This window comes from Solea senegalensis, linkage group LG10, assembly GCF_019176455.1.
Source record: "Solea senegalensis isolate Sse05_10M linkage group LG10, IFAPA_SoseM_1, whole genome shotgun sequence".
NCBI classification, from domain to species: domain Eukaryota; kingdom Metazoa; phylum Chordata; class Actinopteri; order Pleuronectiformes; family Soleidae; genus Solea; species Solea senegalensis.
The window spans coordinates 15,428,438-15,492,507 of NC_058030.1; the positions used below are offsets into that span (position 1 = coordinate 15,428,438).

The 64,070-nt window shown below is 40.9% G+C and overlaps 2 protein-coding genes across 2 annotated transcripts; both read left to right on the forward strand.

The window, feature by feature from the left end:
- Positions 1-24,939: 24,939 nt before the first annotated feature.
- On the forward strand, positions 24,940-33,376 carry LOC122775451 (regulator of G-protein signaling 8-like). Its single transcript, XM_044035322.1, has 4 exons — positions 24,940-25,104; positions 26,089-26,150; positions 30,913-31,079; positions 31,415-33,376. The coding sequence occupies exons 1-4, from the start codon at positions 25,004-25,006 to the stop codon at positions 31,607-31,609; spliced, it is 525 nt and encodes a 174-aa protein (XP_043891257.1). The 5' UTR covers positions 24,940-25,003; the 3' UTR covers positions 31,610-33,376.
- A 14,855-nt stretch (positions 33,377-48,231) lies between these two features.
- On the forward strand, positions 48,232-49,743 carry rgs16 (regulator of G protein signaling 16). Its single transcript, XM_044035373.1, has 5 exons — positions 48,232-48,391; positions 48,661-48,747; positions 48,872-48,933; positions 49,056-49,222; positions 49,316-49,743. The coding sequence occupies exons 1-5, from the start codon at positions 48,348-48,350 to the stop codon at positions 49,529-49,531; spliced, it is 576 nt and encodes a 191-aa protein (XP_043891308.1). The 5' UTR covers positions 48,232-48,347; the 3' UTR covers positions 49,532-49,743.
- The last annotated feature ends 14,327 nt before the right edge of the window (positions 49,744-64,070 follow it).

The following is a 64,070-nucleotide window of genomic DNA, read 5'->3' on the forward strand; positions in this document are numbered from 1 at the left end:
ATGTTCAGAATGTATCGGGAAGCCATGGCTGAAAATGATAACAAAACAGAGGAGTTGGTCCCTAAGAAGAACTCCAAACACCTCCACTCTATGGAATAGAGCTTGGCTCTTTGGCACAAGTGTTATTTGTAGAACGCTGACGTTTTGGGGCTGACGCTCTTACTCCTAAAGTCACCGCAGCACTTTCACAGCACGTCTAAAGGTGTTGTTTACCTTTTAAATTCAAATTAAAAGTGTACCTACATACTTACATACTTGTTAAATGTACATTGTACTCGCACTGTTCAACAACTTTCCCCATGTGATATTTTACCATATCACTCATCCCTGTCTTGGCTGCTCAGCTCACTACTACACCACTGCTCCACCACTTCAATAAACAGCCATTTAGCCTCCTTTTGATAACAAATTAGCTGCCCGCATCTATCAGCTCACTGAGTGGGTTAATTTCACAATGCTGGGGTCAGCCTCCCAATCATGGACATAATAAAAGAAAGTCATTATCATCTGATCTGATAGCAGTGAGCCGGGGCCTCTGCTGGATCATTTTTCTTCTTGGGTTAATACATAATGACAGGCCGGTCCTCTGTATTTCAGCTCGGGATATTGAACTAAAGGAAGAGGTGTGGACTTGTGGTGTGGATCGCTTTTCACAGTGTGTGAGGAAATTTGAGTCAAAGACTCCTGTGCTGCAGACATCAGCACTGTCATGGAACTTCTCTCCTCATAGAGGAAAACAGTCTACCGTGTTGCCAGCTTACAGACATTTAAAAAAAAATAAAACAACTTTACCGACCTGTGTTGTAAAGTTTGAGTATAAGCTGATGAGGCAGGGAGTAGACGTTAGCGAGTCGTCGGCGATTCTCTCTGCGAGGTGTTGGGAACAGCTCCATTTTCTTTTGGTGACTCCTCCCCTCCCCATAGCCCTCTGTTCTTTGTCCTTTCACTGACACCAACACAAATATTATTCCCGACCAGTGGAGGAAATTCTTTCTTAACTTGCTTGATAAAGATATTCTTGAAATCTATGGTAATGACTTCCTGTGAAATAGGATCCAAACACAATTAGTGTTGCTGTTGTAAATGTTTCCTGTTACTCTATTTTTGCTGCACCGTCCATAATTGAATTGTGTTTTGGATGGAGGAGGAGGTTGTTGATAGCCTGTAGGGCAGTGATTTACCACTGGGCCACTACGCGCTCTCATCCCAAACAGCTTGTTTGTATTCTAAACACATAGCCTCATGGGATATGATGAGTTCCTTCATAATTTCTTTCTTTTGACTGGACCAGCCTCTGCTTTTGAAGTAGTCTCACTGAAAGCCTCCGTCTGCATTTTGAAAGGAAGGTGATATCATCGTGGGGTTGTGTATCTTGAGATTGGACAATTCACTTCACGCTTCAGTCCTCGTGCAGTGCTAGTGTATTAGCTGTGCTGTGCATGTGTGAGGAGGCAAAGGGGTAGAGGAATTGGGGTTGAAATGAAAGTAGGTCATTCAAGGTTTTGTTCAGTAGCCAGGCAAAACAGAAGACTTACTCCTACCCCCCAAATGGTGGAAAAGGCTCGCATTTGACTGATGCGGTGTAGTAACTTTTTGTGTACTTGTGCTACAACTTTTACAAGTGTTGCCCCTGCAATGTTGCCCTCTGAGTGTGTACCACATTACAGTGAGTTTTCCTCTGTAGTGGCAGTGTACATAGAAGCTCCTCTACAACATTTTTGCACTCCAACAAACTGAAGTTCTTCTGAATTCTGCAGCCTGGTTTATAATGTTAAACGTCCCGCATCGTAGAAAATGCAATTTTAATCAAAAAAGATATGTAAATACTCACCACGCTTCAAAATACTGAATACACTGAAGAATGCACAGAGCCTGTCTGTCCCTATGTGCAATTCTTGTAGCATTTAGTGTAACTATTCCTTTTAAACGTATATCTCGCTCCAACCTTATTATCCCAACTAAACTCTTTTTAATGGTGTTCCCAGAAATTAACTGGGTGAGAGCAATTTTACTATTAGTAACAGCAATGGCAGTCGAAATAAAAGTAACATCCAGTTGCTCTTGAATCTCGCCGTTACATCGCCGTTACATCGCCGTTACATATGTGTCTCACTCTTTCATGACCGTCATTTATGGCAACAAAAGCCACTCGTATCCTGATTCTTGCACCATGTCTCTGATCACCAAAGACCAGCCAAAGCAAACAAGAGGTCCGGGACTAAGTGCAGCCGTACCCGTCTTACAGCGCTTCCCTTCCCCTGGCACAACCACGATCTGGCTCCCCGTGGATTACCATGGAAATTATGGAAGGACGTCTGTGTGAGCATGTGTGTGAATGTAAGCATGTGTGTGTGTGTGTGTGTGTGGTGTGTGTGTTGCCAGCAGCTTGATGGCTGCCAGCTGCTGCAGGCTGAGAGGTTGAATCCGCTCAGAGAAACACAGAGGCCCTGAAAACCACAGACACAACCCAACGCAGCTGGAATCACTAGACAGGCGCAGGCCTCCATTCCTGACACATAGCGCACATATTAACACCTCGGAATCCTAATAACTGCCTTTTTTTGAATAGAATGGGAGAATCTTTGTGGCGTAATGGAATCTTTCTGTGTTGCCTGCGTAGATTACATGTTTTACTTTCTTCGACTGTCTTTTTCAGACAAAGACAATTATGTCGCTCAGGTTTTTCTGTGATACCGTAAAAGACTGTTTGAGTGATCGAGGCGAACAGAATGTTCCTGGCACAGATCTGTGTGCACACACACACACACACACACACAGTACAGGGATGACTGTGCTTGTACATGAGTGTATTTGCGTGTGTGTTGTGTGGCAATGTTCACATTTCCCATGATGCCGAGGTGCACACGTGTGGCATTTCAACATTGGTTTGATGTATCGTGTTCTGCAAAACATGGGATGTTGCAAAAAATAGAAAACAGCAGGCTGAGGCAAACACACTGTGCTAAAACACACACATGTGCGTACACAATAATACAACATTTCAGAAACATTTTCATGACACGTTACTTACTATAAGGTTAACCGCATCACCTTGTCAGCAGTGAGCAGCACTGGGGGATTAGTGGTAGTGTAGTGTAGCCTGTCATAGACCGGATTTTGTAATTTACTGGAGTTTCACTAAATAAAATATGGTCTACAACTGATTAAAAGGGATTTAAATCCGGAAATTACAGATCTGTTTGGGGCATTCAATGACGTTTTTACAGTAAATAATGTCTTAATACTCACTTCAATTATACAGCTGGGAATCAAACCTTCATCCTTGCTTTGAACTCCAGCCAAGGGTGAAGCTACATGACAGGAGTGATGACGTGAGTGACGCTGAAGCACAGTTTTTGCTTTTTAAAACGACAGTTAGGTGAAAGTGTGTCAGTGCATTATCTGGTGTGGTGAGATTCTGTTACAGATGCTGCAATAGTATCACTTAAATTTGAAATATCTGATCAAAGAAAAATGATTTGAAGATTGAAAACAAGCCATTGTGCGTCCATCGCTGAAGCAATTATTACTTTAGAGGATGGGCAGGTTAATAGGCGTCAGTACATATCCGGTACGGCCGAACATCACTTTGGGGAACTGAGCGCGGCACATTTGGCTTTCATCTCTATTTATCTTATTAAAGGGCCTTTTCAATCACACAGGTAGCCCACATTTTGGACAGTGATCCTTTACATGAGGCGACATTCCTGTGCTTTCCCCGCTGCTGAATGAACTGGAATGTGCAGGTTGAGCAGACCTTGAAGGACAGGCCTGTGGGCCCGTTCACCCAGTCCTCCCCTCTCTGGCCCTCCTCTCCCCACACACACCCTGACCTGAGCCAACACCACCATCCTGGGCTGTCACCAGGTGTGCAGCTGGCCTCTGCTGAATGAATAGACACTCTCACATCACCCCGGGAAGTGTATGCAAGGGTGTGCATATGTGTGTGTGCTTGTGCAGTCCCAGACATAAATAGCTGTCGTCAGTAGGATGTGTTCAAAACAAATGGAAGGAACAAGTGTTCATTTCCCCTCTTAGAGGGTGAATGTGTGCGTCACGGACAGAGGTGTCCCCAGAATTGATCTCATGGCCTTGGATTGGTGTTCAGGTTCACAGATGAGGTGCAGCAAATCCCCCAGGTCCATTCTGGCTATTGGTGTTCTATTAGAAACAGAGCAGATCACAGTCACTGCTGCTGCTGTTATGATTCATTTCACAAGCAGGAACGTTTTGAACTCCTCTGACTGAGGCTGTCCAATAAATCCAAATATAGTCTGCTATTAATTGATTATATATTTCAGGAACATGACAAGCGAGGCTGTTTGTTAAACCTGGATAGGCTGTTGTATGTATGTTTACTTTCCCCCTTAACACTTAGGAATTTCATAATTTCATCACAGGACTGTCACAGGACCCAAAATACCAGTGGCAGAGGAAGTATTAAAATGAATATGATTATTAAGTAAAATGATAATGGAAATATTAAAAGTGAAACTACAGAATTTGGTTCAACAAACTGTACTTGTGGTTGCTATGCTGTGGATTGACCCCAGAGTTGTGTAGCATATTATATTACAGGAGTGATGGGAGTGTAATTGCTCATTCATAAACATATAAGTTTGAGCTTTAATGTAAAGTAATTGGTATCCTAGAAGATAGTGAAATAAATACCCATTTATTGTTGTATCTAGTTGTATTAAGCAGTTATTATCATTATATGCCTTATATTGTTACACTTTGTCATTTAAACTTTGCATTCTGGTGTACAGCACATGTGCTATCACATGTAGAAACTTTGGATTGAATGTTATGAGGTTCAGTCACCACGCTGCATGTCTGTCTCGCTCGACGGCATGGGTGCAAGGAAATGTGTTATTGTAACCTCTACCTGGTGAGTCCCGACTCCCTGTCCGTCCAGCCTGCTGCCTCACTGGCTCGCCATGAGTCTGTCTCTCCCAGCAACCAACAAGGCTTCTGCTGTTCCCGGCTCAATGCTATGTTTTACTCTCTAAATATGTTAGAGAAGAAAAAAAACCTGTCTGTACATCTGTCTGTCAGGCAGGTTATTTCAACCCAAGCAGGGGCGAGATTCATAGGGTTTGGTTTAAGGACTGTTTTTGCACAGTCACCTTTAATTAGTTCGATATTAAAAATGCAAAGTATGGCTGAAGTGGAATGTGTAGCTGGATTTGCATGACGACACACAGTGACTAGCTGATTTACATTTTCATGGACACACATCACGTGAACAAATGCTGGACGGCTGCTAATGATGCTCAGTTCAACAGCGTGGATCCATTTATGCACCACTGTGGTCAGACTCTGCAAACAGAACCCACTAATGGTCATTTCAAGGAGTCGAGTTGTTTTCATCAATTAAAAACGGGGGAGAGAAGTCGACAACTGCAAAGCACTCGGCTGATTCTGTGCTGTGATTTTAGTGTTTGCCATTGTTCATCTTATTCCTCGTAGAAAGACCAGAGCTCTGTGCATGTGGCAGACGATGATCGCATATTAATATAAGACACTATGTTTGGAGGTGTTTTTCCCCACTGAACCACGTACAGTAAATACTGTATTTATAAATGCCGCAGATTTCCATGTCTAGGTGTATTATAAATACAGAACATATCAAAGCAGTCACTCCATAACACAACATATATATATATATATATATGTATATATGTATATATGTATCTTGTATTTTGAAACTGTGGCTTATCAATAAATTGTGAACCACCAACATTTTATTTCTCTGATTGTTTACCTGAAATCTGCAGTGTAATGACTCTCATTAGTCCTAAGTCATGCCAAGTTTCCTAATTTATCTTCTCTGCTGTTTTATGAATTACATTTGGACTAAAAAAACAACTCTTCTTATGACTGTGTGAGTGGACTGCAAACTTAACGACCCACAGTTAAGAGATGATATCTACTGCCTGGAGTTGGATCTACAAAAAAAAAAAGAGATAAGCTGCTTTACCACTTTGTATCTGCAGCTGCTGCCCAGGCAAATATGTTTCTTTAATGCAGTCTTCTACCTTTCCTCTCCCAGCTCCCCAATCACAGACCTCCTTGATGGTCCCTATAGACTTCTGTGGCCACGCAAGTGCACCGGTGTTTGTCAGAGGGACCCAGGTGCAAACCACCAAATCTCGTCGAGGCAGTTTAGTCCAAATATGACTCGAGCGACACAGTGACTCGCAAAATAATTGAAATTGCAATAACCAATAGACAAATATCCAACAGTGCAACATCCAAATCAAGACACTACAATTGTTTGATATAAAGTGTAGCGATAAAATTCTGCAGTGCTGCAGCGAAAGCACCAAAATCTTCTTCACATGAGAGACTGTGTTTCGTTTGTTTGTCGACAGATGCCACAAACGTAACATTAAGATGCAAAAAGGAGGCGTCATACAAATTATGAATCATAGTATGATAGTGATGAATGTCATTATTTGAATTTTACCAGGCTAAAGTCATCGGCTAAAATCTATGACCTGTGATTGACTGACCAAATTAAAACGCCCTGCTCTTATTCTTGGGTGCCAGAGAGCGGGTCCATGTTGGAGCAAAATATGCATTTAACAAACTATTAAATGCATTTTGGCAATTTTTGGTGCTTAAAAAATGCATATTTGTTTTTGTAGATATTTCACAATCGAATAAAACAGTATTGTTTAGATTCCGGTTGATGTGGTAATCCCTTATGGTTTGGGTTATGGGCTTGGGAATGTGTCATGTCAATGCACACACACACACACACATGCACACACGGTTCAGCAGACTGGCTAAGCAAGGTCTCATTGATTTGTTGCAGCTACGCTGTACATTGCCTGGAGACACTGAACCATGTTAAGGCTGATGTGTCCGTGTGTAGGTGACATCCGTTTATACTCGGCCATAATCAATGGCTATGAGCAGCAGGCTCCTCTGAGCATATGTGTGTGTGTGTGTGTGTGTCAGACAAGTCCTGTGTAGTAGAGATAGTGTGGTGTTGGTTCCCAGCACCCCTTCATGCCCAAGATAGCCCAGGCTTACTGGTTATTTGCTTTATGGTGCACAACACAGACGCCATACATGTTGGATCAGGCCTTCTGCTGGAAAACAAGATGTGAGGACAGGCATGCCATGACAACATGTGAGCCAGGTTGATAAGACGTTTGTTTTGTTTCAGGAAACTTCAAATGAATCCCAGCGCAAATAACACAGCCACTTGCTTTGTGTATTAAGTCTCGGTGTTGTAAAGAGAGGTGAAAATTGTGGGGCTCTACATAATGGACATGTAAGTGCACTGAGCTTTATTGTAATGGTTTTGTGCCTGGGGCCACCTGTAGTTTCTGTCTCACACACACACACACACATCCTCACCAAGTTTTCTTTTAGCTGCTCCATTCATACGCTCACTGATCACCTTGTTGTATTCCTCAGGGTCAGGAGTGGACAGCTTAAACCAAATCCCCATGTCTACTACAGCTGACATCTCCTCTCCTCTCCTCTCCTCTGAGACCACATTGTAACTCAGTTCCTTTTTCATTCTTTTTACCTCCGTCTTATTGCTCTCCTGTTTGAGCAAATACAAAAATACATGTTCACGTTTTATTTTTTTTCTGTGCATAGTTCACCCTTCACCTTGTGCCTTGCCGTCATGGTCAGACCCACTTCAGTGTTAAGATTTAAGCGGAGTGAAAAGTTTGGCAGGTGATTCATCAAGGTTTTGGAGAGAGGGTTTCCATTGTAAGGACACGGAATGGCATGTGGTGGTTTTGGCAAAGCTCCACGAACTGGAGAGGCAGAAGGACTTTTGACGTCATCGGGAAACGTGACCCATTTCTCAAGAGGGAAGGAGCCTTGGGCTGGTCGAGCAGATGTTGCACAGATGAGCCTGTGCGCCTGCGCACACACACACACACACACACAACCCTGTAAGCACAAGTTCTGCTCAGATTTTATTTTGTAATAAATAACCAAAAGAATCAATGACACAGGAACCTTAACTGGATCACACTTGGGCTTGTGGTTTTGCAAAGGCATTAACTGATGTGGCCGTCACCTTGTGCACTGACAGGAGACATAAAGCATGATGAAGGGGAACATGTTTGCGGGTCGCTTAGGCCCCCCCACCGAGCACTTAGAGGAACACCTGTGCAACTGCATATTTTTGCAATTATCCGATCGGCCAGTCATGTGGTAGCATAAAATACAGATACAGCTCTGGAGCTTCGGTTTATGTTCACTTCAAACATTAGAAGAGGGGGAAAATGTGATGCATCATTGTTTCAGTTAGACGGGATGATTTGAGAGTTTGTGAAACTGCTGAGCTCCTGGGATTTAATGCACAACAGACTGGAGTGAAGAGAGAGGCTAAAGTAACTGGGTATAATAATCACGCTCTACAGCTGTGGTGAGCAGAAAAAGCACCTCAGAGAGCTCAGCATGTCGAACCTTGAGGCGATTGGGCTGCAGCAGCAGAGGACCATGTCAGGTTCCATTTCTGTCAGCCAGGAACAGAAATCTGAGCCTGTAGTGGGCAGAGACTCACCAAACCGGGCAGGTGAAGACTGGAAAAACGTAGCCTGGTCTGGTGAATCTAGATTTCTGCTGAGACAGACACATGAAAGGGTCAGAATTTCTTGTCGACAGCTTGAATTTGTGGATTAACTTTGCCTTTAGTCTACAGGCCAGGTAGTTAACCAATTTCACCCCAAGTATTAATACTGTATTCTGACTCTGATTAAATGAAGGGGGGATTGTATTAACCTTTGGCCCAGTGCTTGAATAAGTTTCTTTTAAACCAGTCTCACGGGGTAGAGAGCAACGTCTACTGCATGTAATTCAGCTAAGAATCCATTAAAATGGAGCACAAATGTCTAACAGATTTTTTTTTTTTTTTAATTTGTATTTTGTGTGTTTTCCATTCACTGCTTTAAAGCAAATATTGGGAGTTAGTTCACCAAGATTAGCAGTAGGTGGCGCAACAGTCCGGGTCACTATAGAACAGTGGTTCTCAAACTTTTCATACCAAGTACCACCTGGGGAAATATTGAGCTGTCGAGGTAACACCGTTATCACCAATGTTAAAATACAGTGGTGTAAACAGGCCGAGCAAAGTCAGATTTATCCCCAACAAGATCATTTGCTCTCTCATCATCCTCCTCTTCCTCCTCACATAATACTTCAGACACCACAATAGTGAAATTAGATCAGGATGGAGCAAGAGAAAAGATGACTGATTATTGTTTAATTCATTTTCATTATTGTTTGTTTCCTCAGCTGCACTCTGATCACGTACCCTGGTATATACAGAAGGACAGTATTTCTGATTTTGTGCATGTGTACCGCCGAAGGCACACGTTCCCCAGTTTGAGAACCACGGTCACAGAAGAAGAGTAAGAAGTTGCAAAGTGATGATTAGTGCAATGATGTTTGCATTTTGCACTAAGATCACATCGTCACACATCCATCCTCTCGTCTGTCATTACTGTTATTTTTCAAGTGTATTTGTAAAAGTGGTGGAAATTATGACCTACACTCTCAGAACTTATTTTTAAATAAATGCCCCAAATGTCTGCACCACCTTGGGGGGAAAAAAGGCCACACCACAGACCCCAGTCGGTGGTGTGGCTAAATCTTCTGAACACATAACACTTGAAATGTATTCAAGGAATAAATTCTACAAATAATACACAAATGAAAAATAATAATGGATCCTTTGATAAAAAAAGTTATTTCAACACAACTTGTTTGAATTCCCTTAGAGTAGATATGACAAACACCAAAGTTCAGGAAATCATTTTCATTTTCAAATCTGATTCAAACTGTGCAACACACAGTATACAATAAAGGTATTATTAGCAGCCTCAGCCTTTCAATCCGTCACAAAACCGAAAACAGAAATAAAAATTGTACCACCCAAACCAAAAATCTTTATGAGGCTTTAGGCCTGTATTCAGTGGGAGGTAAATTCTGTTTTTTTCCTCCTTTAGCTCACCATCCAACTGGGCTGTTTAAAAGAAGCACGAGCCACCTAATGCCAGACATGAGGAATTGTACTTTCCCATAACTTCACAAACAATTCCTCATCGATGTTCCCCTGCAAGACCGCCTGCTTGATAGATTGAAATCCACAGTAATCCCGTGGATTCAGTGGTACAAGAGTGAAGTTGGTGTGGAAGAAGTGATGAGTAGCAACAGGCTTGATAGCATAGCTACTTAGCACACCTGATCCCTAAAGCAGCAGTAGTGTCGCAGCCAAATTGTGAGACGACACTCACCCAGAGCTGGGATTGATTAAAGGTCCAGAATAACACAAGGGTTTCCAGAAAGCTTTGTTTGGATTGAGACGATTCCTGGAGTCCTTTGCGGTGTTCAGTGCAGTGTCAGGTTGTTACCTCCAGAAGCACATTATGAATGAGGGTTGACTCTCTGCACCACTGTGTTCAGAGCAGCAGTTGATTTGGTCAACGTATGGATCAGCTGATTGGTTGGCAATAGGTGACATCCAAAACCTTTACTGGGGTCACATATCTGAGATACCAATATCTCTTGCATTTCTTTCCCAATCTGCACACACTGGTGGCCTTAGTAGGTCACCTGCCAAGTCTGAAGCCTGTTAACTAACCCTAATTAACTTTGACTAACTTGCAGTCACATGGATAACTGAATCGGTTCTGTTTTATGGCTGAATGCTATAAATGTTATGGTTTATATTTTGATATTTTATAATAATAATTATAATACGATACTGTAATCTGGGGTTTTTCTAGGATTACGTGCTTCTGCTAAGAGGACTGTGGGTGTGGAAAAAACACACGGGGGAGAGAAAAAGTCTACCCTGAACAGCTGGATCTCACCTCGTCACTCCGCTCATTTCAATCACAACACTGCAAATCCAGGTGTTCCACCCAAAAAAAGAGTCCCTGATCAACCCCTCAAGCATAAAAACCTTTGTGCCTATTGTTAAACAGATACAGGGGAGACGAGGTAACGTCAAACAGAACCGTTTGTTCAAGTCTTTGTCCATTAGCTAAAGGCAATCACCTCCCACTGTCTGGTACGTCGAGACATTGCATTAAAACCTCTTTTTCTGCATTTCTGCATTAGAAAAATGTCATTAGACCAGGGGTGTCAAACTCATTTTTGTTCAGGGGCCACATACAGCACAATTTGATCTCAAGTGAGCCGGACCTGTAAAAATAGTAAAATAATAGCATAATAACCTATGAACAACAAGAACTCCTTGCTTTTTTGCTCCTTTGTTTTACATTTAATGAAGGATATTTTTACAAAACATGACATTTCTTGAAAAATATAAGTGCAATTTCAACAATATCGTGCCTAAATGTGCTATTTACACATCACACTGGATCTAAAAAGGCACAAACATTTAGTCACAGATATCTGGAAGAGATTTAGATTGTAATCGTGGTGTGAAATTTTAACAAATTCATCCTGTGGGCCGGATTGGACCCTCTGGCGGGCCGGTTCTGGCCCCCAGGCCATATGTTTGACACCCCTGCATTAGAGTTCATTAGATATGTTGTATGATATGTTTATCACTTTGCTATTTAAAAACTAAAGGTGACTGTCACGTCATAGTGCTTGTTCTGTAAGATTGGGTAGTCACTCAATGTAGCACATTTATCTCATCTTTTCTTCATCACTTTCAGCTTAAAGCTGCTCTAAATAATCACAATTGAACTACAGGTCATAGGAGTGCATGTATGTAAACAGTGTTACTCGGGTATAGTATGAAAACACAGGGAAATATAACTTTTAGGTTATAATTATAGGTTATTACAACTTGCCCAACACCAATCAGCAGACAAAGGTAACGGCTAGACAGAAGGTGGACACAAACAAATAATCTTTATTGCCTGCAATGACAACATTTGCTAATACTGTTGTATTAACGTCATATTTTGTTTTGCTTCCAAGTCGCACAGAACGTGCTGATAAGCTGCTATTTTAAGGCTTCAGTTCTCTGTTTTAAAAAAACTCAGCTTTTTTTGCATGTGCCACCATGTAAGTCCTCACTCACCCCCTTGTGGGAGATGATCATGTTTCATCTAATCAGATTTCAGCCTCTAAATATGATACACACGTCGTGATTTGTGGCGTAACTGATCCCGTACATAATTTGTGGTAATGAGAGAAAAAAAAAAAAACCCAAGCATCTCACAAATTTCATCTTGAGTAAATCAAATGATGGACACGGTATTGAAAGCTTGTGGTCGTTCTCTCATTGTTGGAGAAGCTCCCGTGTAAAACCGTCCGATATTCATTTGAGATTATTGTTCATTTTTGTATGAACATCACAGGTTTGACTTGACACTTCATTCCAGGATATTATCCCATCATTCTCGAATATTGTGACTGTTTTCAAAAGATATCTTTGGGTTCATTTATGCTGCTTATAAGAGCCTCTGTTCGGGAATGGGGTCAAACCATTTCTACATTTCAAAACATTACATTGCTGTAATACCTGTCAAACCACAGCTGGGAGTCAGTTTGCAAATTCTTTCATAAATGTGCCACATGTCCAAGATCTATGGAAAAGGAAAATATCACTTCCTATTGATCTCAGTCATAAGCCCGACCATGTGCTATTGATATATTAGTATTGCTCAGGTTCAATCTAGTTCACCTTTTTGGCAGCTCCTGCATTTATTATTTTTCCCCAGAGAAAAGTCAGAGACTTTCTTCTTTCAGGCAGATTTGGGTCAGTATTTTTCTCTTTGTTGTGAAGTCCAGAAAAGAAACGGTGGCTCCTCTTGTGATAAAGCTTTTGAAATGTTGTTGGTAATGAAGATTCATTAGCTTCACTTCTTACTTCTCAGTGTTTCTTGAGATCCTTTTCATATAGTGTCGCTTGACAGCAGGAATGCACTTGAAGGATGTTTGAAGGAAACACAAACAGACGACACTAAGGTGCGCTCACGGCACACACGGGTGCACACCTTTTAGGGAGGTCGGTGCCTGTGATGTTGTCACAGATGTGGCGCTCATTCATTTCACTCCGGTGGAATGTTAGGACTGATTCATGAAAAGGTCGGTGGGCTTGTTTTGAGTTAGCGTATGATTTCCATCATCGCGCCTCGCGTTCTCTACCAGGCCCAGTTCAAACTACACAAACAGTGTCTCTGAAGGTCTTGACAGCCTCAGTCCTGCTATAAAGTCAATAATCTGCCCTCTCCCATCACAACTGACCCGCTGTTAGTGTATGTACTTCCCTTTTTACTTACCCTCAACAGTGCTTGTCCAAACAGCAGCATAACTTTCCCCCTCGTGTGTTTCCTTTTCTCCCACCATGCCATTTTCCAGAATTCTTCCACTTTTGCTCAGCTCCCCCTGCACCTTTCATTGTTTCCAGACAGTGGCGAAACATTTTAAGGGAAACGTGTGGAACGTTTGTCTGTTTGCATCGAGAAAGACAGACACACTCACACACACACAGGAGGAATTGTTCCAGGAAAGTGGCATCTGTGCAGGTCATTAGACAGGGATTCATAGGACCTGTGCGGGCCTTTTACATATGGTGGTCAGCTGCTGGAAAGGAAACGGAGTCAGGGGTCACATTTGAGAGAAAACACTGAGGGAGATGATACAGACACACACACACGCACTCGCACACTTTAACGTCCTGTAGTGTCTTCACCGCTGCACAGGTAGCATTGTGCCCGCCAGGTTGTTATCCACCAGGCTAAGTTGCAGGTCAAAGCAAACAACTACCCTGCAGGCAGCAACAAGTCCTCACTCTGTGTCACAGGTCTGGAAGCTCAATCATTCTAAAACTCATCTCTTTGTCGTTAATTGTTTTGAACCACAAGTCCTAAAACATTTGTAATTTGTTGCTAAGTGAACTGAAGGAGGTCTCTTGAGATTGGAGAGTTTATTATTGCAAGGGAAATGCAGTGAATGCAGAGACAGGTGTGGGTCTGCCCTCTTGATTTCAGCGAAAGGTGGGGAGTGAGTGAAAAAGAAAAAAGCAAAGGAGTTGGAGAGTGAAAGAGCGAGTTTGCAAAGAGGCCTTCCCTTCAGACCATGCAGCTGTGATTCATTAGTATATTTGTGTTGTCAGGTCTGACTTGACTGGACCAAGTATGAACCCTGTCCAGGCCAGGCCAAGAAACTTCCCAGTGGGCCAACAACATTTCTTTGAACTTCTTTCACTGCGAGTTTTTGTCTTTTTTTACTTGTGTGGAGGGATTCCCATTATTTGTTTTGTAAAACATGTTAGTATTATAAAGAATTCATAGAAGAGCTGTTCTATTTTGTTGTTTTAATTCTTCTATTATTTTTTTATTAATTTCTGCTAACAGGACAGCACATTACCTTAACACTGGATTCGGCGCAGCCATATTTGCTTTGTGTATCTTTGATGTGAATAGGTGAATTAGAAGGTAAATCTCATTTGGGGGGGGGTGAAGGTGGCCATCAATCACTTGGGACTGCATGAGCAGCAGATGTTCATTATATATTGAACATGGCTACATATCATTTATGTAGATTATACTATTCATTTTGAATTGTGCAAAAATGCAAGAGTGTTTTGCATTACTGTGTACAAATGTAAAGTTTATATACACATAACATTTGACATAACTATCACAAAGCATCATTTGACTTCCATGAAAAAGGTTTGTATTGACAATGTACTCAATTTACTTCAAATGTAGTGGAAACTAATGGGATTACATATTAAGGTCATTATATTTCTCAGAGGTTGTCGCTCATTCATTGTATTCGGAATATAATTCAATCAACCACTCTCAGATTATGTCTGAAGAGACCCGACCCCCCCACTCCCACCCCAGGTAGTTCCTTCTGGGTGGTATTGTGTTGCTCACAGTGATATTATGAGAGGATCCTCCTTGTGTTGTCTGGACATGTGTTGTGTCAGAGCACCTGGTCAGAGCCTCAGGCTGCGGATGTGGCTGCACATGCTGCATGAATATGAGACTCATTAAGTTCACTGGCCTGCCAGGTGGACTTTGGCTTTCTTCATCACACACAAACACACAAACACACACACACACACACACACACACACTATAATGCCTGAATGTATGCATGTGCAATAATAGGTTCACAGAAAAGACACCTTAACACTCGTCGCGGGGACAGACAAGGGAAGGGGGAGAGCTTGTGAGCCTAATTAGATCAATTCAGATCAGATCATTGTAACCAAATTAGTGATGATGCAGAGTACAGTATATCAGGTTTTGGCCAGAGCTCAGTCACATTTGTGGCAGAGAGGTGACATGGAACACTTGTCCCAAATGCAATAACAACACTTGCGTCATGCACATTAAGGACAGTAACAAATACAGATAATGCAGATGAAGATGGACTGATGGACGCAGTTTACAAAAAAAAAGAAATCATGTGCTTTAAAACTGGTGATCCAACTTTATGTTGTTTGAAGGCTATCGCCGAAAAGTCTATAAAACTGAACACACACACACACACACACAAGCTTAATTTTGATGATTAATGGTTGGTAAAGAAATGTGCTGTGTTAGAAGCGGGACTGATCATCCCTCACCATGACTGGTTATTTATCAAGGGAATCATTTTCAAAATAATCACTAATGCAACCACGTGAAAACACAGAAAACATCCTTCCCTCACATCATTACTTTTCAACTCACTGCTATGGTCCATTAGTAGACTTTGCTCCCTCTTTTCCCTTAAAAACCCTGTTATGTCTTAAACGTAAGGCATTCCCATGTTGGAATAGCAAAAAAGCCATTTGTTAGAAAATAGAGCTGGGGTATTTTAGGCTTATTGATCAATAATTCAATAATGATATTTCAGTGTATTTCAAGTAGAGGTCTAAGAGACAGAACCAAATCAAATCAATGTATTTGTATAGCAAATGTATGTATAGTGTATGTTTTACATTTTACATTGATATACAGAAGAGAGAGACAGTTCATCACTCCCATGTCTCTTTTTTGTTTTGTTGGACAGAGAGCAATCACTCTCATCAATGGACACTGATGTATGCTGGTTTATACTGCATTGGCCATTGCCGCACTCACTGGACCAACAAGGGCTATGGATGTTCATTGACCAGCAGATAGCTGACTGTTGCAACACTGTGTCCTGGGCTTAAATGACCTGGGGGCCACTGAGTGTCTAGTTTGGTCAGTAGTGGGCTGGTCATGTGACAAATAGTCAATGATGATATTTCCCAGAATAAAGATATTTGTTTTGATGTGGTACGATACAGTATATCGTTCACAGTATGATAGGGGACGGCAAGTTTGAGACCTCTGCTGTAAAACACATCTAGAGTTTCTCCTCTTCACACATTATATACAGTATATGTTAGAAAGTAGTGGCTGAGATCATGTGAAAAAAGTTGGAATAAAGAATTTTGGAGTTTATCTTCTGTTGAGGACTTTTTAGGCATGTGTAAAATCTCTTAATCCGCGAATATCGAAAAAATAGCTCTTTTGATATTCTTAGATTGTGTGCGGTTGTGTAGGTGACCTTTCACGCAACATACACAAAGTAACCACTCAAATGTTTATGTTTATGCAACTCTCACACACTGCTTTTCAGTGATACATAATAGGCATTTATTAGGTGAAAACACAGTTAAAACGCCTGAATATCAGGGCTCTGTCAACTTTGTCTGGACACATCTAATGGTCTTTGTGGTGGGAACACATGCAGCCTTTAGTAATGGAGTCTGGATCCCATGTTTGTCTCAGAATACTCTTCTCTTATAGGCCCGTTGTTCTTAATTACCAGAATGACTGTTTAGCCACACTGTTTGCCTGGATCCTTATCAGCCCTAACAGTGTTTTAACTCCCAGTGGAGAATGTGTGGGAGATGGTGAAAGGAAGTGTGCATGTGTGTGTGTTGTGACGCACAATAGTGGACATGTCAGTGTGCATGCTTGATGTACTTTTGAAAACATGGGTCAGAATGTGTGGAATGCAGGACATGCAGATTCTTCGTGCGATAAAGTGGCCGGGCTTTTGCTGATGGACTCGAGTCTGCACTCCTCATGGTCACGACGGAGAGCCGGGCTGGTGGTCTGTGAGGTGACACGAGGCGACACCCATGCTGAAGTTTCAGTGCTGAGTGACGCATGTTCAAGTTATTGCCTCGTTCTCAGCGCCAAGGTTACAGTACAGTGGCACGCTGAGCTTGCACATTTCACATCTCAAATCAGGAGCCCTTGTAAAGCGCTGCCGTCTGGATTGTTAAAATGTCACGGTGCATCATCACTCTGCTTTTCAGTTAAGATGAAATTACTAGAATGAGTCAACAAAGTGTGCATCCGTTTGCTTTGTTTTGTGCAGCTGTAGTGTACAGTATGTGTGCTGTTGAGTGTGTGTGTGTGTGCATATGCAAGCATGTGTGTAACCTGAGCTCTGGCCATCTCCCTCTGTGTGAGTAATGGTCCCTGTTTTATTGGCCCGCTCCTCAACAGACTCTATGAGTAATCACATAATGCCTGTTTTGACGTCAGAGCTGTTTCCATGGTAACACAGTGCTCCCCACTCTGGGGAGGTGCGTCCATTTCTTCTTTCCCCCACATCTTGTCCTGTGTGCACTCAAAGCTCTAGGTCTGGATGGAGACATTAGTTCTCTACCTAAAATCTCCTCCCCCTAATCTATAGTTTCACAATTTGCTCTTATGATTAGAGTGCTGGACTTTGCTCTATTTTACCACTCTCAGTTCCCTGTCTCCATTTAAGTCATTCTCTGACTCTTTTTGCATCCCAGCTCCATCCCTTTCATGATTAGCCCCCATTTTATTCTCTCTGTCCTGGTCACGCTCCATTCTCGTTGTGTCCAAACTTTGAAATGTGCGACAAACCTTCCCTCTCACATTTCCATGACAGATGTATTCCTTTTCGACTTGCCTTTCATGCACTGTTGAATTCCACTGAATGGTCGACCCCTCTCTTTTACACAGGTTCTCCCTTTGTACAGTTTTGTCCTTTCCGTTCTCTTTCCTCGCTCTGGTGAGAGTACAAGCTTGGATGAAAAGGAAACATACTCTGTATCTATGCCAAATACGATTATTACAGCTCCAGCTATCCCCAGGATGCGAGAGGACAATAAAGCCAGTGCAGGTTTAGTTTATAACTGAAATTAGGAGGTTGAAGGTTGCTGAAGTGCACATATACCATGTTAATTAATTTATACAGACCTTGAAATTAAGTCAGATACATATTGAGCAGCTATAGCTCTCCAGTAGAGGCAGCCATGTGTGTGTGTAACACAATGTACCACAAACGTTTTGTAAGCACGATAGCCAAAATATATCAAAGTTCCACAAAGTCTGACTCTTTCCAAGCCTGAAAACCATCAAAATGTCAATAATCAGGCCAGTGTAGTGGCTGGTCTGCCTGGCTAGCCAAACGCCCATATAGTGAAGTTAGTTAATGGCTCAGTGTCATGCCTGTTGTCATTGTTCAGACAGATGTATTCATGCTGAAAGCATTAAACTGCCTTTTTCCAATCCATTTCCCTATTGAAGTGCTTGTGCTGCTAAGGAAAAGGCTATTGCTGTTTCACAAACCCAGGATTGGGTCTGGATACATGCTTGTTTTACTCATCCAGTCAAGTGTGTGATTGTTAACCAACAATGTTGATTGACTTTGGATAGGGACCAGGGCTGGGTATTGATTTAAAAATGTTCAATACTGTATTGATATTGATGGACTTTGGTACTGATTCCAAAATGATACCTTTTCGATATGACTTTTATTAAATCCTACAAAATTACATTACACATTATGGTAACATTCTTTAGTTTTAGCTGGCTGGGTTGTCTTCTTGCACTCAGGTGCCTGCCTCTCACAATACAACACAGACAAACTCACACATGTGTGGAGCCTCATCTTCCTCTTCTCCTTTTGGAGAATGATCTCTGTCTCTGGTTGTTACTTCCTGCACGGCCCAAAACAACTACCTGCTCTATGCTTCTTGGCTCACTGACATTGATGAGATTAAGTTTTTAGGTAGTGAAATTCAATATCGAATGACAACACATTAGGTGATTCAGAGAAAGTTTGATAACCAGCTCGAAGTTTGGTCTGTACCACAAAAGCAGTGAAGTTCAGTACCAAGCCCGAAGCAGGACCATTTCTAATAGACCTTGTTAGGGTTAGGAAGCTGAATGATTGAGTTGTCCATTGCCAACAGCTGACACACATTACCGTCATGATGCCACACTCTCTGTCTGCCATGCACACAAATTTAATTGTCCCTGTTATGGTTAAATAATATGTATACCAGTGGTGGTTGCTGGTCTTTGAAGCAGGGGGACGAAACTACAACTACAACAAGGAAATGCGATTATTATGTATAACACAAATGCTATAACAGTGTTTGTATTAACAGTGTAGATGTACAAAAGGAAATGGGCTATATCACCAAACCAGTAACACACAACGAGCAGCCGTTTGTCTCCAGACTTCCTTCGCAAAATCCACATAGGACTGAGGCAGAAAAGGCTCCACTGCCGTGTATGTTTCTGTCAATCAAAATCGGGTTCTTTCAGACAGTTCCTCCAATCATCATGCAGAAGCCCAGCGTCTACACACGCCCACTACTCCATTGACTCCCGGAGAAGCTGAGCTTCTGTGGAAGTGACGTTTTTGCTGTTGAGCTCACTGCAGTGAAAAAAAACTACTGTGTACCGTGCCATAGAGAACAGTTGAAATAAACAGTGAAATATAAACACAACATAGTCATATTTGATGATATTTTATAGTCTTAGAGCAACCACCACTGATATATACACATATTACTGTCTATTAATGCCACATTAACAAACTGCAGTGCACAATTCTTTGACACAGCAAATTTCTCACCATCTCTTTGTACAGCTTTTTTGTTTCACACTACTATCACACTACTATCCTCTTTCAGATCTGAAAGGATACCCTGTGCGTCAGTAAGGTGATGCTGAGGCACGTGACACAGCGGCGGTGTATGCCGCTCTTGGAATGAGAACAGGCTGGCCAATCAACTCTCTTGGCACTGCTTTCCCTGAGCCAGATTTGTACCACAGCACACGTGTAGGGGGCGTGACGATGAATCAATTATGATGTTTAAGTGTGTAAACGTCACAATGCCAATCAAATGTACCTCGCTCAACCCAAGACTCAGTGTCTCAATAGAGACTAAATCAATAGGGCTCCACTAGCACAGGTGTCCATCTCAATTTTCAAGTCAATTAGACCCCAGTGGAAAACTTGCAGTGTGACACGGGTGCATGTGTGTGTGTGTGTGTGTGTGCGTGCAAGCGCGCATGTACATTTTATCTGTAGATGTGTGGCAGTGTGTGATAAAGGGGGGGAAAAAAAAGCAGAAAGCGGAAGCATGAGGAACAGTTCATGAGTGTGTGTAATTCTGTGCGGTTTGCCAGAGAGGCAGCCAAACCAGATGACAGCAATAAAAAAGTGCTGCCTTACAGCTCAGCCTTGAGTCATGGCTGGGATTCAGACTGACTTGGCCTCTTCTTTCCGAGGCCCAGGGTCAGTGCAGAGCTGTAGCTATTAGTCCTTTGTTACGTGTGACTGGAGTATTGACGTGAGCCACCGTGAGCCCGATCAAACCTAGAGAGACGCAGATGATGGTGTACTTTGGTAACACAAGACTCACTCTGCCCACACCGGTTACTTTTGAGTTTACTTTTTAGTGTGGCACTGCCAGAGAATCAGACCTAGTCAAGGGCAAAGGCAAGGTGAGTGTTACAGCCAAGCAGGGTGGATTTACACACTGCAGAGAGAATGTAATAAAGTTCACCACACCCAGGGTAGCTCTCCTAGCTTATTGTTATTTAGGTAAAGGGGGATCAAACATCAACCAAAAACTGTTTGGTTGTTAAAGGAACAATTCTCTGATGCAGTTTGAAGGAGAAACAGTCTGGCTGTTGAACACATTTTCTTAAACCAATGATTCAGATTTCCATATGAAATGCATTATAGTCCCCCTTCGGAGAATTCCTCTTAGGCTCAGTGGTGCTGCAAATTACAATAGAATAAATTACATTTGCAATTTGCAAGTACAACACACGACCTGACATCAAATGTCATAATGAACCTGACGGTGTAATTGTTTATCTGTTTTTTTTCCATTCGCCTCCCTTTTCATAGACAATGAGAATAAAACATCAGGTTGTTTTTTATGACGATCGCACCAGCACAAACCATTGTCATGTGTGAAAGCATTGCTTGTTTGCGTGTACTCGGCAGCATCCGAAACATGATGTTTTTAAACGCACAATACGTCCTATTTTGATATAGTACCGACATCACTGATGTTGTTGTGTAAAATCATCAGCTTAATGCTTCTGACTTGACCTTCTCTGGTTTAACGACAGGAAATTCATTTTCTATACACAGCCCCAGACAGAAATATCTCTTATTACGTTTGCAATCTTCCCTGAAAATAACAATTCATTATTTACCAAAGTACAACTCGGATTGTGTGAATCTATGATTCACATAAAAATTGCATCCGCTTGAGCCACATCTGCTACATAACATGGCGGTTTGTGGGGCAGAGTGTGTGTCACGTGTGCATCCGATGCAATCTGCAAATACTTCAGGCTTCAGTACTCAGTCATCTGGGGTTTACTCTTGACAGGGTAGAAAATAATCTGAAAGAACAAAGACCATTCCCGCTCTATCGAAACCCTAACTAATGTTCAGTTTACATAACATTAGTTAGGTTTATTAGTCTAAAACAAATACAAACACAAGAGATCCATCTCCCTGTCAGAGTTAGATTAACACTGCAAAGTGGAATTGCAATAAGCCTTGGAGTTTATGTTGTGGATTGGGCACATCAACTCCAGCAGTTAGCTGCATTTCAGCTGCCCAATCAATCCTATGCATTTCAAGCAATGTTCCTAAAGGCTGAAAAAAAAGAAAAAAAACAAACAATCAATTGCTCTAATTCTTGTGCTGCACGGGAGCAGACATCTCGGTTGGTTTAAAGTGCATAAGACCATTAAACTTCTTGTATAAAATAACCACTAGACAACATTATAGAGAGCAGAGAAACACAACAATTCTCAAAATGAGCAAGCACTAGGCATCAGGAAGAAATCTATGACAGAACCAGAATCAAAGAATCAAAGATGTGCAGCCATCTGCCTAGACAGGTTGGGGTGAAAGACAATAGGAGGATAGAAAGGGGGGAGAGTAAGGCCAGGAGGGAGGTGAGGTAGCAATAGAAGAGACCAGGAGCAGATATACAACAATTGTATCAAGTTATAAGTTTATAAGATAGTTCTGAATCATGCATGACATGTTTATAGAACTACAAAATCATTCATACAAGCAGCAGCAGAGAGTGTTGATAAAGAATTATAATGTTATCAACTTCCCACACTACGCTCTTCACTTAGTTATAGTATAATAATATGAATGATAAAAATAATAATAATAGCCTCGAAAACTGGATCTGGATCCTGCAGCATGCAAGATGAGGATGCAGAGAGAGAGAGAGAGAGGACAGGAAGGAAAGACACAAACCAGTGAGAGAAAGAACAAGCTTGTTTTAACAGGATTTATCAAAAAGGAAGGTTTTAAGTCTAACTTAATAAAAACCTAATACTATACAGAAAGAGTTTCCGCCTCCCGAACTGTCACTGGGAGCTGGTTCCACAGGAGAGTTGAATGAGAAGATTCATACTCAAACTGCTACTACCGCTATCACAAGAAAAAAGAAACACATTTGAACATTCAGGTTTTCACACAACAAAAAATTGATGTAAAAACGTTTTTTAACATATAATATACCAAAGTGCAATATTCCATTCCCTCAAAGCTCCACCCACACAACAAGCCACCGACATGAGGACATTGGCTGCACTTTCTCTGCCATTTCTCCACGACTCATGACTCGCTCAAAAACCTCTGGCTGTTGTGAACGAGGTCTCAAACCATTTATTGAAGGCTAGTTGGACTTGAGGTGGACTTCAACGGATATGACAGAAAGAGTGTCAGGAACAAATCAAGGACCCTGTTGTAAACAAGAAGCCTATGTCACACAATGTTGGTTGTCGCTTTGGAGTCCTATCAAAATGTACCAACTAACGTACGATAATTAAAAGGGTATGAATTTGTTTTGTTTTTAAAGAGATAAAAATTAACAATTACTGACCATTTACTTGCAGGACTAAAAAGCTCATTCATGTCGTGAAATTGCAAACATACACATAACATGTAGTGTATAGGAATATGTGCATATTAACCCTTATATACATTTTGGTATGAGTATAAATGTGCTCTTTCCTTTTGATATAATCCACTTTGTTCCCTTTCTGACAGTCAAAAAGTACATCTCCAACTAAATATTTTACTACTGAGGAAAATTTGTCGAAATGTGTAGCTATACAGGTATTTTTATGAGCAATTTGATTAATAATGCATTTATTTATGCTTTATCCCTATGTGCAAGCATGAGTTTTCACAGAGGGAATGACTAAAAATAATCCCATGTCTCTTTTGGGTTTGGCATTTATCAACTCCTGCATTTGTGATCCTTCGTTTAATCTGTCCTGACCCATATAAATGTGAATGTATTAGAATGTTATTTTTGGCCAATCGAGTGGTTTACAGTAAAATGTGTGTCTCGTGAACCAGACCTATTTCACCGAATGTCTGGGCTTTGATGGATCATCTTAACAACTATGCCCCATCTGGAGTGTCTCATCCCAGAGGCAGAACACTGACAAACAGAACACGATGGCAGCAGTGGACAAATTAGACGGGACAGGCTGTGATGAAAGATGGGGATACAGAGAGTTTATTCTCTACTTGAGACAGGAAGGTGTTATGTTTGTTCCTTCCCCCTCACCTTTCATCACATTCACATTTTAGCACCATGAAATGAAAAAAATATCCATTTACGTTAAAAACAGTCAGCCCACTTTGTATATATACATACAAATATATATCACATGCTTCAGTATGTTCTTCATCTGTGTGATTTCTTTCTTGTTATCTCAATGGGTCCTGAGTCTGGTGACAAACAAACATATAAACTTCGGAAAAATAATCTTAAAGAGCCCCAAAAATATTCTATTGCGCATTGAATTGCTTTGTTTAACTATTATCCATGTAGTTTTTCCCCAGATAATGTAATTACCTTCTAATTTACTTCCCAGTAATTTACAAAATGACTTTCTTCTTAATCTGGGAGTAAAATCAGAGCTGCCATCCCAGCGTAGACGGTTTTGTCATGATGTTTGATTGTATTAGAGTTTTATCTGTGGTAATGCAGTTATTCAGATAGACTCCCTCCATTTACTGTTTGCTTCTTTACTTTTATGGTATGCATTCGATAAATACTGTAATAAAACAGTTTGAAATAGATGCAATTTGAATAATAGTCGGTGTAATTCAGCCTTCCCAGAACTCAGTTGAAGTCATGTGAAATTTGCATACAGGAGCTTCTCTACACTCAAACAAAGAAATCTTACCAGGATGTAGACAGAGGTATTGAGGATGTTAGAAGCTTCCTTCTGAATGAGGCACGACAGAAGGTGAATCAGCATCTGCATATGGAGTTGCACCTGTTGTCTACAGCCAGTCCATTCCTGACCAGTCTGTTGGCCTTATCTCCCTGTAGATTTGTTTTCTTTTTTCACAATCAGTTTATTCATGTGGCCGTCCAACAACATTTAAGAAGTTATCCATAGTCTGAACACGTCGAGGGGCGCAGCCTGGCAATCTGAAGCCAAAACATACGATTAGCCACCGTAGCAACAGCTAAACCATGACGTAATGTTCTTGGCGGTGCTGAGCTTCTACAGTTATAAAGCATTTTCACGTTGTGCAAGATTTGTGAACAATTGCACTGACTAAAAAAAAACCTAAAAAAAACCCTGCACGACTTGACTTGAGTCATCAGCATATACATGCACCTGTACATGTCTCCTTGTGAGCAGGGTATTGTAGTTCAAGTAAATTAAAAAGAGATGTGCGCTTTTCCAACAGGTTCTGCACCATGAAGACCAGACTAGGCTGCCTGTCCAACAAGTCCGACTCCTACAATGACTTCTCTGAGTTCCTTCCACCTGCCCATGAAACCACAGCCAGGTGTTTGAAGTGAGTCCAACCCAAACACAAATTTACAGATAATAGCGTGATAATGTGCAGGATACATTTCCACTAAATTGTGCATGGCTGATTTTCTGTTTAATATAGATCTTCATTTGAAAGCTCCAATATTGATGAATACAGTCTCCTTAATAGAAGCCATTTCTTGTTTCCTCTTCACAGATTTCACAAAACATGTCTCACATGGCTGCTAACCTAACAGCTGAGACCGCAGATTTGTTCCTTTCTTTGCCATCTGTGCTGTCGAACCAGAAATACTTCCACTCGCTGTGTTTCAGATGTAGTTCACATGACTGTTCAGTTGAGCTTGGGACAACTTGGTAATCACTTCAAACAGCCCAGGCTGTATATTCTGAACTCAACTTAATGCAAGTAATTTAGGGTTGTTTTTCAAAAATGCACCAGGTTAGAGAGATCCAAACTGCAGCATTTGTTCAAAAATGAGTGTGAGAACTGGAATATCTCAAATATCAGATCTTATCAAACAAAATTTAATCAGGACTTTGTGAATCACGGTAAAATCAGTTCAGGAAATATAAACAGAACAATAGTAGTGATCATAAAACATGTTTGTTTGGGGTTTTTTTTCTATTGTATAAAACTGTGTCAAATGACTTTGGGCTTTTATCATCACATCAGTGGGATTGAAGAAAAATATGTATAATCCAACACAGGCACACAATGATGTTAATGTGTACTCTTAATATTCAACATGGTGTGTTATCCCTCCATCTTTTCACCTTCGCATATGAAAAGCTATTGCTCCTCTCCTTCCTCTTGTCTTCACCATGTAAACGTAACCACATTTTACAATTGAAAGCCTGGAGCAAAAACGCAGCTGGAAGCGGAAAATAAATCATACATTAAACTCACTTCCCCTTCAGTATCATCGTGTGTTAAAAATGTATGAAGCCACAGCGGTTGATCTGTGTCCAACTCAGCAACTTCCCTTTGCCTTTTTCTCTCCGTTAGACTGTCGACGGACGAGGTCGTTCGATGGTCAGAATCCTTCGATCACCTTCTTTCCCACAAATGTAAGTTGAAAATGTCTATTTTTCCTTGGGAACGGTCACTACTGCGCAGGGCAGACACAGCAGCCGCCGGGAAGAAATGTATTTTAATGTAAACTAGGCACTTTGTCTCCTCCAAATCCGTCTCCGACCTTCCTCTAAGACCAGGGGTGTCAAACTCATTTTTGTTCAGGGGCCACATACAGCACAATTTGATCTACAGTGGGCCGGATCAGTAAAATAATAGCATAATAACCTATGACCAACAAGAACTTCATTTTTACAAAACATGGCATTTCTTTAGAAACATAAGTGCAATTTCAACAATATCATGCCTAAATTTACTATTTACACATCACACTGGATCTATACAGGCACAAACATTTAGTCACAGGTATCTGGAAGTGAAAAATATTGCATTTGACATTACGTTTAGATTGTAATCGTAGTGTGAAATTTTAACAAATTCATCCTGTGGGCCGGATTGGACCCTCTGGCGGGCCGGTTCTGGCCCCCGGGCTGTATGTTTGACACCCCTGTCTTAGACCAAACATGCGCGGGAACACACTCGCCAACACACATCCATCTGCACATACTGGTCATGCATTCATACTCAGAGTGCTCAGCACATGTGTTCTGTGACGTAGCATCAGTCACATCAAAACTCACTGAACTGGAAGATGTAAGAAAACACAATTTTAAAGTGACTTTTAAATGTATTAAAGCCACTCTGTGCCTTGCAATTTGCATTTTACTGAGTCACACAGGCTCACAGTTAAAGATGTTTTTTGTCATTTTACCAAACTATTAGGACTCGACTGACTGCCAAATGCAGGATATGTGTTTATTGAAATTACAGTAGATCAATAAATGGGGCGGGGGGTGGTCGAGTTCCAGGAAGTGAGCGAGCACTAAGTGGAAGTGAGAGGGGAAGCCATGGAGCAGCGGGAGACTTGATGAAAAGCACTGAGGTAGTGACAGCTTCAGTATTGACACTAGACTAAGTACAAGGGCAGGACATAATGCACACCAGAAAACTACAGGTGCAGAGAGGATCTGAGTGCAGGTAAAACAGAGGTAAACACGCTGCAGGGGCTGATGAGCTAATGGTATGCAGGTGTGTAGACATGGAGAGGCGATGAATTGATTCACGGCAGGTGTGTTAACAGGGGTACACTTACTCCGACTCATAGAGATAAAGAGAAAGGAAAGAATAAATAATGAAAGGGGAGATGGAGTACAGAGGTCAGCAACAGAATTCACAATCATTAAAACTGTTTTTTTAAGCAGAGCTGGAATTAGTGGTTAATTTTTTTAAATCACAGAAACTGTAGGAGAGTGGGAGCATAAAAAAAGAATGTTCACATTCTCTCTGGTATGTTAAGGCCGCTGTGTTTCCTTGACATGCCGAGCAGATCAGGGTCCTTAGTTTGTTGCAATCTGCAGTCTCACCATTAGATGTCACTAATTCTTACACACGGGACCAATCAATTCATTCAAGCTTTAAGTCAACAACAATGTAAAACTGACCAATGACAAAGACAGAATAAGGATACCGGAGAGAGTGATGGATATTTCTTATTCCCTGTAAAAGATTATACACGGAAACATTTGTGATTAGAGTTGTACCTATCCAATACCACGTAATTTATTCGAGCTCCGTTAGCTCTGACACAGTTCTTCTTCGCCACTCTTGAAACTGTTGCGCTGTGCTGTTTTAGAGGTGTGAAGAAGAACTGATCACCTGACACCTGTAGACAAGGCGCTAACGTTAGCTCATCATGTCAGCGGTTTGGCGGTATTTACCAGTTAGCTCCGTTAGCGCGCCCACAGACAAATTGTTTATTAAACGAAAAGAGCAGCGCTACAACTAACCAGCGTACCTGTGTCCTGCGTATGTATGCCTCTGTTTTTAAAGTTTAGCTTTAAGTTAAGTTACTTCAGAGACTCATTTTAACAATCTGGAGTCACGTAAAAAATGATGTCACGCACGTCCTTTGCCGGTGTGTAGTATGATATATATATTTTTTATAACACACTGGTATCGGTACTCTGTATCGGCTGATACCCACAGCACAAGTATCGGAATCGGTATCGGGAGGGAAAAAAGGTATTGGAACATCTCTATTTGTGATCCCTGCGTTGGTGCTGACTTACTCATTAAATCCAACTCTGTGCAAGCGTAAGGTTTTACAACACCTTCATAACCAGTTTGTGACTTTTATGAAGAGTTTATCTTCTGCTCAGTTGAAATGTTATGATGTAACAGACTCATTTAACACAATGAGGAAGACAGTTGATGTCACCAATGAGACAGCGTCAAGAATAGGGCCATTCCCAGGCAGAGGCAGCCTGATACACCCATGTATCCTGTTTCAATTGACCAAGCATTAGAGAGGTGACTTACAACATACAATATGAGCACGCACACACACACACACACACACACATTACATAAGTAATGTCAAAGCAACAGAGCACAGCACTGAATGTTCCCTCGATAGAGGATGTAACAGGTATTACTTTCACCTCTTTAATTTGATTTCAAACAGGAGGGAGCTTGTAAAAACACTTTGACCCGACTGTATTCTGGTGTCATTCCTCAGTGTCTTAACCTGATTGTGCGGTTGCTGGGGGCTGGACCTGTACTCGCTGTCAACTGCGATATGTGCCGTAGCCGTGGTACAAGAACATTGCGTGAGCTTGCACTGTGCCCATGTGTTTTACAAGCATATTGTACCGAGAGAAGCAATTTGTATTGTATTTAAAGCTGCAGTAGGCAGGATTATCATTTGGGGCAAAAAAGGCCGGTTGCCGCCCCGTGATCTGTCTGCTTAATACGTCCTGTAACACCACAGATTTAGTTGTTAAGTGCTAAACAGGCCAAGATTCTGTAAACCACAAATACATGTTTGAATCTAGAATGCTTATTTATGTGAACAGATAGACATACATGTGTTTGAGGGAGGTGATCACCATTATCTGGTCATGAATGTGACAAGGAGCACAGTGAGTAACCCAAAAACACACTGTCCTTTTCACAATGTAACGTCAATCTATGAATTGCAGGAACATCTGTCTGTCTGTGTGTGTGTCTGTCTGTCTGTTATGTGCTTATTACATTACATTACATGTCATTTAGCAGACGCTTTTATCCAAAGCGACTTACAATAAGTGCATTTCAACATTTGGGTACAAAGCTAGTCATAAGTGCGAAGTAAGTGCTTTTTTTTTTTCGTTGTCGTTGTCTTAGTCGAGGTACGGCCGAAAGAGTCAGCAGCGGAAGATGTGGAGTCATATCTCTCGAATCGATGGTCTGATTGATTTCAAACTTGACTGGTGCCTTGCTATGGGGCACGAGTAAGTGCAGTGCCACTTTGACATTGTTTGGATAAGTAATGCAAAAGATGTCGTTAAATATGTCGATAAAAGAAGCACACATTGGCTTTTTGCCGCTCTACTGTAGCCACTCCCCCTCTCACTCACACAGCACTGTGGGCTATCTGAATGCGGTGTGCTTATATTAAAAGGGATCAGCGGATTTTGCAACGAGTGGCTATTCAAAACTATGTAAAGCATGATGTGCAGTAAACGGACACTTCAAATAGCCCAGCCTACTTTGGACAGTCTTTAGACTTTGAATAAGCAAACGACACTTCCGACTGCAAGGTCCCAAATTTAAACAAGTTTATGGACGTTTCAGGATTCCGCACATGCAAAGCACAACCGACTACAGACAACAAGTGACAGACAGAAGAGCATCTTACTCTAAAAAGTAACAATGAGCACCCAAACACACACAAAAAGCAGATCTTTGGATCTTAATATCTTTTCGCTAAAATCGTGGCCAGTGTGATTTGAGTAACTGCAGCTCCCGGGTTTCCAGAGCTTGTTGACGACTCAAGCTGCTCCTAATGCATCTGCCTCATTAAGTTCTGCGACAACACTCAAGCCGAGATTCTAACCTACCTGTGACTAAAAATAGCTTCTTCACCCTGAAGGCGCGTCACCTTCAGCCTGCCTGCTTTATTTAGGCCCTGCTCCGGCTTCCTTCAGCTTCCTCCTCCTATAGCAACCAAGGTGCTTTCAAACTAGAAAAATAATATCTCAGTGGTTGCTACTTTTTGCCGTGTAAAAACTTGATGTTTTCTGGTGGGACGCCTATAAACAGGAGCCTGGGATGCATGTGTATAACCTTGTGCATGTTGTGCAACCTGCATGTTGTTGCTTGTGCACTCCTGAGAGGGAGTGAATGTGTGTGTGTGTGTGTGTGTTTGTCTGTGAATAATGATGCTGCATATGTACAGACGGACCATCCCCTCTGCTCTGAACAGATTTATTAGGTAAACAGCAGAAATGGGAACGCTGGAAATAACATGTCAACGTGACACGGGGCCCGTAGAAAAACATGCCCTTTCCTTTGTGTTATCATAAGTGGGGAGGAAGCTAATTGATCACATCTTAACTGATAAAAAACAGCATCTTTGAGGGAGTATTTTGTTCCGATCTGTTCGTCGTCTAATCGTACAAGCCCTTTTCTCCACTTCTGGGAACGAGACTGTGTACTGACGGGAAAAATATCAACATAGGATGGAGGGTATTATTATCATGTATCACATGAGTGAGCTGTGCTGTGAAGTAGTAGAAGAAAGAGCTCTCAGCTGCTGCCTAGAAATACTGTAGGTGTTACCCCTGGAATCAATCATATGTCAATTATATGTTTTTGTTGTGCGGTTTGTTTTTTTCCCCCCGTCTTTCACAACATGATTTATATTATTCTTTCCAGATGGCCTTGCCGCCTTCCGGACATTTCTCAGGACAGAGTTCAGCGAAGAGAACATCGAGTTCTGGATGGCCTGCGAGGAGTACAAGAAAATCAAGAGCTCCACCAAACTGGTGTCAAAAGCGAACAAGATCTTCAAGGAGTTCATTGATGTTCAAGCCCCGAGAGAGGTGTGTGTGTGGGAACTAAGTTTTTAAACACTGTCAACCTATTAGAGCTAATTAGACACAATTCAGTAAAACAATAAAGGAGGAAATTTAATATTATTAATAATACTAATTTAGAATTTCGTTGCTCCTTTCAAGGCTTTCAAGGCTGCGTTACAAATGACTCACAACAGTGTCATTTTCCATGAATTCATGACATGACCATGTCAAAAATACATGAATCAGCTAATTACCAGAAAATTTACTTGTATAAGATCATAGAAATGATAAATCTAAGGGTAAAAATAAATAGAATATTTCTTCATTAGATATTACAGCGGCTCTTTATTTCCCGGCAGGTAAACATTGATTTTCGTACCAGGGAAAAGACCAAGCAGAGCCTGGAGGATCCATCGCCGACCACCCTCAACGAGGTCCAGGCTCAAGTCCACAGCCTCATGGAGAAAGACTCCTACCCGCGATTCCTCAGGTCTAAAATGTACCAAGAAATGGTCAACAGGGCACACGCACAGGGCCAGCGGAGGTCTGTGTGACTGACGGAGATGGCGACAGTGGACGTTAAACTTGGACCTACACTGTAAATCATTCATTAGAACCTAAACGTCTTCTCTGAATACTGTGAATCTGCGAGGATGGGGGGTAACATGCTTGACCGTTTCCTCCGTCTACACCAGCTCCGTGCATGAAATCCCTCTTAAGATGTGTTTCAGTGTAATGACTGGTTCAAGGAAGTGGGTTGGACGAGGATAAGCTCAGTGTTTTACCTCTGCTGGGTAATATGTCTGAAAATGTCATTACAATAACAATGACGTCATACCATGTGATAATGATATCTGTTGCCATAAATGCTTATAATAATCAAAGCCTTTTTATGTTTTCCATGACTTTAACCTTCATACCTTTCAAGAAATATATCACATTTCAGTTTCTACAAGCAGCTTGATACCCATGTTTGCGTCAGGGCAGATGGAGGCAGCAGCAACGTTGGGCTAGTAAAGCGAGCTGACTGCAAACCCAGTTTTGCTTGTCAGAGCCCATTTCCAGATGCGGCGCTCAAATAGTTTCTGCTTGCGAGGACCAAACAGAGGTAGAATAATACAATAAAACAAAAAAAGAAGAAACTAAAATTATACGTGAGAATTGCATGTTTGTACGTGTTGTATACTGGAAAGGACGTTGTTCTCCTTTGTTTGCTTGGTAAGTTTTTGCCTCAAAATACTGAACGCACGCTCTGTTTGACTTACTGCGGAATCATTGTGGTAAAAGATGGCGGCCGACAGACAGCAAGGCCCAAGTAACAACTAAGGCTTTATTTATATTTATAGGAGATGATGCACTTCCACAAACTTACTCATGGGAAGAATATTCCATTTCTGCCAATAAACATTCCTGACTTTGAAACACTAGACTATTAAAGAACAACAGGAAGTGCTTTACAATATAAATTTCTCACCTGTATATCTCTAACATGCCCTCAGAAATGTCCCATACTTGTTTCTGTTTTTTTGATATTCAACTGTTGTTGACTGGATGATCATTTATTGTGATAATTATCATTGTTGCTTTATTGCCCAGCACTACCTCTACTACCATGTTTACGCTGAACCTCAACGTGAGTGAACGCTGAATACCCGAATAACTGTGCCAAATTAGATTACAGTTATATATGAATACTATACAGTATCTAAGCTACATAATCCTGTGTAATGTAAACTCTTGCAGGTATTGTACGTGATATTAAATGTAGCATATGGGGCCAGGGTTGGGCAGATTTGATGCTTTCACTTCACCCAGTTAATGAAATCGAATTGTTTTATCATTACTCTTGAACTTGTTGATCATTCATGATCAGGTTTGTGCTGTTTTATGTACATTTCCGTCAGGACACAGTATATTTAAATGGCACTGCTTCATTTAAATAGATATTTAACGTTCATACGATCCCGAAGTGAAAGCACAGACGACCCAACCCCCATAGAATGTGTTGCGTGACCTTGAATTCTTTTGCAGCATGACACAATACACGGAATAAACTATTTAGATATCCTTTGCCTTGTACAATGTGAAAATGAACATCTTTAATACGTCCGTGACATAGCCAGCGTGCTCCCTTTGCACTCCTCTGTAACACAATAAGCTAATTGAAAAGATTTCCCCGGGGAGGCAAACGTTTTCTTAGTACTGCATGTGTGCCGTTTTGAAATGAGACAAAACACATCACCCTATATACGGTATGTAACTGTGTTCCACATGAATGTAACCGCCACCCCCCCCGATATTAAAATAAACTTCTGTCTACATTTTGTGCCCTGTCGAATTTCATTTCCATAATACGCCCAAAGCATTTTACGAAAGTGCATTTATCCGCCGATCAGAGGCGAGGATTAGCCCTGATTCCACCTCACTTTCATAACAGCCTAACACTCAAAAACCTTGATTGAATGACACTGGCGATTTACATTCAACCGGTAGATGAAATGGGAAAACTGAAATGAATAAATGAAAGGAAAGATATCCACTCTCAGTCAGACTTTTTTTACTGGCTGAAGGTGCAGTTTGTAATCTTTAAAACGAGTTCACATAATGCCAATAAAGCCTATACGCTTCTCCTGCGGTTGAAGAACGTGGCATGATGGTGAGACTGAAGACACTGAGAAGGTTTTGGAACTGGATTCTACAACTTCAGTAGAACTTCACTATCTTATCTTTGTGACATAAGTGAGTGTTTGATGCTGAAAAAGTTGTACTTCGCCGAGACAGCAGCCTGTATCTGCAACTCACATCTCCAGGTTTCTTGGATGCAGTCTGGACTAGTAACGCTGCCGTAAAAGACGGATAAACAACACATAACTACTTAATTGTAGAACTAAAAGTCTTACATCTCGCAAGGCAGACAGCATTGACAGTTCATCACATTCTTTTGGTCATTACTCAGACGTCCACAGGGGGCGATAGAGGTTGTGCACTGGAGATTTAAAAAAACTTTAAAGAAATAAACCAGAAAAAAATGTAAATTGAGAACAATGGAAAGAGTTTATTGGCTTGCAGATGCTAAACTTTGCATCCAGTCACATCCTCGGTCGGATCATTTGAACTTGTTTACGACTCATTGTGCAGTCGAGCCCAATATTACGTCTTTGCTTGCTTTTAAAGAGAGATGGAAAAAAGAAAATAACCAGAAGGACATTCAATGAGGCAACATCCCTCACTAGAAAACCTTCTTGGTCGTATCGGGGGCAGTGGTACAATGCACTTATCACTTCTGCCGTATTACACCATCCGCTGACTTTGGTGCTGATGTCAATATGTCAGTCACAATGGGAGTGAATGTGGGACAGCGTCCTGTTTGGCAGACAAAACACGAGCGTATCTGGGCCAGTAGACGAAAAGCAGCCAAAACACACTCAGCGTGTAATCATTGTTATGAAAGTATAAATTACGGTAACGTAATAGTAGATCGGAGTGAGTAAACCGTGTGTAGGTGTTGTTTCCTTTGTTGATAAGATCAGTTGTCCATGTTGACGCTGTGTCGGTGCCTCTCACATGAAAAAAAAAACATACACTGCTTCAAAAAACAAGGAAATATACACATTTCTAATGTGATATCTAAAAAAAAACATTTTCAATCAAATACAGACCCCTTGTTGACCTTCTATTTGTTTAAAATGCACTAAATTACAAACTAATGAATTCAGATTTTGTTTGTGTTAAACAAATGTTCACCTCTTTGTTTTTCCTCACTCTTCTCTCGCTCTACAGTAGCTCACGGTCACACTCTGTATCTCTGCTCTCTTAATCAATAGTAAACACAATACCCATGGTGCCGCACTCCCATCACTATGGATCGTGGGGCTGGTGGGAGGGAGTTAATTACTCTCTGAGACAGCTCAGAGAAAAACAGGAAAAAAAAACAAAAACAAATTAGATTCTCTCTGTAGCAACATCTCATTAAAGGAAAACACCGAACACGTGCAAGCCGATCGACTCACGTGACAGAGAGATGGCAAATATGAAATTCACTTAATCAATTTGTTCATATGACTTGATATAATGCGCAGGGTCTTGTTTACAGACGTAAAAACACACGCTTTAATCAGGGGTTTCTGTGAGAGGACACATGGTCCGGTTTCAGAAGGGGTGGACGATGTTTTGCATCATTTCAAAATAAAAGTGTTTGTTGTCACACAGACTGATATATAGTTGACATTTTGAAACATATTTATAGTGCAAAATGAATCCATAAACTTGTTTTACATAACATTACCTCATTTTGATATCAGTCCAATGACATCATTGAATATCTGTTAGTGCCATTTATTTCCATAGCAGCAAAGTAAATATGTTGACTATACAAAACCAACTATGGCGCCTTCACTATCTGTTGCCATTGTTCTCTTGGCTGCACTAAACAATCACATTACTGTTAAAAAATAAACGCAAAACAGTCCTAATTGTTGGTTGCATTTGTGATAAGAATGGGGTTATTTTGACAAAACCATAACCTTCAGTCTTGGGACGTACATTACTCATTACTTGTCCTGGCTTTATTTAGAGTAAGATTGAAGTTTATTTAATGCCCTTTTGTTTTATTCAAGTCACTAATGTCCATATGTGAGAATTTACACAAGAATCTGGGGACATGAAAAATATGTTATCGTACACATCTAATCGACATTTAAATGGGTCAATTAAACAATACGACTCTCCACTAACAACCTCCCCCTTTTCTCAGGGACAAACAACATTATCCCCGGTCATAACAGAACCTGCCATTCCCTGATATTGACATTACTGGTTGTTTGTTGTGATCTCCAAGGCAGCCGGCACATTCAGACATATGTGCATATGTGATGTTGACAAGAGTCAAATGTCAGTTCTGTTGTTGTCATGTGGACCTGAGGTTTCGCAACCTCACAACTAGACTCCAGCAAAAAACAGCATCCAGCATCATTATCAGGTTAATGATTGTCAGTGATTTCTCCAGGGCGCATTCACACCGGTGAATGACCACCTACAGGTTGCTTTTGTTGGTGAGCGGATCTTTTATTCATGGCCGTGAAATCAGGTTTAGCTCATTCATCTTATGCAGCTTATACAAAAACCTTTTCTCCCATTGCCAGAACCATTTCAGTAACTCGCCCCTAATCTCAGTCACTGCCTCAGACATGTTTGCCACTTTAAGATCAGGCTTTGGTTCAAGGACTAGCATCAGTGCTTATGCTGGAAAAAGTCCAATAGCAGTAACAAAAAAACAAACTAATTTAAAACCTCGATGAGTGTCCTGTTCCACTTTGTCAAAATTGTGACAATAATGAATCTACATGGTTCCAAGGATGTCTGAGGAAAAATGTAAAAGCACACATGATTTCCACTGCAGTCTTGGGCACAAATGTATTTCATTAAATAAAAAAGGCCACTAAGTGCTCTCCCGAATAACATAACCAGAACACAAGAAGACATTCGACATTAATGGACAGGCTTCGTCCTGCTGACTTTGAAACCAGCATTTATCAATCCTTGAGATTAAGACACCGTACTGGACACTCTCACCAAAGGGCGTTCAACAAAACAAACACTTAAAGCGCTGATTGGATTCTAACCCCCCCCAAAAAAAACAGACTGTTATGTAAATGTGTACGTGAATACACGTTAAACAGTGAGTCGAACACTGTACACATCATAATATTTGAAGATAAGGTGGTGATAACCAGCTCACACACAATTCACAGACGATACAGTAGCTAAGAGGAAACAGGACACATGGTTTTGTGTGCATGGTGTCATAACGCAAGGCCAAGTTGAAGCTAAATCATCCAAAACAAACAATATTTAAGATAAGAACCGAGACTGTGAAGAATGAGCTAATGCTCGGCCCCAATGGTGACGGCTCATTTATACTGTTTTTGCCCATTAAAAGAGATACATCCATTCCAAATAATGAAACTATTATAGCCCACATACTTCCGTGAATCATGTACATGAAAAAATCCTTTAGATCCATGGTTCTCAAACTGTGGTACAGATTTTGGCCAGTGCATGGAAAATGAAACAAACAGCAACAAAAATGCCACAGTCTAATTTAACTATACCAGTGTGTGAAGTATGTGTGAGGAAGAGGAGGATGACGAGAGCGCAAATTAAAACTTTGACGCTGGCACGCACATGTACAATTTCCAGTCGTGCTAATCCATCTTGTGCATTTGTTTATTGGTACATTTGCAAGCTTCCAGAAGACACATGTGATGTTGAACATAAATGAGACATAAGTTGTTTGGTTAAATGAAATGAAGTATATTTATTGAGGTACTTCACCAATATTTGAAACTGATCCAAGGAACTCAGCAAAAGGATGGCAGGGGCGCAGTCATTGTTGCTGAGCAGTAATTGAAACCATTAAATAGGACCCCAGCCACCTCTAGTGTACTCCTTGTGTGTGATAAATGGGAGGGTTGCATCAGGAAGGGCATCCGGCATAAAAACTCTGCCAAATCAAATGTGTGGATCATCTGCCATGAGAGCCCCTAGAGAGGGAGAAGACGAAAGCCAAAAAAAAAAGAAAAAAAGATTGCAACTATTAAATAGAACAAAAGGAAAATCTCATTATAAGTAGGAAAAAATATAGAGATCACTTCACAGATTATCACTTTGTATCTCATGACAGTTTGCATATTGAAGGCTTAGCTGACCCTTTGTTTAAACAGCCTCACGGGAGTAGTTAGGGATCATAGTGTTGCTGAAAAGGGAGCACACTCCACTTGTTATTGTTTAACAGCCACAGTGAGCATCTGGCCGGGCCTGCAGCATGCTGCTCCTCTCCTCCCCAGAGGACGATCAGACAGATGAGCAACCTGAGGCTCCAGCACACACACTGTCAAACACACTCCCACAGAAAACCACTAAGAGGGCAGCGAGGAAAAATAAAAAAAAATCATCCAACTGTACAAGAACAAATTGTGATAGCCACTGTGCAGCCAGTATATTCAGTGATTACATTTTTATTTGTGGGCCACAAACTCTATTTTTGTTTTGGTATGTTGCTCCGCCCACCCTTAGCGCTTAGCACTTCAATGCCAACATTCAATGCTCCTTCATACACTTTGATGGTGAATATTTTGTCCTTGTAGTCTGTTATCGTGACGATTTATAAAGAGAAAACTGACTGGACCCAAAATAAGCGGAAATCCAGATCGTGTTTTGGAAAAAAGGAGAAATTAAGAGGCTGGTCGGCGTCACAGGCAGAGCTGTGAATCCAGAGAGCAGAAAAAGAGGGAAAAAACAGGCAAATAGAAAAATGCAGAAGCTTGTGTCTTGGAGAATCACATAAATAGGGCCGGAGACGTGACGCACTGGCGATTGTGGATCCCGAAACCAGAGTCTAAATAGCAGAAGTAATCAAGGAGATGAGTTGCAGGTGAGTGGCTCAGAAGCTCCGCCCCCTCCAACCAGCCAGCCTCCTGAAACATAAAGCGGAACACAATACACAGGAAACCAAGAACTTTAACAAAATAAATTCAACTCATTTTCAATCTCAGCCTGTTGCTTATACGTGAAAATGTACAAAACGTGATAGGTTCGTTATTTATAAAGAATGAATTAACATGTTTTCTGGAAATAGCCCACATTCCCAAAGTGAGATTGTTGCAATCATTTGAAAACAGTAAAGGGCTGCTGTTATACATGTTTTACATTATGTTTTACATTATGTTTTACATATATCACTACACCTTGGAGGTGTGAACAACTTTCAGTGTCGTGTTGTGGAAATTCTCTGTTGCTTGTTGTTGGTGAATAATGAAATAGAGACTTCTGCTGGCCATCAAGTGTTGATTTCCTTGCAAAAAAAGGTCAGTCTGCACAGTCGTGATGTATTATATTATATTCTAATGAAACATTACTATCTATTTATATATATATATACATATATATATATATATATATATATATATATATATATACATATATATGTATATATATATATATATATATATATATATATATATATATATATATATATACATATCATCATATGTAATGATAAAAACATTGTCCGTGACCTCTGCTACAGAATATAATACTAAATTTGCTAGCAATATTTTTATAGTTGTAATAATAAGGCATTTGGTTGTAACTATCACATGATTAAATGCATTACATTCATTATTAAATTACATAATTTACATATAAGCTTGTTTGGTGTCTTGTCCACATTTTTTTGTTTTTAAATGAATTGATTTATTTAGCATCATAAATGCATTATTATTCTGAAGTGTACATGGTTCCATATCAAACCAAGTACTTTTACTTTGAAATTCCGTGAAATGTCATCATGATGGAATATTTTGCTATAATTGTAAGCTAATCATATTTCCCACCTTTTTCCCCCTGTAATGAGTGGACAATCACTCACTACCTGTTAACTTCAAGGTCTTATGCATAAACATAAACATAAACATAAACATACAAACATACACATACATTCTCAACAGCTAAATTAAAGACAATCTACCTCAAAACACAAATTTCTTATCTCAGACAGCTCCATTAGTAGGAATTTCCCAGCAACACACCGTGTTCTCTCAATGTTCCCACGCGTTCATTTAAACAGGCTTTCAGCTGTCCTTTTCCACTCATCACTGAGTCACTCCTGTGAAGGTCCTTCCGAAAAATAAAAAAAAGCACAGAAAGAATGAAAACAAACCGTGAACCATTGCAGCCACTTCCTGTGGCATTGAAACGAGGCTCGGCTGTCTGAATTTTCTTTCACTTATTTCTAATTCACCACCTCCTCTCTAAAGCACACAGGCCATGAACACAAAGTAACAGGTAGACAGGAAACACTGGGTTGCTGCTCGAATGTGACGGCTCCTCCTGCATCATTTCCACACTCTCTTTAAGGGACACTCGTCCACGTTTGTCTCCGTTTACCGTTTTATTGACTGCACAGTGATGGTACACGTGCATCAGTAGCCCCGGCAGTACGCGCTCGGGAGGTTCGCACATTAGACAGTGTTCTGTTAACTGGTGTGTGAGTGTGTGTCATCTAAACAGCTGCTCAGCCTGTTTAGCTGCGCAGCTTAATCTGCACACTCTGTGTTGTGGAAGTGATTTGCGAAAGACATCACAAAGCGGAGCAGATGCTTCGGTGTTTAATCCATTTGTGTGGAAACAAAAGAAACGCGGCTTCTTTGCTTAGAAACACAATGTGCAAGATGTCGGCACAGTTTGAAACTTTGCTAAACAGAGAAGCTACTTTTGACCTCAAAACTGACTCTATTGCCTATCACGACATGGTCCCAGCTCGCCTCGACTAGCCTGGCCTCTACACAGTTTAGTCGTGTTTCCACTACAATATAGTACCACCTTAATGTGGGCGGAGTCATCACTGCACGGCTGCATGAAACTGCCGTGACTTAATTTGTTTTATAGTTGTTTTCAGTGTAGTGAATCATTAGAATCAGTTAAATAAAAAGGCTTCTTCCATGGGTTATTGTTAGCGCAGGGTGAGCAAAGACTGAAATACAGCTGTTGGGCAGTGCTTTTGCTAAATACACACTGTTAAATGATGAGATTTTAGACACTTCCTTGGTAATTGTTGGAGTTTAAACCACATTTTTCAGAAGTCTTTTTAACCACTCTGACCAATCAGTGGCTGGCAGTCTGACGTCGTCACGCATAATATCGCCTCATCCTTGCCAGAACAGGTACTAAAAAAAGTACCTGGTACTATCGCTAATGGAAACGCAAAATAAACGTACCAAGGCGTGTTGAGTCGTGCCGCGCTGGTGGAAAAAGGGGCTTATGTCCTGGTTTCATCAGTGAAGAGAACTGACATTATGCTGCTGTTACACTGCAAGCCTTGCTGCTAAAGACTGACCCACATTACAGTAATACACTCTATTACAAAATCCCATCAGCCAATACAGCCTTCAGTAATGATCCGCTTTTCTTGGAAATGCTTTTTTCATTTTCATCATTTGACAGGATGTACTTTGGGGTGCTTTTGAATGAGGTTACATAGTACTGAACGGTCCGTAAATGGCACTCAATAAGTGGCAGGACATTCATTTATATGCAGTACACACAATATGTAACAGGGGATGTGAGACAGCACAATTTACGCAATGACCTTACGTGGATGTACTGTATGTATGAGAGGTTTTTTCGCTGTGACTCAAATTTCAAAATGTGGAAAGTGTCACAAGCATATCATATAAGGCTGTCACTTTGCAACCAAAACCTGTTTGAACTCTAAAGCTTCAACTCATACCGCCAAATTTTGAAATATACAACCTAGAAGAGCATCACACCATCTGAATTGCTTATTGTATAGTTCAACGTAAGAGCGCTGTGAGCTCAGTTTGACCTTAGATCGGCTTTTTGAATGTCCTCTCCTCTGTTCTGGAAAAAGAAAAGACAGCGATGTTGTCTTGTTTTGCTGTGAAAATGGATGACATAAGCTACAGCTCCTCTCCGAGCAGACAACCATGACAACAAAGCATCGAAAAAGTGGCACAAAGTTGAGGACCACCTATGACTTACTGACTGGAAAATGACTGGAAAAAATAATGTAGACCTATTTCTGGTTCTCTGCGCCTTGAGAGATGAGAAACTGATGTTTTAATAATGCACAGAAGCTAGTTTTGAGAAGCAATGTTTTGGCACAACATGTCTATGCGTCACACAGTGATGCACTGGCTAGCATTGTTGCCTCACGCCAAGAAGGTCACCCGTTCAGGTCCGTGTGTGTGGGTTCTCTGCGGGTACTCTGGCTTCCTCCCACAGTCCAAAAACATGCAGATTCAGAATTAGGTTAACTGGACATTCTAAAGTCCAATCCAGCTCAAATTAAATTGATCACAGTTAATTGCCCTGCTTTCGCCCTACTCTATGTCAGCTGGGATTGGCTGCAGCCCAACACGACCCTGATGTGGAAGAAAGTCGATAGAAATGTCCACGCTGGAAAATTCACCTGAGGTAACACAATTACCTTTCTATTACAATGAAAACCAATCAAGTACATGTACATGTACTACTACTTGACCCACTTTCTATGCTGATGGAAGACTCTCAAACACATAAGGAAATAGGGCTAACTGATTACCTTCAGGGTGTTATTCATCATCAGGTAACATATTATAATTGCTTGTTGGTGGTCATTTTGTCCCGGGCCGCTCCGTTTCTGTTGTCAAGGTGACGGCAAGGTATCAGAGACCTCATCAGACTTCTTTTTTCAAATAAAAAATACAAATAGCAACGGCGGTATTACAGAAATCCCTGAGGAGAGGATGATGACAATACTGCGCTGTCTTCTCTGCAGCAGAAAGCAGTTGGAGGTGAAGTGTGAAAGGAGCTTAGAGATGAGCTTCCTCTCCAGCACAGCTGAGTCCAAATGACACTGAAAGGGCTTCGCCGGGCTCGGGACGGTTGGTCTCAGATAAAAACGATAATTGCAGGTTGTATTGGGTGAAAAGGCTTAGTCTGAATGCAAGGAATATGAATAAGATTGTAGTTTGAGGGAAAGTAAGGCCCTGAGATCTACAGTAAGTGTCCTAGAAAGACCTGAGCCTTGATTCTGAAGTGGAAGAAGTAAGCTATGAGGGAAATGTAACCTTTTCTGTGAAATCTCACTGATGCAGGTAAATATCACCCCTGATACATCAGGATTGCGTGGCCTTGTGTTCCTTCGCTGCTATTCAATAGTTTGACTTGACATCAGTCAGTCATCATCTAACCGCTTTATCCTCCACCAGAGGGTCGCGGGGGGTGCTGTGCCAATCAGCTACATCGGGCGATAGGCGGGGTACACCCTGGACAGTTCGCCAGTCCATCGCAGGGCCACACACAACTAGAGACAAACAACCATTTACTCTCAGACTCACTCCTATGGTCAATTTAGAGTGTCCAATTTACCTATCCCCACATTGCATGTTTTTGGACTGTGGGAGGAAGCCGGAGAACCCGGAGAGAACCCACGCACACACGGGGAGAACATGCAAACTCCATGCAGAAAGGCCCTTGTTCCAACCGGGGCTCGAACCCGGGTCTTCTCGCTGCAAGGCGAGAGTGCTAACCACTACACCACCGTGTGGCCCCTGACTTGACATAATCACATTAAATTTAATAGATAGAATAATTGAATCACCTGGGCTCTGACAAATGTTCTTGGCAGGAAGAATTCGGAGAACTCTGTATGGCTCTGGTTTTAGGACAAAGAGTCTCTAAATTGGATTTAATTTGTTTATGTTTTGGTATGAAAAGTTTCAGGAAAATTTCAGTGATGCCTTTTAAGTACAACATAAAATACTGAATTCTTTTAATGTTTCTAAGAGCATTTTATGTAACTTTTATCATTCCTTTATTGAAAAACTGACGTTGACATTTTCATTTTTTTTTATTTGTTGGGTTTTTTTTATTTGTTGGTTTTATGGTCTATCTGTGAAGGAGAAGTACTGTCTCAGCAGCATTATCAAAGTCTGTTCCAAAATCATCAGAGTCCAGCTAATGGAAAAATATGTATGTTCTATGTGACTGAGGCTGCAAACTGAATTGCCCTGCGGGAACAAATAAAGTTGTTTGAATTAAATTGAATTGAATAGTTTAGGGCAAAGGCTAGAGCCTGAGTTTTGTATTTTGAAGCCGAAACATATCACACAAACAAAACTGATCATTAAAAACACTTTAAATTGTGTGTTGGGAAGGTTAAACTGACATTTGGAAACATAAAAAACTAAAAGGTAATATAATACAAAATTTTAAGAAAAAGTTAGTTATGTATAGAACCACAATGGGCAACATGCTTAGATTGTTTGAAAGTTAGTTTTGACTAATTTTTAACTTCAAAGATCAAAGTTTGACCCAGTTTTTCATTCAAATGATTAAAAAAACTGATGGCATGTTACAGTTCACATTCCTCTCCAAAAAACACTGAAACAAACTACATCTAGGAATTCAATCTAGACCAAACCCTTCCGAGAAAACATTGGAATATACAGAGACACTGCAAGTGTCACGGTTCACCAGACAGTACTATCTATGAGTATATCTTCATTTGAAAAGCATGACCATTCAAGGATGCTATAAGATCACAGCAGATCATATAATGGGAGTCCTTGTTGCTCAAGTCACAGAAAGGAATTCAAATTAAATGGGTTTTTCTGAGAAATAATGTGACCTATAGGATCTGTGCTTTTATTGTTCCACTGGTTATATAGTTTAAAAGTCGTATTCAATTTAAACGCGTTGATTACTCCAGCAACAAAAATGGAAATAGTGCTTCAACTGATGTAAGGCTTTTTTTTCCTCTTCTTATTTTCAATTGACAGTGTGCGTTACAGCAGACAGATTCAAGGACAGTGAATCCCCAGCCAGAAAAGCCCTTCGCTCAACAGTACAATACAATGTGTGTTTTTTTGTTTTTTTCCCTTCCACCTCCAATCATCGTTTCTCTCATTTCCGGTTGTCCTTTGCCATCAGGAGTGACATCACAGTGTGAGTGTGCTGTGTGAGTGTATGATAAGGTGAGTGGGTGGCAGGTTTCCCCCAGGCTTCTGTGGCAACCATTGTTCTTTCCTGGCATTGAACGGCGCAATTAAATCCTCCCCAGCACAATGACTGTGGATAGGTAAGGTAACCACGGTTCACTTTTCCTTCTTCGCAGACGGAGTCATCGAATCTACATTAGGTGACTCAACTTAACAGCCAGAGCTGTTGAATAGTGGTACTATCTTGTTAAATGATAGAGTTTTACAGGTAGCTGCCTTTTTAGCCTGACGCCAATTTTGTTTCTGGACATTTCCATGAAGCTAATAGTTGTTTTTTAAATGTGTTTTTGACCAGTGTAAATATGCTTAATCTGCATTCAGTCCCAGATCTGAGACAATGTACACAGCTTTTTAAATCGGCTTCAACTTGGATCTGTGACGTACACTGGGAGAGAGGGAGCTGGCAAGACAAAGGCTTCAAGTCCAGTTTAGAATTCAGGCAGGGTCATACACAGTAAGGCAAACATGGTCAGGCAAAAATTGGAACAAAGATCAACAGGCAAAAAAAATACATTTGTTATACTTACATGTCAAGAGCTGGGGGATCAATAAAGTATCTATCTATCTGTCTGTATGTCTATCTGTCTGTCAAAGACAAGAGATGAATGCTGGATTATGTATATACAGGTTGACCAGGTGAAAACAACAGGGACAGGAAGTGGGCATGGTCAGGAAAATGGCGGGAAAATAAAACAAGGAACAGGCAAGTACTGAAATAAAACAGGAACAACCCCCACACATGATTAAGACAGAGTTCTGACAGGACAATTTGTGGGAAAGCAAGACATCATTTCTTCTTCTCTGCATTCATTTTTGTCAGCGATATTCGGGTCATTAGCATAGCCGCCTGCAACTTATATTTTTAGCTAAACGTTTTTTACACTATCTATCTATCTATCTATCTGGCAAAGACAAGTAGTGAATGCTGGATTATGTATACACAGGTTGACCAGGTGAAAACAACAGGGACAGGAAGTGGGTGCGGTCAGGCAAATGGCGGGAAAATATACAAAGACCAGGAACAGGAAGTGGAAATGGGTGTACCAAAATATAACAGGAACTGTAAACAGTGCCCACACATGATTAAGACAGGACAATTATTCTTCTTCTCTGCCTTAATTTTTCGTCATTAGCATAGCCGTCAGCCACAAATGTTTTCAGCAAAACTATCTATCTCTAATGGCTCATTCTTATAGTATCTCATTTGACCATGGAAAAGAGGTAAAAGATAGTGAAAATAAACTCCCACTTGAAGAGGCTTTGGTGAAAGTTCAGACAAGAACACTGTCTTTCTGCAAATGCCAGTATCTCTAGTCATCCTGGTGGTCTCCATTAGGTAGCACCCAAAGCATAGGGCTGATGGTTCAACTTCCTCCCCGGGTCGAACCACCTACGACCATGTTATATTCATATTACCTCACTCTAATTATGATTGAAATATAAATGTTCTCTCGCACCTCTGTAGTTCATGACGATTAAAGGGAAACATGGTCACCTGAGACACAGTTACTCAGCAAAAGGTCCCTGTCTGGCAGTATTCAAATAAATGACTTAAACTACTATTATTCACAATTAAATCAATCAGAAGACAATCCATTTGTTGCTGTGGACACCAACTTTTTTAGTGTTGTGCTCTTTGTCTTTATTAAGAGGGAAACACTTCACTGATGTGTTATCACTTTTGTCTAAATCGACTTCAAGCACTGTCCTGGTTTGAGCTATCCTCCTACATCTAAAAAAGAAAACATTTCACAGTCAACAACAACTCGATTTATTAGAGGGGCTCAATTGCCATTAACCATGTTGTTTTCAGCTATCACACAAGCCACACTGGGTCTGATTTCCTCGAAACACCCATGGCTATTGCTTTATATAATGGATGCAATACAATGTTCCCACTGTAATTTGGGAAAACGTAGCTAAAGGTCCTTGAATGCTTTCATTTTTTTTTTATTAGTTCCAGTGTCTCGAGGCCTCGTTGTAGCACTGAAACATAAAGAGAAAACAAAAACTTCAAAGTAAACCTGTGTTATTGTCCATTATTTATGTTTTATTTTTTTGCTTTAATTAGCTATTCTTCAGTGCTTTATAAACTAAATGTTACTGGAAATCAGTACAAGAAAAAGGTTTGAATGATTACTTCTAGTGCATGTTAATGTTACACATTAAGTCTCATGTTGCCTTTGTGTTATCTTATCCTGTTAATCTGTACTACGTATCAAACAACAAACTGCAACTTGCAGCACGCCGTGTTGGAAATGGTCACACCTCACTTCTATTATTTCGAGCAGTTCGCTGCATACACAACAGCCTGTTTACACTAATATAATTACACAAAGTAAATACTGCGTTTCCTTCCCATCATATTCCTGGCCAGAACACCTTTACCACTCCCACAGAGAGGCTAAATGTGATCATGTTTACTGCTCGAAAGTCGTGTTTATCAGCCTGCCTACTCCTTCAATTAATGCAAAGTGACATTGTGCGAATGGCTGACCCTGAACCAGAGACAGCAACGGTGTCATTAGCGGTTCACTTATTGAGTATTTACATGAACACACTGATTGACTGAAAGCTTTATTATTACATGAGAGTGCTGCATATGTAAGGGTGTGTGTGTCTGTGTGTGTGTGTGTCTGCACTATACATAAATATTATTTGGGGTTTCTTCTTTTGGTGACAGGTTATCTGTCCCCTTAAAAACAATTGTTGGAGCTGCACCTTAATTTTGTTGTATGTTGTACAATGACAATAAAGTTCTATCTATCTATCTATCTATCTATCTATCTATCTATCTATCTATCTATATCTACATATTGTGGTTACAGGATACACCTTTTTTATCATTGTATTGTATTAAGATGCATGGCATAGAAACGTTGCATTGAATTTAAGTGAAAAGTGAAAGGCGACACAGTGAAAAGCAGATTCAGTGCACCAAGGATTACGTTTATCAAACACGCGACGTCACTCCAGCTTTCCACTACAGTGTTTACTGGTAACGTTAGCCAGCGCCAGTAATGGAAATTGTATGTCACTGTAACTCAGTTATAAGTACATTCAACTTAAATGTTCTAATCCATTCCATTATGGGCTCAAGTACATTTAACGTAGTCTACTTCACTTATTCAACTAATTACTTAAAAAATTTAAGGCAAGGAGTTAACTTGATTTTTTTTTAAGTAGATTCTACTTACCCTGGTTTACAGTGTAAGGTGTTACATTCAAAGGTGACAAAGTTGGAAAGCCGTGAAAGTTATGTAGACTATTTATTTTTTGTTTATTTTTTCACTTCCAGGGTGAAGCACTAGCAGTAAACTGTGTCTTCACTTCTGTGTAAATGAGTTGTTTTGACAGAGAGGAATAAAATAGAGTGTTTTTTTCAAGGATGTGTCCCTGCAAGTGGCGGCAAGTGACGAGAAAAGCGGATTTTTTTTTTCTCATTGACAGTAATTTCCCTTCCTCCTCCTTGCATTTCCTCCCCCATTTTCTGACTCCCTCATCTCTCTCGTTCACTCTCTCTCTCTCTTTCGCTCACTCTCTCCACCTCTCCGTGATTGGCTGAGCGGGCTGATGACACATAGGAGGCAGAGGGTGCAGGACTATAAAACCTCTGGCTCTGCTCAGACACAGACAAATCTTGTTCTCGACTGTGCTCTGCGCAAAAAGGATAATTACTTACCCACCCACTCGAGCAACACACCAGCTCTACCATCCCCAACTTGCTGATATGTGCAAAGGACTAGCATCGCTGCCTACCTGCTGCCTGGAAAGGTACATGAAGCTTCATGGCACTCACAACATGACAAATGGATTAAAGGACACATCGTGTGTGTGTGTGTGTGTGTGTGTGTGAGCCAAAAAGCTAAAGGAGAATGTCTGTTTTTAAAAAGTATCCCAGAGAGCAAATTGTACATTTGTAATAAGTGGGAGTTTATGCTCAGCTGTAATATACAGCAGTGTAATTGCGTGTGAACAAATGTGTGTATTCAAGGTCTGTTTATCTAACCTATTTGCTTTTCTTCTTCTTTTTCCTCTCACAGGGCCAAGGAGCTGAAAGCAAGGCTGGGAAGCGTTCTGCAAAAATCCAGTTGGAACCTACACTGCTGCTGCAAGATAGGGAAAAATAAGTAAGCATATATGACACATCATGTACTATAGTATATGCTTTTTTTCAACCACTATATTTACTGCCACTGTTTGCATTGTTTAATATAAATCTAATCGCAATCTTTTTTTCTTCTTTTTTTTAAGGCCAACGCTGGAGGAATGCCTCAGGTGGAAGGAGTCCTTTGAAAAGCTCCTGTCCAGCAAATGTAAGGGAACGCTGAGATTCTATTACACACTGGCGCACAAACAGAACACTACACACACATACGCTCAGCCCTGCAGGACTGTGCTGTACCACAATTAATCAAATTTCCCTTTCGCCTCGCAGATGGACTGTGCGCCTTCACCGCCTTCCTGGTATCGGAGTTCAGCGAGGAGAACATCGCGTTCTACTTTGCTTGCGAGGAATACAGGAGCACCAAGTCCCCTGCAAAACTTCAAGCCAAAGCCCACAAGATCTATGATGAATTCATCGGGAGCGAGGCTCCCAGGGAGGTAAGAAGCACACATGTTTGCTTTTGCTGCAAGAAATCAAAACTCATTTCTAGGTTATTTCTTTTGAGACTAATGTGTGTCCTTCTCCCCCAGATTAACATCGACCACGAAACACGTGACATCACCAAGGCCAACATGCAGACCCCCTCACCTTCTTGCTTCGATATTGCTCAGCACCGGATCTACATGCTCATGGCCAAAGACTGCTACCCTCGCTTCCTACGCTCACCCGCCTACAGAGATCTCCTGAGCCAGCCCAAACCGAGCGACAAGGCCACGAAGCAGCCGAGGCAGGAGAAGAAGGTGTGAAGAACTGATCTCCCCGTGGGCCGATGAAGGATTGCTAGTTGTAACCTTAAGGGGTTAAGAAGGCAGCAGGCGAGATGTGGCATATTGGTTGCGGCATCATGAAGCCGGGACGCTGACGCAGACACACACAGAGATTGTCGCGAGAGCAGCGGTGGGTTCTGTAGAGAAGTCAACCAGCTTTCTCAGAAGACAAGGAAGGATGGATGGGACAGTAAGAGAGAGAGAGAAGGAAAACGCAAGGAAAGTTGGAGGTTCATGCCTTAAAAGGTGGATTGTTGTGTGAACCCAGATGAAGTTTGGGGAAGTGACGAGAGACAGCGTAACAGACAGTCAAAGAGGAGGGTGTGTGAGGGGTGGGGAATGCACTTTTCTGTGCCTTTTGGCAAAGCTTTTGTGCTTGTAGTGTGCAGTGTCCTTCTGTCAAACGTACACACTGCTCGTGAACAGGCATGCAGGGTACTCAATTCTGATGAATTTGTATTTATTTGCCTGTAACATTCTGTATATCTGTTGCATTTTTACAGAAACAAAGTGTGCAATGTAATTTATCGTGTACTATTTATATCACAGTTTTTTGTTTTTTTTTTACATTTCAGCAAATAAACTAAATAAATTATTTGAAAAATAAATGTGATCTTTTTCATTGAATGAAAACGTACGGCAGAGCTTGCAGGTCAAAGCCAAACACAATGAAAAGAAACATTTCATACCCGCAGTCACCTTTAGCCCAGACGTATCTAAGACCCTGATTTCCTATACAGTAACAGAGGCATCACCTGTAAACACAGGTTGGATTTGCACGTAGCTGTGCAAATACCCAGTCAGTCACATAATCGGATGTGAAAATGACTATGACGTATTTGCCCTCTGTTATTAGCGGCATCCTTGCAGCCAGTGTTGAGCCTACATGTTTTTCACCAAGGAAACTGTGTCAACTCTGACAGTCACACAGCATCCGCCTGTGCCCAGCCTTTGTCCCATATCATGTGGATGGGGGAAAGAGCTTTCTGGCAAACAGGAAGGGCAGTGAGCTGGTGTGAGAGCATTAACGTAATAGGAAGGCCAATAAAACTTCATTATTGCCCTAGCAACTGTTTGCACTAGCCATCAACTTCGGGTAATAAATGACAGCAAAGCTGGAGCCTGAGCAGTGCTGTCCACAACACACATAACAGAGGGATATTACTAAAGCCCTCCAGAGTTTGCGGTTACATAATACCATTGATTAAATTGATGATGCCCCGCAATCTTATTTGTGCTCATTAAAATGGTAAATATTGTAGTTAAGTCTGCTTTGGTAGACCTAGCTGAATGTCTAGTTTGTGTATTCAGATGTGATCAGTGAAGAGTGGAGCCAGTGTCAGGTGTTCCACAGGCCCGATGCATATATGAACGCCTCGTACGCTGCTGCCCCCTGACATTTTTATCTCGATCTAAGCATAGCAATGACCATCTGCAACGCAGCTGCCGCGAGGAGTCAGCATGTTGTGAACGTGTGTCGTCTTTGTTCGCGGTGTTTTTTTTTTCAAGACTTTTGAGAAGTTGGGAAGAGAAGGGCCCTCGCGACTCCAGGTGTTATTAAGAAGAACAGACGTCAACTAAAAGCATATCGGATGGGAGGTGGATGTTCATTAATCGCAGATGCTTTAAACTTGGCAGGTGACTTTAAAGTGGTCTGGACAAGAAATGCAAGAGATCAGTAGAAATCTCCAAAGGAGATGCTCCTCTCCCAATTCCCACAGTGTCAACCATCGGATGAGAATGTAGACACACACTATAAAAATGAGCGACAAGTAGACATGGCAGATAATCCCAGAGGCGGTAAAACTAGAGGATTTTTTGAAATCCGACACACCCAACTTTGTAACCGATTTGCAATGTTTTAGTCCTGAGAAAGCACAGACGAGGCGATGCAGACCACACACTTGGCGTTCAATCAAACGATTTCTGGGAGGAGACTCCAGGGATTTGGGATCTCACAGACACTCGCGTGGTTAAACGTGACTTCAGAATTGAGGCGGACTGGCGGCGGCGTCAGTTAATAGATGTTGTGTGTGTGCCATGTTTTGCGGGATATAAAATGCTATAAATCCACAAGTTTGTCCTCTTTCTCCGCCGTCCACTGGGCTCAGGTCATGGTCTTCACATTTATTGTCGTGGCACTGTCGGCAGCCATGTTTCGGCTGTAAAAAAAAGAAGGTCAACTGGTTCCAGTTTCTTGTTACCTCACCTCCTTAGCTGTATATAAGCCCAGTTCAGATTGCACTCTTCTTTCCAGATCGGATTAGTTCTCTTATTTTAGATACCTATCACAATTTAAACGCATGTATAACTCTGGTTAAAAAGTATTCCATGGAATTAACGGTCATGCTTTTTCAGTATGAAAAATGTAGTCTTTCAAATTTAGGCACTAACACTGCTTCAACTGTATTTCCAAGAGGGCTCAGTTACTCATGCAACTTCAAGAGCATCACTTGTTGTGAGAGTATGAACGTGTACTTTGTTTGTTTTTTGATGACGACAATGTGAGTTCAATGGAAGTGAACGTAACGTGTGGTGCTTGATTCATCAGCGGCCTTTTCCAGAAAAACCAAACCACAAAGCGACTTCAAAAACGACAACACCGTAAGCCGTCTCCCTTGGAACAACGTTTCTTTGAAGATGGAGTTCCAGAGGTGGAGTTGAAAAGTTACTAAATTATTGGTGAGGTTTTTTGATAATGATAATATTACTATTGTTTTAAATCTTGTTTTCAGCTTCTTAAATGTGAATATTTCCTGGTCTCTTTGCTCCGTTTAACAATGAAATCATTAAAACTCAATCATTATGGTTTGTGGACAAAACAAGACATTTGAGGACTTCATCATTTCAGGGTTTAAGAAACACTGATGAACATTGTTCAACATTTTATGGGCCGAACAAGTCAGTACTTGATTGATCAAGGTAATAAAAGACAGATTAATCGATTATAAAGACATCCAGTTTCATCACATTATCTGTCCAGTTAATACTGTCAGCGTCTTTAAATGTCCAGGAAAGCGCTGTATAAAGATGATGTATTATTATTATTATTATTATATATATAATGTCATGTGTGTTCTCTCACAAGGTGGACAGTTTTGTTCACAGGCTGAGCCAACTTTGTTTTTTATCCATCTGTGTTAAATTGTGTGAACAATCATCCCGAGGCAACAGTGTGTGAATACTCGTGAAGTTACACTGACCTCTAGTGGTTTGATGTCTACATTGGCTTTTTACAGCAGGGTTAAAAAAGGAGAGCAAAACAATTGAGCCACAGTTGAAGCCAAAGCATGAGATGACAAGACTTTCTTCAGGCATTATTCGGAAGAAGAAATTTCATTATTTGGGAAGGATGTATTTAAACTGTTGTTATGGGTGATATGCAGGTCACCATTCTCTTCGTGTGTGTGTGTGTTTAGGACCCTTTCCGACATAAATAATGACCTTGTCAGGACCAGCTGTCCTCATTGAGACTAAAACCTGGACGTAACGAGGTAGAACTGAACAAGGACTTGGACCCAATTGCACTAGCTTAACAAAGTAGCAAAACTTGAGAAGACTATGGCACGGGGCTTAAGCTGGTTCTCTGGTTCACATGACGAGACGAGCTGGCAACAGACAAAGGCAGACCATAATATACACACACAGTAATGGGGAACAGGTGGAAACAATCAGGGCAGGGAAGACAATCAGACTGGCGGGAAAAAAACACAAGGGGAAGAGGCAAGTTACCTGATTTGAGCGAGTGACTTTTCAAAATAAAACAGGAAACCAGCTTTCTTAGTCATGACATAACTTAATTTCTGAGGAACTGGTTAAGTTTAGGTCTTATATTTGAATTGTTTTATTGGTTAATATTAGGGTTAGGCATACACTAGTTATAATGTTATAATGTGGGGATAATGTTTTTGTAGGTTGTCCAAATTAATAGTCGTCATTGCAGTGAGAGAGAGAGATAGCGAATAAACACTGTGAAGCATGTTTGAAGGCTCTAGAGGGCAGTATCACGCCATGAATAAACAGCGGCTCTGCCTCTGACCTTGAAGGGCATCCACAGCATCATTGATTACTGACAGCGTCTTGTGTAGGAGGAGCAGCACATGAAAATACCTGTCCAAGGTCGGGGAGACGCTGAGGAGGTGAGGATGCACACAAACATAAAATTGAACAGCAAATCATTTTCTGAACATTAGGGCATTTTCACACATTGCCCATTGTATGAATGCACATGTATGCACCTGCACTTATTTGTCTGCACTAATTATAATCTATGTTTTTTTTAACTGAAAACGCCACATATATAAAGTCAAATGAAATATTTTTTTTTTAATATATATATGTACGAAACTGATGGAGTTTTTTTAAGAGAGCACATGGTCCGTTATGGGTCAAGTTGACCGTTATGCAAGAGGATCGTTAGGGATATGGCACAACCTCTTGGTTGGTCATTAAGAAGAGAGCAGATATGGAGCTAAGATGACCCGGTGCACACATTCCTCTGCATCTCCCAGACGACTGGACATGACTGGACACGACGACTGCGCAGAAGAGAAAAAATGACGTGTGCTGTCCTTTAAGTTACAGTAAGAGAGACGGCCGAGATCAAGGAGCAGGATGGGAATGATGAACATATTAGATGAGTGGGCGAGAGCAGTGGGAGTCTGGAGGAGGGAGAGCGTTACACTCCAAGCGTGGGAAATCTCCTGGTGTGCGTCCCTAGTGGAATAGGAAAACTGTGCTATCTAGTGACTCTGAGTTCCTCAGGGTTCACATCCTCTGTCCGCTCGGGAAAAATAAAAATGTACGTCATGAATTTTTCATCTTCCATGTCGTGTGTGTTGTATGCATACATTTGGAAATAACATTTCATGAGTCATGACGATGTGAGTCTCACACACACTAAATTTGCACTGAATATTAATTGACAGACTCATTGAGCTGACTGGACTTCATATTTAACTACATTTGTCTTTAATTATTAATAAAAACCAGTGATTTGGCTTTTATTTAGGAACTTATTTTTGAAAATAGCAGGTCTCCTCATCATGTTCCAGATGTCTACCGGCGTGAGTCACCGGAGCCAACAAATCGACTTCTAAGATTAGGTGAAAAGCTCTAATATTATGGTTTCTTATCATTTTTTGACCCTTTAAAGAGGACCTAATGCTTCGTTTTAGAAATAATGGACTGAAAAGCAAGTAAAACCATTTATTTTGATGAGCTACGATGTGAAATGCCTGTACTGTTAAGCATGTTATGCTCAGTGAGGCAATGTTTTCCTCCTGACAATATGTTAAAGGAATGTTAACTGTACACCATTAACATAGCAGAGATGATATTTCAGTGACGATGGTAAAAAATGAAGGAGGAGAAACAAAAACGCACTGTGTTAAAGCATAACTAAAAGGTTTTCCTCGCTGTTTAAACATATCCACAGGTGAAGTGATTTACCGGAAAAACACAAGGTTTTTAAGTGTGGTGGAAGTGCAATATTCCACTGGAAGCGTGCACACACAACTTAACTTAACTTAAAATTCAAGTTATAGAACTTTATATACAGTGTAACATGGGAATAAATAAAAAGGAAACACCTTATTTTAAACACCATTACAGTAACTATAGATGTGATAAAACATCATAAAATTAGAAAACAATATGTTTTAAAAAACATATGCTTTAAACTGTGTTGCTGGTGTCTGGAATAAACCTATTTTTATGTTGCGAAGTGAAAAATGACTGCAATTATGAACCAGGGTTTCGCTCATTACTTACTGTTTTATAATCGATTCATTGGTTTAAAACAAGCTTCTTGAGGATGTCAAATGGTGAATATTGGGATATTCACATCATGGAAGTGTTAAAGGGAAATCAAAATAAGGCCATGTTCAGAGGTGGGTGTGATCCACACAGTGACGTGCGGCACTTTGCATCATGCGTGTGTGTGTGTGTGTGTTTGCAGTCATCATAGCACATCTTCCATACCAAATGACCAGAATGCCAGCGTTGACATACTTGTGAGCGAGATAAGCAACTCCAGATGTTTGCGTAACAACAAAGAGCGATTTGTCCACGCTTCATTCAGAGATCTCTCGTACAGGTCTGTCACTGGCACTGAGCGATAAAGTGTTTTCACATAATGTCCGTGCTCAGTGACTTTCTCTTTGGCTTTAAAGGTATGATAATTACAGTATGTGATCCAGGTCAGACAGTCACCACTTAGCCCCCACAAGTGATTTTGTGAAAAGTGGTATTTATCTGTGGGTTTACGTCAGGCAAATATGTTGATGAAATTAATGGATTTAAATTTTGATGGTCCCAAAAAAATGCAAATGTGGCAGAGGTAAACCGTCTGGAACAACCATTAGAGTATCAAACACATAATCTGCATCAGGGACAGAGGAACATTGGCTAAAACTCTTCCAGCAACGCCGGTAAACAACTGAATTGCAGCTTAAACCCTTTCACCTTTATGGAGTTGACAGATGTTTTTGTCAAGAGTTTTGTTTTTGCAGGCTTGCACAAAAACCTCCTGGTGTGGGTCCCTCTAGTGGATTTGTTAGCGCCTCATCATATTGATTATATAATACCACATACTTCACTACACTTCATTGTAACTATATAGATAAGATTTGTAATAAAATAGAAGAAATCAAAGTAGCACAAAATTGAAGCCCGGGAGAATAATATTTATCTGGAATCTAGTGTAATTACACAATGATATTTACGTTATTGTCAGTAAATTGTTTTTGCTCCTCTCGTTCCCTGCCTGAGGCTGGTACTGTTTACCTGTTCTATATGCCTTCTTTGAGTACATTGATTGGTTGACAGCAGCTGCTGGTTGGGATGGTGGCGACTAAGGCGTTCACATTACCTCATTCTGCTCCAGATACTCCTGTCGTCCACGCTATACCCCGGTGTATTAGAGCCCCACAGTGGAACAGTTTGAAAACTGCCGAGCTGTATTTAAGTGACAACAATGACACAATTACCTTCATTCACTTTTTGTGACAGATTCCTATCCGAATGACTTTGACTGTCAACAAAAAGCTCACAAGAATCACTCACTTTCCATTTCAGCTTCAAGTCAAGTCAATTGTATTTACTGGACATAGGCCTTTACAGTCTGACAACTTATAGTATTCTCTGAATATGTGCATGTGATGTGTTTTTGGGTGTCAGCGTGGGCACGGTTCACTTCTGAAATAGAGATAAAACGCTCATCTGGACACAGATTGTTTTTATCTGAATGCCATTTTTCTCTTCACCCAACTAACTATGCAAAACCAGCAACAAGTCGGCCCAGCACAAACCGAGTAAACAAAGAAAAAATATTTTTATTTACAATTTTTTTTCAAACTTATGCAAGTTAAAGTTTCAAAGAAGCCACTATATCCTTCAAATCACAGTATTGTGGGTCTTAAAACCATATACTTTGCATTTGAATTAGGGTTGCATTCCACTGCTTTTGTTGTTTTTTCGGCCAATCAGCTCCTCACAGAGGAAACACATGGCTAAATATGCAGCTGCTGCGCTCCTCACTGTGACTGCTGCTTATTACTGTTACTGCTGGATGGACGAGGAAAAACACATCGCAGAAGAACTAAATCGTGGCTGTTACGGCGCAAATCTTCTTAACAAAGGCAGAGGCTTCTGGTCATGCCGACGCAGATCTCCCTTCTGCTATGGTACCGGACTTTATGCTAACGTGTTAGCATTTAAGCTAGCGGACTTTGTCCAGAGTTCATACACAAACGGATGGATTATTTAGCGGCCGAACGAGAGTGGCAGGACGAGAGAATAACTGGACACCTTGAGGTGAACAGACACAGTACTTCTGAGATGACGACATGACGCCAGCGATTAAAAGAGAGCGCCCTGAACCTCTTAGCCTTCTATCTTCTTATGGGGTGAGTTTTCAGTGATGTCGTTACGTTAGCGTTCTTTCAAAATCACATACAGGGATTAAAAATGTTTTTTCATGCTGGACGCTGTCTTTTAATAATCCACTATGCGTTTTAGAATGTTACGTGGCTACATTGTTATTAGTTATAGCTCAGTGTTGTTGTATTATAAGATGTAACAGGGGCATGAATAACAAACCAACCTGATGTGCAGGGCCACTGCTAAGTTAAAGTTAAAGTTAATGTTTAAAGTGTATTTTATTTTATACTTGTATTTATACAATATATACAATATATACTTGTATTATAAAGTTTATACTTGTATTTTATTTTATTTCATTTGATATTAGAAATATCTATCTTTGATCCTTCTAACCCTTAAGTATATTGCCTTTCTTGTTTTTCATTTTTATGAAATTTATATTCATATTACATTTTATTTTTCTCTGGGAATCCTGTGGCACCTCTTCATAGACCCCTTGGGGTGCCTAGACCTGTTATTGATAAACGTTCAAACTACTACTTCATCAGGGCTCTCAAGTTTTGAAGTCAGTTCAGAGTGAGAGGTTTGGGGTCAGCTTGTGAGCACACTGAGGGTGGGTCACTTTATTTATATATTGAGTCAAAAGCCTTTGTTGCAGCTGGTTTAGTGGACTGGCATAATGTAGAACATCTGGATTTGATGAGGGGAAACCAAAGCTTGTGTCTTGTCACAGACATGAGCCCTTTAACCAAAATTAGTGGTTAGCCACGACCACAGGAGATAGACTCCCTAATCTACCCCAGTGTTTTAGTTTTAGCATATCTCAAACTTTAACTCAACTTCACCACAATGTTTGCCCAACTTCAACCACACTGTGGTTACATTTGCAAAGAGTGGAGAGGTTTGAGATGTGTTTAATGGTAAAAGCAAATGTTACTGAACGAAATCCAGAGTTTTGCAGGGAATGTTCTTGATCGACAATACACAACTTGGTGATGAATGTCTCGGAGCATTAGGAAAAGTTAATGCAGAAATAGTTTCCCACAGAGTTTACTGTGAAGGAACTTTGAGTGAGAACAGAGCCCTGACCCTCGTACAGCCAGGTACCAGAGTGAAGGCTGTTAAAATACTATATGAAATACAGCCACCAGGATCATGTCATTGTACGTTTCTGCAAACAAGATATGTGTGTGAGCTCGTGTTTCTATACCAAACAGATGTGCATGTCAATATAATAGTATTTTAACCACCTGGTGGTTCTGGCTAACAAAATGAGGGTGATGACGGCCATTCTCTGCTTATGAATGTGGTTACGAAAAGCACCTTTAGGGGCCTAGCAAAAACATTTTTGTTTTTCCACACAGGGCCATGGTCCTTTCCATGAAATAATACATTGAGGGGTTAAAGCACACTGATATATTGTCTTTGAAACACTGTAAAACCCAAAGCCTGCTTTAATCAAATGTGTTTATCTCACTTTTTAATGTTTAAAAAAACAACGGCAGCTGTAATAAACCAGGCATTAGACACACACTGTACAAGTTTAAGCTACTTGCCACTTTTAAAAATGTTATTTATGACACATATGATACAATTTGTCAACAAGTAATATTATCATTTTCCATGGTTTGTGGGAGACAAGGCTGCAATACCTTACTGTATTAGGTATATTGACAAATTTCATGTTCTCATTTCCACTTCAGTGAACCGTGTGCTACTAAAACAGAGAAAGTGAGGATCCCACCACCAGCCACAACCCTTTTTTTTTCTCTCTGAGACTACATCCTTGTTTGAGTTCCCATTTTCTGTCCATTAGCAGCTTATACAGTGGCAAATAGATCACAGGCCTGCACCATGTATCTCAGAGAGCTGGGAGAGCTTGACGAAAACCTCTCCTTGAAGTGCTCCTCAGTGCATTAACCCCTCCTCAGTGTGAACATGACAAACATACTGTACGTGAGCTCCAAAGGCAACGGGCTGCTTGCTATTTTCCATGTCCACTGTCATGTTTGGCTTAGCATGTTGTTATAATGCCAATTTTGAAGATATTCAGTCTGATTTGTGTCCCCATCTCTGAAGAGCAAACACACTAAGACGACAAACCACAATTAAATGGCTAATGATAATCACAGCTGTTCTAATGTTGGGGTATATCTGATCTGATAGATGTGTGAGTCTTAACTGTCAAAGCACACCCACACCACAGTGGACACGGTGTTTCTCAAGCGTTGCCGTCCAGCACATGTGTTCTGTGTGTTTTATGTTACTGTAATTCTTAAATCAAAGGCTTGGCTACCAATAAAACTGTCAGCATAGCTGGAATGAAAGCCAGAGGCCGCGTGGAGTGCAACAGAAATGTATTTCATGATACTGTAAATGACTGTAAATTATATTATTTTTACTGATGTAATCACGGTTACGTAAAAAGCAACCCAGCAACAGATCAACTGACCTCCCTAATGGAAAATCAATTTTCACTCCTAATGCAGGATGCTATTTATTGCTGTAATGTAGGAATGATAGCGAATGTATTTTTGTTTACGCCAGGATCTTTGTTATGGAACTGTGGCCTAAACACTTGAGGGGAAACAGATACCCCCATCAGAAACCATAATTCCAGGGAAAACAGTGGTTGTAGCTCTTCTCTGCCTCCCTGTAAACGACAGGTTCACCAGAAAAGCCTCTGCAAACAAACAGCAGCACAAAAAACAATTAAAAATGCTCTGGGAAAAGCAATTTAATTTCCTCTCGCAGTAGCACTGAGAAACTGGACACCGCTTTAATCGCTCCCCCACTCATGCCTGAGATTTAGCAAAACAAGATGGGGGAAACTGAAATTTTGCTTCCAATTTAGGTTCAATTTGGTGCCAATGAAGCGAAAAGACCTAGGCTGATTCTGTTTTTGAAAAATACAATTAAAGTCTCATGTGTGGTTCATGGCTGTAATCCAGTCAGTGATAACCTCTGCCACCTCGTTCCCTTGCTCACTGTCATCAGACAGGCATGTCTGTGGTACAAGCATGATTATCCCAGCAAATGGGACAGTTAGGTCATATCCTGTGCATCAGTAACAGTTTGAAGTATTGTGTTTTTTTTTCATTTGTTTTATCTGTCTCTTAGGCTCCCTTTACTCCTGGCCATAGTGCCAGACCACTTGTAAAAGTACAGGTGTAAATACACCCTGCCAAACCACTTCAGGAGTTGGTCGGGGACACAATGTGACCACATTGGACAGAAGTGTAAATGCAACAAGTCCCCAGTGCATCTAACACTGGAGGTAACATGAGAAAGGTGGTAAAACTGCACAGTCTCCTCTGATTTTGTGGGTTTTCAGCTTGTCGAAGACGACTTCTTCCCCGTACTTCCCCGAAAAACAAAGAGCAGTCCATACAGCAGTGCGATTTCACATGTGGCTAATGTTATTGTTGTTGTTTATGTGGGGACAAAAAGGATGTAACGCTACAGTCTGCTGCTGGAAATCTTTGCAGTAGTAGAAGGGGAGCTGACATAAGGGGAGAATGACTGTGATCTGCTAGCGGTCAGATCTTGATGTGGGCACAGGAGACACATGTTAATACCAGGTGTAAATGCATGTGGTGAAGCGCTATCTGAGGGGACATGTGTATGGATATAGGAAATAAACCATTGAAATCTCCATGATATAAAATTCCTGGATTATAAAAACACCCCTCCAACACTAGGGATGGGTATTGAACTTTGAACATTTTGTGATATCAACTGGGTGGCAGACTATCTTGGGCGTATCACCATCCATCCATTTTCTACTGCTTCATCCTCCATGACGATGGTGTGGGGAGCTGGAGCCAATCCCAGCTGACATAGGGTGAAAACCTGGACAGATTGCAGGTCAACCAGGGTCAACGTACAGAGGAACAACATGAAAACAACTGGGTTCCAAACCTCCTCTCGCTGTGAGGCAGCAATGCTAGCAACTACATACCTTCTGTATCGCCTACAATCAAAAATGTGTCGTTATTTCAGCGTAGTGAGCCAATAAGCATGCAACATGCCGTTTGACCAAATTCTAACAGTGCTTGTGATTGTCTGTCTCCATGCAGGCATACACGAACGCCATTCCTCCCCAAAGGAGAAGAAGAAGACAAGGTATGTGTGTGTTGCGCTTTGAGAAGCTGGCGCTACTCATAGGTCATTGCATGAGTCACAACATTACTGAGAGGACCTGTCCCTACGTTTGTAGATGTTCTTTTGTTTGTTTGTTTCTTCTGTATTAGCCAGAAGATGTTGAATGAAGTTTCTGTTTTACCTTAGGCGCCAACAAAGATTAAAAAAAATCCAAAACCAGATGCTTAATAAGTCAAAGTTAGCATGACATTTTTCATCAGTCTGGTTTCTCTTGCTCTGTGTGTGTTGCATCGGAATCTCAAAAAGAGAAGAGTCCATTACTGACTTTACAATCTGGGTAGCACACATCACAGTACTTTGTGTCAGATGATCAAAATCTACCCTTTAAAAAAAACCAAACAAAATAAATAAACTGTTGGACATTCTGTTGCTGAAGCGAACACCAGAGTGATAGCAGATGTTTGATCACATCTAAGGCTGCACTCACACGTATGCACCACTGTAACGCTTTGACTGTGCGTGCCTGAAGCTGCAGAACAGTGTGGGTCACAGCCACCTTTGTAGCAAGAGTTGCTATTGTTGGTAAAGTGATGGCGATGTCCTCAGTACTGTTGATGGATGCAATCTGTTAGACAAAAACACCAGCAGTGGGGAGTTTGAGTTTAAAATATGATTTGATTGGCGAACACCTGTACTAGAATATTAGTACTTGATGTGACTGACCCGCAGTCAAGTCAAGCTTGAAAGTTGCAGGTAACACAAGCAAAGTAAATCAATAGTGAACCAGAATGCAGTTCAGCAATGTTTGGAGCAGTGTTTCAGATGAGGTGTCCAATATGTACTGTATGTGTGAGTGCAGTGTCAGCATTTTTAACTGACCTCAGCTAGGTCAATTACTCTTGAACCTGCTGGGCCTGAATCTGTGTTCCTACCCTCCCACCAAAAGTACATATAGTTGCAGAGGTTTAGTAAGTCAGTCAGTTAGGTTTTTTTGCCGTTTAAAACATAGTGTAAAAGTGTAAAAATGTGTTTTTAGAGAGTTTACAGATTCTGCATTTCTGGAGGAAGTTTGTTACACAATGATAGACCTGTAACTGCAAATGCAGTGTCCCCTTTTGTTATTAGGCTGGAGTTGGGTATGGTTAGGGGGAGCCGTGTTAGATCCTAGAGCATGGCTGTTAAATTTTGTAGGATTTTAAGAAGGGAGAGGGCTGACTGCCTGGCAGATGATCCAGTCGTGTCTTCAGGAGAAGAGGAAGGTGTGAATTAACAGTTCCAAGTCCTGAGGCTTGACGCTGGATCTTGAATATTTAATTGTTTTCAACTTATTTGTGCATTATAGCCTACCGCGAAGCCAACAAAGGCTGCTGAAAGTGATTTAATGGGTTGTGTTGTTTGGCTTTTGGGCATGTTTTTCTCTTCTGTTACTGTGTAATATACCAGAAGGACTTTGTATGACATCAGTAAGAAACTAAACAAAATAACTTGGCCCCCCCAACATAAATGCCAAGCTCTACCTATAGGGGAAAATGGGTAGAAACTTCAAGAGGAGGAATACCGTATTTATAGTGAATAAAATTGCTTTAACTATGTGTTTTTGTTCCTATGTTCTTTCTTGTTGCCAAAACATGAAATTTGTACAGACGACTACTGTGCGCGTGTTATTTTTCATCTGCAAAGAAACAAGATCCACATTTATATGATGCACATTTCATCGTATCGACCGCTCAAAGGCATTAACAGGCCCCATTTATCCATTCACACACTGAAGTTCAAATCATGAACAACCTTGTCCTTGTGATTCGCAGCAGCCTCAGAACTGGAGCATCAGCCATATCCTGGATTTATGTTTCTCAGAATCTGGAAATGGCAACAATCAGGCCCTATTCTGAATTAACCACAATCCCCTGTTGCCTGTGTTGACATCACAGCGAGACACATTTTTTACATAAACACACACAAACACACGTTCGCAATCCTGAGCGCCCTTGCTTGGCAGTTTATCTCAGGACACCAAATGTTGACTTTGTAACCAGTGGGAAGTGAGCGAATTGTCAAAAGAACCAACTGCAATCTCTGTCATCTGAGACAAGTAGTCATAACACAACCCTGAGATTAAGCCTCGTATTCCTACGATAATGTCAAGCCAAGAATATGCTTTACAGTCCCGCTCAACATTTGGAAACCGAAGCTCATGCATTATTTTCTTCCCCGCATGGAAAACAGTAATTATGGCACATACTCCTGTCCGATGAGGATAAAAACTTAATGGTTGCGGTGCAAATAATGTGCAACGATTTCAAAAATAAAGTGATAAGAGCACACAATTGTTCTCAGAGATAGGTAATACCAGTGAACTGAAACCAGGTGTTGCTGACTGTGAGTACACAACAAGCATCTCACATGTTGAGCTCCAGGAACAGGCATGTTCCAAATATTCAGTTGGCTCTGTTTGCGCAGCAGCTGCTAATGGTTTGAATTTTAAATGCAGGTTTTTTTTTATAAAAGCTACAAGCGGCTGTCAAGCCCA

Excerpts from the sequence above, each read along its gene's own strand:
- LOC122775451 (XM_044035322.1), top strand. The coding sequence starts at position 25,004 with ATGAAGACCAGACTAGGCTGCCTGTCCAACAAGTCCGACTCCTACAAT. Across the intron at positions 25,105-26,088 it reads ACCACAGCCAGGTGTTTGAA|ACTGTCGACGGACGAGGTCG; the intron begins GTGAGTCCAACC and ends TCTCTCCGTTAG. Across the intron at positions 31,080-31,414 it reads ATGTTCAAGCCCCGAGAGAG|GTAAACATTGATTTTCGTAC; the intron begins GTGTGTGTGTGG and ends ATTTCCCGGCAG.
- rgs16 (XM_044035373.1), top strand. The coding sequence starts at position 48,348 with ATGTGCAAAGGACTAGCATCGCTGCCTACCTGCTGCCTGGAAAG. Across the intron at positions 48,934-49,055 it reads AAAGCTCCTGTCCAGCAAAT|ATGGACTGTGCGCCTTCACC; the intron begins GTAAGGGAACGC and ends TTCGCCTCGCAG. Across the intron at positions 49,223-49,315 it reads GGAGCGAGGCTCCCAGGGAG|ATTAACATCGACCACGAAAC; the intron begins GTAAGAAGCACA and ends CTTCTCCCCCAG.